General features: G+C 41.3%; 1 protein-coding gene across 2 annotated transcripts; it reads left to right on the top strand.

Annotated features, from left to right (window-relative positions):
- Window positions 1-30736: 30736 nt before the first annotated feature.
- On the top strand, window positions 30737-60994 carry LAMP3 (lysosomal associated membrane protein 3). Of its 2 annotated transcripts, none has more exons than XM_075202196.1 (6): window positions 30737-30892; window positions 44464-44987; window positions 47752-47868; window positions 51974-52031; window positions 52400-52567; window positions 55253-58260. In XM_075202196.1, the coding sequence occupies exons 1-6, from the start codon at window positions 30850-30852 to the stop codon at window positions 55390-55392; spliced, it is 1050 nt and encodes a 349-aa protein (XP_075058297.1). In that variant the 5' UTR covers window positions 30737-30849; the 3' UTR covers window positions 55393-58260. The 2 variants fall into 2 exon arrangements, with proteins under 2 accessions (XP_075058297.1, XP_075058298.1); XM_075202197.1 differs by lacking the exon at window positions 55253-58260 and adding an exon at window positions 59857-60994 and having other exon boundaries at window positions 30741-30892.
- Window positions 60995-72089: the final 11095 nt, after the last annotated feature.

The following is a 72089-nucleotide window of genomic DNA, read 5'->3' as shown; positions in this document are numbered from 1 at the left end:
CTGCAGAGGAGCCAACACTCAGAGAAGGGTCCAAGGGCACTCATGAATCTGTTCTGGAAGGCCTCGAATGCAGTTAGTAGCACCTGAGCCAAAGGCTAAGACAGTTGTCCAGCATGAAGTTGTAGTTTTTGCTGTTTTGTGTTTCTCTCATTTTATTCTCTTCTCGGGACGGTCAATTCTTTTAATTATTGGCAGGTGACAGAGGCCGGTTCAGGTAATGATATTGAGGTATTGGGGATGAGGGAGAAGTTAGTAGCATAATCGGTCCAGCCAATTACTCTATTCAATTCAGGGGTAAAGGAAAATTTGGAAACCTTGGAGCTTGGAGAAAGTGCCCGGGGCTGTTGTCTGAGTAGCTTTACGTCCGTAAGTACGGTGACCCCATAGTTAAAAAGAGGGACACTCACCGATGCCAGTCCAGTACTATTCGGACTTGAGCAGGCATCCTTGAGAATGATTATCATTCTTGGGTGGGTAAGGTTTTAGACCAAACATAGTGCTGGGCGTGCCCTCACGTGCCTCAGTGATTATATCAAGTAGGACTAGTTCTCTTTCCACTAAATATTCTTGAGGTACCCGAATTATGAGTGAGAGGTCACTAGGGGAAAAGTACAACTCCTAGGTCCCTTAGTCTGGAGTCTCCCAATAGTTTACAAGCTGATCACTGTTAAAATCTGAGTATTGGGAGACTGGGAAGGACGAACAGAAAATAAACCGCCCACAAGTGTTGATGAAAAGAACTGATGACATTATTAGAAGTGTGTATATTAACGCAAGCTAAAGGAGGATGTATATGACATTATTGATAGACATAGGATGATGCTATTGATGAACATGAAGTGTTTAAATGTATTCTGAGCTTAAAGACATGCGTTGGACAGATGAACCTGTTAAACTTGAAGAACTGTAGTAGAGTATTCTGTATAGCTGATACATGTTCTATTGTACTTTGTACCTTTCCAAATAATGTATTACGTGTTTTATTGCACCCTTGAAGGGCAAGCTCCAGAAGTGTACGGTCTATAGTAAAAGAAAAAATTGTTTTGAGGATTAAGATTCTCTCTTAATGATAACTTGTTTAGAGCTACAAACAGCGTGGTCATACACCAAGGAGGACTTGCATTACATAGCAATGAAACGTGGTACTGAGATCCTGCATATAACATCTTTAAGGTGATAGTTTATTATACTATCAAAGGGTGGAACTGTCGAAGTCGTATAATTGGATGAACGAAAGTATATTGGTTGATATTGTTTTATTGGTCGATTGCACTCAGTATGCCACGCTACACGTGGCATATTGCGATCGCACGGTAAAATACGCACGTACACACTCGCATTACAACATTTAGTTATTTATGTAATTCATATTCATATTGGTTCCGTTACACAGTCATTTATGAGCAGATAGTATTTAGTTTATTATCAGTTTATATAATATGATTATATGTACACTTCAGTGTTATTTAACGTTCAGGTTATAAGAAAGGTGTCATGTCTAGTATCATATTAAACCCCTTTTCACCAGCTGCTGTCCGGTGCATTCGGCGAAGAGATCACACATTTCATACTCTAGTTATTGATGTTAGGGAATAAACCTTTAATATGATACTGACCATAAAATGCTAATAGACTAATTGTAACTGGAGAGTCAGGCGGGAAGAACAGAGCTCATCCCCTGGAGAGATGACCCCCACCTTTGGATTCCTTAGATTGAAGCAGCCTATGACCGGTTTACCCTGGACCCATCTGATGTCTGGACCTATAGAAGCAAGCCACGTCATCTCTATTGTTCACTCTGTAACACTGACTGTATATATAATCATAGCTGCATCCTCACTAGCCTCAGTCTACTCTGATCACAGTATTCAAGGGTGAACTACTGTGCACTGGTGCCCGTGGTTAGCGCAGCGGTATGTATATATCTTTTGGTATTGGCTGTACTGTACTGTATCTTAATATAATAATGTATTGAATTGTTAACTATTTACATCTGCTAAAATAAATCACTTTGTGCGTTGGAAACACAATACAATCGCCTATGCAATGCTTATTTGAAAACGATAAAATTACTTTAATAATTCGTCTGCATCTGTGTTGGCACGCCATTACTATACATGGCACAGATGAGCTCTATTTTATCTTTATATTGTACGCAGCTTTTTTTAGACTTACACACAATCCATATGGTGTTGAATAATTACTGCACTATGAGTGCTCTCTGGCTTTATTTTTATTTTCATTTTTAGATTTTGCTCCATTTGCTGGCTGAGGGGTTTGGGAGCTGGAATAACTGCTATCAACTGTTTAAAAGAGAATTCATCTGTTTTATATGTAGAGCTCCTGGTCTATGCTCCATGGTGAAGTGGAATGGCTGCAATGCCAAGAATCACCGAGTCACTCTGGCATTGATCTCTTTGTTCACTTGCACCATTTTAATGGTGCATGGTCCATTACCATGGTAAACTCCTTCCCTAAGAGGTAATAACGGAGGGCTTCCACAGCCCATTTAATGGCGAGGCATTCTTGTTCTACAGTCTTATTCTGCTCTTTATTCAGGGATGTCAGGATGGAACAGTCAGCAAGAAGTGTAGGTCCAGCAATCAAACAAACAAAAGTATTTAATGTTTTTATGACCCTACTTCTGGCTGAACACACAAAACCAGTTATTTATGCTTCCTCCCCAGCACTAGGTAACTAAACCAGAAATTAGTCACACCCAAGTGCTTCACCTGTGAACCTGTGTTCTGTGTAGTATTAACCCTGTCTGCAGCCTGAGCCTGCAGACTCCCAGAAAAACTATCAGTTTCTCTTTTAACAGTGTGTGACAAACTGCCCTTTTTGCCATCATATACAGTATATATATATATATATATATATATATATATAAATATATAAATAGAGAGAGAGAGAGAGAGAGAAAGAGATAGAGAGAGAGTGAATTTCTGGGAGTCCTCCTGGACTCCCGAGAGAGCAGACAATTCTCCCGGATCCTGGCCAGCTCTGTGAAGTGAAACAGAGGGGGCGGGGCTTAATGACGTTGTGCATGTGCCATCGTGGCCCCATCCCCTGTTTTTCTTGTCTGAAAATGCTGATGGCAGTTTGGGGCCGCGGCTAATGATGTGCTTCTTCTAGCCCCGCCCCCACATGCACACCTGCCCCCCGGACCTCCGGAGAAACAACTTGCCAATGTTGGCAAGTATGGCCTAGGCCCAGAGAAGCTCTATGGATTTTGGCAGTATGAAATCAATAATCAATATTAGGTGCTTATTTTTTTTTGGGGGGGGGGTTTATAAGCCTTTTTTATTATTTATGGAACAATGCTAATCATAAAATACAGAAATAAAAGACACAAGAACATAAGTAATTGGATCGCTTAAGAACATTACCCAATCGTCTATGAGTGCAAATGCAATAAAATGTGCACAGTCTTGGCAATAATTTGCCTTAGAAATTACTAAAAACAATATAATCCGTGAAAAAGAAGACAATAACTCAGCAGTGACTTCAAGCTGCGAACTTGAAATGTTCTGTTCATAATAATCATACCATACCAAATTTAACCTCAACATTTTTTAATGAGTTTTAAAAGTTTCATGTGGGGGGGTTACAGAAATAAGAAAAGGGAAGGAAGGGGGGCACAGGATGGGGAGTAGACACAGCATCTTATATCTAACCAATAAACCTTCAAAACAATACACACTCTTCAGAACTAATTAGACAAGGGATTAGGAGTTATTGCAGAGGGGGGGTCCTGGTTAAGGGCCAATGATGGGTTCAATGATGATGCTGGGTCCATGGGCCTAGATAGATCAGTAGGGTGGATAAGTTTAGAGCCCTCGCCATCTGTTGTAAATATATGGAGGACGATGACATAGAATACAGGGCATCAAGTGTCTCCATGCGAAAGCTAAAGTGGATTTTTGCAATCACCTTGTGAAGTGTAGGGGGGGTGGCTGCTTCCAAAGCTGCGATATTGCTGCCCTTGTAGCTATCAAAATGTACCCCCAAACATATCTATAATGTGTCGAAGTCAGCAAATTGGATAAAGTCATTTCAATTAAAGTCTAGCAAACTTGGTTGTCTTTGTCTGAAAAGATACGCATCGACGTACAAGGGCACGCTACGGCGTGAAAGGGCGTACGCATCCACTACACGTGGCAACAACAGTAATTGGTCTTTTACCATACATTCGCACAAACACGCATACTTATAAAATAGTACACATTAATGATAGTTGCAACACATAGTCAGTTATGTCGAAACATAGTAGTATTTATATGTTATATCAGAGTTACATGCATATAAGTGAAATACATGGAATGGGTTAAAGGAATAACATCATGAGTGGTATCATAATGAACCTTATTACATATCCTACTGTTTGGTTCACTCTGCGAGGGAATCGCAGAGTGCATACGCAAGTTATGAATGATAGGGAATTATGAACTACTTTAGACTAAGGAATCCTGGCGGGAAGAGCAGAGCATACCCCCTGCAGAGATGACCCCCTCCTTTGGATTCCTTAGGATGAACCAGCCAATGATTGACGACCCCTTGGACATTCCTGAGACCCGGACCAATAGATGCAAGCTATATCATCTTCATTGTATTACTGTATTTGATTGTGTATATATGCAGCAGCTTGTGATCCAGAGTGCAGACATCTTGTCCCCAGACTTCAGGATTGAATGACTGCACTGGATCCAGAGCGCCTGCGATAAGTAACGGCTGTATTTACTATTACTTCGCTTGAGCATATTATTCCACTTATTGCGAATAAATCTTTGTGCTTTGGAAACACAAATCGAGGTTCGACAATCGTTATTGGTTAGCGACAATACGCACATAACAATTTGGGGGCTCGTGAGCTTTGGAGGTTTTGTTGCCGATGATACGCAAGACCAACGGATTTCGGTTCCTCAACAAAGGGTGGAGACGCGTCATAAACGGGTAAGAACGCATTGTGTTCAAAACCTGAATTTTACTCTGTGTTGTGAAACCGAATGTCCGTTTTGCATTATCTAGGGCACGCTAACTAGAACCTAGGGACAAAAGAGAAAACTGTTTATTTTTTCTGTCATTGTGCGTTTTAACTGTATTGCATTGCTTAGCGTATGTGTATTTCCTGCTGTGCGTACGCGAACTTCCGGTAGACATGCCACGTGGTCAAACAATCGTTTTGATAGTTATTGTACATGTATAGTATAATTACTTGTGAAAGCCTCTGAGATATTATTACTATTGTTGGGAACTTTTGATTTTCTGCGCAGAAAAGGTGTATAGTGTGTGATGTTGTAACGTAGATACACTGTTCATTATTCATTGTGCTCAGTTGCTGTCTGACGAGGCGGATTGCCCAACTGAAGGACGGTATACAGGGCAGGTATACCGAATGCGAAAACCGGGTTTTCGCAAAGCGCTACCAATAGATCGCAAGGTTTGCTAATAATTAGTATTGGTAGGCAGTGCGATCCGATCGCACCGTTAGTGCGAATTGGTGAAGCAGCTAGGAGGAATTATACTGGAAAGGCAGGTTGATTGTATTAACTTGCGCTCCCAGCGATAATAAACTCAGCAGATTTTTGTGGTTGAGCCAGGGTATCGAGGAGCTGATAGCCCGTGGGGCCCACAGTGATATTTCTGTATTAGGGATCCTCGCCAGGGGCGAGAAAAGCGAGTGAACGCGGCTAAAGGAAATACGTTAACCGAGCATTAGAGATTTCTAGGTGTGATTGTAGCAACAGAGTTGAAATTATCAGGTGGAAAGAACAGAGCATTGCGGTGTGTCTGTATTTCACATTTGGCCGGAAGGAACAGAGCATTGCGGTGTATCTGTGTTCCGGGTAGAAGGTATATTGTTCAACATGGGTGCTAAGCATACGCTAGAGATGGTCAGTGTACTGCCTAAGGAAGGCCCTATTGGTTCAGCGAGGTTTCTCATGTGTAAGAAATATGGTGCATACGCAACTGTGTATTGTGACACGTGGGTCAAGATGACTAAAACTTGTGATAGGCCTTTCCCAACAATAGGAAGTTTTAATGCAGAGGTACTAAATGCCGTAAAAGATAACGTATGGTTGATTACCTCAACAAAAGTGAGGAATAAACATAATGATTGTTTAAAATTGTGGCAAATGGAAAGTAACACGTGGCAGAGCAGCGAATGCAAACCGGAAGTAGGCGTGACGAAAAGCGCGCGCAAGGCGGATGTAACCGTTGCGAAGCGTGGCGAACTCAGCGCAAGCGCGCCCCCGCCACCTTATGTGGCGGGAGGGGTAAGTACAGCCGTTGTTAAAACTGAAAATAGAAAAATTGCTAAATTGTATCCTGTTTTAAACCAGTTTAAATCAAGTGTATCTGAAAGTGAAGATGATCCCACTGTGATTTCGGCCATTGCCCATGCCGTTAGTGTACTAGAGGCTCAGCGCAAGTATGAGAAAATGGCTGAGATAGGTGAGAGTAGCGTGATCACTAGGAGTGAAAGCGTTCTAAATCTAGGACCAGTAAATCCTGTAGTGTCTCCTGAAGTCAGTGTACCAGAGGGTGCATTCCCGGTCCGCACAATATCAGTTCCCAATGGGAAACCGGATAAGGATGGTGTAGTTCCTTTAAGAAATGTTACAATGCATTGTCCCTGGACTAGATCAGAATTACGTTCCATTATGACTGAATTCCCAGATCCTAGAAAAGAGTTAGCTAAATGTCAGAAATTTGTTAAAGACTTAGGAAATGCTCACGAACCAACCAGTAAGGATTGGCGGGTAGTGTTGAGGGCGTGTCTTCCTCCCAATACTAACATACAAAAATTTATTGAAGATTGTTTGTTGGAGGAAGATGACACCTTGACTGATGAGATTAACCAACGGAATATAGAACAAATTGTCAAACACTTAGCCATCTGTTTTCCAGTAGTAGTAAATTGGAGTAAGATTTTCACCATTAAACAAAAGGATAGTGAAACTGCCTCAGATTACTTTGCTAGAGCTATAACAGCGATCGCACGATTTACTGGGATATCCAACATAAGTGAGGACCCACATCACAGAGAGGTAGCAGTAGGGGTACTGATGGATGGCCTTAGAGAAAATTTAAAGACGAGAGTACAAACCACATTACCTAATTGGAGAGGCGTCACGGTAGACTCTCTTAGGGAGTCTGCTGTGGAGCATGACAAAAACCTTTTTTGGAAAAGGGAGGAGAAAAGTGATAGGTTAATGATGGTAAGTATACAGGCTCTAGAAAGGGTGCATACACGACCACCAGCATACAACCCATATAACAGGAAACCTAAAGTGATCAGGTGTTTTAACTGTAACGAGGAAGGACATTACGCTAGAGAGTGTAAAAAGGAAAGACTCAATACACAGAAAGGTGGGTCACATAGATATCCTCCAAGGAGGGATTCACATAGACTAGAAGACTCACATCTACCCGCGCATATTACGGCAGCAAATGCTGCGCGGGAAATCAATAGTCAGCGGTAGGGGTCAGGTCATACCTGTAGTCTACAGCCAGTGAGGTTAACTGAGAGTCAAAGTGAAGAACCAACAATGATAGTTGACATAGCTGGTAGGAAACAAACTTTTCTTCTAGATACAGGGGCGGCCCGATCCTTGATAACCTCTCCTTTCAACCTACAGGTGACCAGTAAAACTATTCCAGCTATGGGGGTAACGGGAAAAGTGTTACATTATCCTCTAACTAAACCCGTAAAAGTTACTATCGGGCCTCTGCATACTAAGCATTCGTTTCTCTTGGCTGCAGCGGCTCCTACTAACTTGCTAGGGAGAGACTTGTTATGTAAAATGGGATGTGTCATATACTGTACTTCTGATGGTGTGTTCTTAGATATGCCGGAGAAGGTCGCACATGAGGTACAGGATATATTGGACACCCCTCAAAGGTTAATGTTACACTCTCTTGTTATAGAACAAAGTCCATCTCAAGTAAAGGGGATGTTGCTGGGAATACCAGGTTCCCTATGGAGCAGAGATGGACAGGACACTGGACTGATGGCAAACGTAGCCCCTGTCATGGTCAATCTAAAAAGTGGTAGGATAGCTCCAAAAATCCCACAGTATCCATTAAAACCGGAGGTGGAACTAGGGGTATATCCTGTTATTGAGAGGCTGTTACAACAAGGGATTTTAATTCGTACAGCCAGTACAGCAAATAGTCCCATTTTCCCTGTGAAGAAGAGTGAGGGGAGGGGCTATAGATTAGTCCAGGACTTAAGGGGAATTAACAAAGTTGTTGAGAGCCAATTCCCCGTAGTGCCGAATCCAGCTGTCATCCTCATGCAGATTCCACCGTCTGCCAGTCATTTTACTGTCATTGATCTATGTTCTGCTTTCTTCTCAGTCCCTCTTCACCCTGACTGCCAATACCTTTTTGCATTCTTCTACAGGGGAGTGCAATACACATGGACCAGACTACCCCAGGGGTTCATTGACAGCCCCAGTATTTTCTCCCAAGCTTTACATGACTGTTTGCAATCCTTTCAACCCCACAATGGGTCTGTTCTAATTCAATATGTGGACGATTTGTTGTTGTGCTCTGATTCTTTTATATCATGTTTGCATGATACTAAATTGTTGTTGCTTCATCTTTTACAAACAGGGCACAAGGTGGCAAAGGATAAATTACAGCCATGTCAGACTAAGGTCAAATACTTAGGACACTGCCTCACTAAGGGGCTAAGACACCTGACAACCGACAGAATTGAGGCCATACAACACATGACCCTGCCGCAGAGCCAGAAGCAGATTCGTACTTTCTTGGGGATGTGTGGATACTGTAGGTCCTGCATCCCTGGTTTTTCTATTCTGGCATTACCACTGCAGGAGCTAGTCTCTTCCTCAAAACCAGAGTGTGTTGTACACACAGAAGAGTCAGAGCAAGCGTTCTTTAACCTTAAAGATAGTCTGACAAGAGCACCTGCATTGGGAATACCTGATTATGAAAAGCCTTTTGAGCTATTTTGTACAGAAGCTGATGGCTGTGCAGCAGGTGTCCTCGCACAGAAACATGGTGACGCCAGCAGACCGGTAGCATACTACAGTGCCCAATTAGACAATGTGGCAAGGTCACTCCCAACATGTCTCAGAAGTGTAGCAGCAACGGCCCTTTTAGTAAGTAAGAGCGAAGATGTAGTATTAGGTCATAATTCAACCATCTATACACCCCATGCTGTATCAGCTCTGTTAAATTCAGCCCAAACCAGACATGTTTCTTCAGCTAGATTCACAAAATGGGAACTAGCCCTGATGGCACCCTCAAACATCACCATCAAACGATGTAACACCTTAAATCCAGCTACATACCTTCCGTATGTGTCTCAAGAGACACAAAGGGTGGGAGGTGAGGAGACCCTGGTTGATGATGAGTTAGGCAAGAATACTGACACGCATGACTGTATGGAACACCTGAATCAGACCTTTACTGCAAGGCCCGACATACGTGACACTCCCTTAGAAAAAGTAGATTTTACGTTTTATACAGACGGAAGTTGCCATAGACAGACAGAGACAGGAGAGCTATGTACTGGTTACGCTGTTGTAGACGATCAGGATGTGGTAGAAGCTGAACCCCTTGGTCCAACTCACTCAGCCCAGGTGGCGGAACTAGTAGCACTAAGGAGAGCGTGTGAATTGGCAGAGGGTAAATCAGCCAATATATATACTGACTCTAGGTACGCCTTCGGGGTAGTGCACGATTTTGGGGCCCTTTGGCGTCTTAGAAACTTTACGACAGCAGCAGGTACACCAGTGGCACACTCACAACACATAAAAGGACTTCTGACAGCGATACAGTTACCCAGAACAGTAGCCGTCATAAAGTGCCAAGCCCATACCTTTGAAGAAGACCCAGTGTCATTGGGCAACAACAGGGCAGACAAAGCGGCTAAATGGGCAGCAGGGCAACCTATGACTGTATCGACCGAGACTATGATGGTTTTTCAGAAATTAGACACGCAGAAATTAATTGAAATGCAAGATTTGTGTTCCCTGCAGGAGAAGGCGGTCTGGAAGGCGAAGGGATGTGGTCAAGAGTCCTCAGGACTCTGGAGGGATGGACAAGGTAAGCCTGTAGCTCCCCGAACATACTATCCAAGCCTGGCTGAAGCAGCACACGGCCTGACTCACCTGGGTAAAGAAGGTATGTGCAAACTGGTGAGAGCATACTGGTGTGCTCCCGGATTTTCCTCTCAAGCTGGTAAGAAAGCAATGTCATGTCTTACTTGTTTGAGGAAAAATGTTGGGAAAACTATTCTAACTGAGCCATCCCACATCCCTCCTACAGACGGACCTTTTCAGGTAATACAAATTGACTATATCCAATTACCACCGTGCAGGAATCTAAAGTATGTGTTAGTGTGTATTGATGTGTTTTCCGGTTGGGTAGAAGCATATCCGGCAGCCACTAATACTGCTGTGTTCACTGCAAAGAAAATTGTACAAGACTTTGTGTGTAGGTTCGGTATCCCTAGAATCATTGAAAGTGATAGGGGTACCCATTTTACTGGTGATATCTTCCAAAATATGTGTAAACTCATGGGAATCAGTAGCAGACTTCACACCCCTTACCGACCACAAGCCAGTGGTAAGGTGGAGAGAGTAAACGGTACTATCAAGAACAAACTAGGTAAGATAATGGCTGAAACTGGGTTGGCATGGCCTGAGGCTTTGCCGTTGGTCCTCCACAGCATTCGAACCACTCCTAGACCTCCTCTAAATCTGTCCCCCTTTGAGATACTGTTCGGACGACAACCTCATTTGATCGTGAGTCCACAAGACGACTTAAAGTGTAATAATGAAGTGACTGTACAATATCTTATAAGAATGAGTAGACAGCTGAAACAACAACAACAAAAACTAAAAATGCTGTCACCTGGTATGCCAGAACCGAACTGTCATGATGTTGAACCTGGAGACTATGTTATGATCCGCAATTTCTTATGTTCAGGTTGTTTAACAGACCGTTGGGAAGGCCCGTACCAAGTGCTGCTGACCAGTACTACATCACTGAAGGTTGCAGAGAGAGACACTTGGGTCAATTCCACCCACTGCAGGAGAGTCCATAATCCGGAGAAAGTGCAAGAAAAGACTCAGACCGACGACATAGAGCTGTCACTTGTGAGCCTGTTCCGGGAGACCTAAAGCCTGCAGTTGAGACACCTGAACCAGAGACGTTGCCTCAGAACTATCTTTCCAGCGATGGAGTGGCGGTTTTTGTTTTTCTTTTGTTCCAGGATTTTCCTTGTTTTTACTTTTTCTAGGACATTCTATTTTTGTGAAGGAGGATGGAGGACGGAGGAGAGTTCTGGTAGTGATACGGATGAAATGGAGGCCGAAGAAAAGTTAATAGGATACTCTGAGCAGCCCATTATCAAACTTGGTCCAGGGGTTATGAAAAGGTCTGCTAGCTCAGGAACTCGGAGGCAGTGTGAGGGGCTATTGTCTGATGAGTATTGTATCTGCAAGTTCTGCGACTCCCTAGTTGAAGAGAGATGCATCCAAAGATGCCAGTCCCCCAGTACTCTGAATATAGGCGGGCATCCTTTGGAGGATTATCACTCCCTGGTGGGTAAGGTGCTAAACCAAACCGAGTGTTGGGTGTGCTCTCACGTGCCTCAAGGGCAGCATAACATAGGACTAGTGCCATTCCCTCTAAACATATCCGAAGTACTCAAATTAAGGGGTGGGAGGCCCATAGAAGGAAGGTACAATAACACTAGGTCCCCTAGTCTGACGCTTCGACAATACTCCATAGGCAGATCTTTGCTGTGCCTAAACATATCTCATGCAAAGCGCCTGGAGAATTGGGAGGCTGACCTATCAGATCAGACAATGGCTCGCCACACTCATTTTAGAGAGAGACTCACAAGGTCACTACTAGGCAGGAATGTTGATGGAAGTCACAAGTTAGGGCGTATAACCAAACATAAGAAGGTATCCATTGGAAAAGTCTCTACAGATAAATGTGAAAATGTCATTAATGCCAAAACATGTCTAGAACAGATGGAGACACTAGGCATGGGTAGTTTTATCAAAACTCTGTGTGACATAATTCATGGGCATACCGTCCCTTATGTTCTCCCTGAGGATGTGTATTTTGTTTGTGGAAGAAAAGCTTATTCCTGGGTGACTCCGAGTTCCAAAGGCTTGTGTTTCTTAGCTAAACTGGTTCCTGAAATCATGACTATTACTCATGAAGAAATGGTTGATATTCACAAGACTACATCACCACCATACATACACACACAGTATGAACACCGTGGCAAGAGAAATATGATTCCTGGTGAGGAACCCATAGCTACAAAATTGATTAGTGAAACTGCTGGTTTCCAAGTTATGGTTGCTCTAGATCTCACCAGGACCGCTCGGGGAACATTAAACTTTAAATATATCCAAGACCTAGCCAAATTAATAGATAATATCACCGAGATGTATGATGACACTTTCAGGTATACTGGAAGGGAGCTACAAGCGTACAAGAAGGAGTTGGTGCAACATAGACTGGTACTAAATTATCTCACCTCTATTACTGGTGGGTACTGTGTGACACTGGCCACCCAGTTCGGTGTCAAATGTTGCACGTACATTACTAATAATACTGATGACCCTAAAGAGGTTATAGACCGGAAGATGGATGAAATTTTGCAGCTGAAATGGGAATTTCGAAAGAGCCATAATTCTTCGTTATATGAGGTCGGGGAAAAGGTGGCGGGTTGGTTATCATGGTTGAACCCAGCAAAATGGTTCTCCGGTCTGGGGGAGTGGGTACAGGAAATGGTTGCTAGTGTAGGTAAGCTCCTTCTCCTTATACTGGGTGTCATCTTAGCAATTGGTTTAGTTGTCAAATGTGTTCCTACTGTGTTGAAGTGTGGAAAACGGTCTCATGGGAGTAACACTGAGAAAGAGACTGAAAGGGTGGTACCAGATACTGAGATCATGGTCTGTGAAGAAGTATTGTATAATCCTGAACTTGAAACGGTGATTGGGTGATAGTTTATTACACTATCAAAGGGTGGAGCTGTCGAAGTCAGCAAATTGGATAAAGTCATTTCAATTAAAGTCTAGCAAACTTGGTTGTCTTTGTCTGAAAAGATGCGTACGGTACGCATCGACGTACAAGGGCACGCTACGGCGTGAAAGGGCGAACGCATCCACTACACGTGGCAACAACAGTAATCGCAGAGTGCATACGCAAGTTATGAATGATAGGGAATTATGAACTACTTAAGACTAAGGAATCCTGGCGGGAAGAGCAGAGCATACCCCCTGCAGAGATGACCCCCTCCTTTGGATTCCTTAGGATGAACCAGCCAATGATTGACGACCCCTTGGACATTCCTGAGACCCGGACCAATAGATGCAAGCTATACCATCTTCATTGTATTACTGTATTTGATTGTGTATATAAGCAGCAGCTTGTGATCCAGAGTGCAGACATCTTGTCCCCAGACTTCAGGATTGAATGACTGCACTGGATCCAGAGCGCCTGCGATAAGTAACGGCTGTATTTACTATTACTTCGCTTGAGCATATTATTCCACTTATTGCGAATAAATCTTTGTGCTTTGGAAACACAAATCGAGGTTCAACAATCGTTATTGGTTAGTGACAATACACACATAACAAATGTTTAGGTAATTGTTCAGGGTAAAAATGTAGGAGGGCCATAGCGATATGGAGGTCACCTTTCAAGCTAAATATCTCTTGCCAGAGTGGTTGAATACCAGTGCATGACCAGAACACATGAAATAAATCGCCTACAACTCCGCACCCAGAATGGCTAAGCCAGTGGATCACAAACTTTCTCAGTTCAAGGCACCCTTAGGGTTCCCATAATTTTTTCAAGGCACCCTTAAGCCAAAATAAGTAGTGCCCAGTCTTGCTTACCACCAATCCTGGCTGCGGCACCCCTGTGAAATTGCCGCGGCACCCTAGGGAGCCACGGCGCACAGTTTGGGAACCAGTGGGCTAAGCCAATTCTTCTAAAGACGAGCTGGGGTGAGGTAGGTGCGATATAGCAGTTTTAACAGCATTTCTATGTGATTAGTGCACTTTGATACCACAGATAAGTTGGAGTAAATGATTCCCACTGAGACGAGGAGAGGGAAATGTTAAGATCATGTCCCCAAGCATGTCTCCCAAACCTGGTTTGGGAGACATGCTTGGGGACATCCATCAGCCCAAGGAGATTTTGGTACCAAAAGGTGATACCACCTTTATTGTCCCCTTTAGTTAGTTTGGTGTAGAAGAGAGGCAGGGGAGGAGTTATCAAGTAGTTTGGAGACGTAGGTCACCAATCCTGTGCCGTAGTCGCAGATATTTATAGAAATCTTTATGCGAATTATCGTAAGTGTCCTGCAGCTACTCAAAGGAGTGGAGACCCCCGGGGCCAAACAAAAGTGCAAGTGAGAAGGGTCCGGACTGGACCCAACTGGAGATGTCAAAGTCTGGGAGTAGGGACGACACAGTGAGGAGGGAAACATTGTTGGTCGGAGAGACAAAGTCTGGTGATGTGCCTATGGTTCTATCCCAAACCCTAAGTGCATCAGTAATAGAGGTCATTGGGTTGACCACTTGTCACCTAAGTGGCTTGGGGAGCCAAATTAAATCAGGTAGAGAAGAGCCAGAGCACAGAGCTCTCTCCATATCAACCCAGGGCTTTGTGAGGGTGAGAGGAACCAGTCTCTAATCTGTGAGAGAATGCAAGCTTCCTGATACTTGGAAAGGTCTAGTAACGCTAGACCTCCCAACTTTTTGGGGAGGGTCATGCGGGCATATGAGAGTCTAGAGGGTTGGCCTCTCCAAACATAGCTAATCATCAGTGAGTGCAGAGCAGACATATACTTCTTTGGGATTATATAGGGGATGGTCCGAAACAAGTACATTAGTTTGGGAAGAAGCATCATCTTAAAGGCTGCAACCCGGCCTAACCATGAAATTTCATATGTCATCCAAAACTTAGATAATGTGTACAGGCTTCTAATTAACCTAATTAACGGGGGATAGTTAACCTCAATATCTCTGAAATATTTGCCGGGACCTGAATCCCAAAGTAGGAAAGTGACTTCTCCTTCCAAGCATATTAGAACCTGGATTTTAAATGGATCAGGGGTTCAAGAGAGATATTAAGTGGAATCACTTCAGTTTTGGTGGTGTTCAGCCTGTAATATGTATTCCTTTACAATATGGTGCAGCAGCTCTAATGATGTTTTGGGGTCTGATATAAATAAAAGAACGTCATCCATAAAGAGACACCCCGCCCCCCCCCCCCCTCCCCGAGGATGCCCCCCTTCCTGAGGATACAGCCCTTACATGCCACAGACTGTCACAGATACTCTGCCAGAGGTTCTTTTGCTAAAACATAGATGAGGGGTGAAAGAGGACATCCCTGGCATGTTCCATTTGAGATAGGAAATGTGTCACGAACGCCCAGCCTGTCCTAGATACGGCAATCTGAACAGCTGGCCGTGACTGCCGTCACCTTAGCTAATTAACAATGAATACACCTTTTCTGCCACCACGAAGGATTTATTATGGTGTCCTTACGTTCACCAGAACCACTTATTAATGTTTTACACTTAAATCACATACACATGTAGCATGAGCCCTCCTGGGCTTCGTAAGTTCACAAAGAATCACAGAGAAATACGCTAGATTAAATACTTTTAATCTGAAAAATATTTCCAAAGCTTAAATACAAAAATGAATAACAAGACATACAGAATGTTGCACAAATGAGTTTCAGAAAATAAAACAGGAAATAAAATCAGAGTTACTACTTACTAGTTAAGACCTGGGGGTAAATGTATCGGGCTGAGAGTTTTTCGGCGGGTTTGAAAAACCAATCAGATTCTAGCTATCATTTATTTAGTACATTCTACAAAATAATAACTAGAATCTGATTGGTTGCTATAGGTAACACCTCCACTTTTCAAACCCGCCGGAAAACTATCAGCTTGATACATTTTCCCCCTGCTGTGTGAGGGAACACAGTTGAGAAGCATGGGACATTTCAGTCTTAATAGACTCCCTCAAAGAAATGAACACTGTACTACTGATACAAGGGATTTTTAAAACATTTCTTGTTGGCTCTTCACCCCCCCACCTTAGGAATTTTATTTTCACCTAAGTTCGATGGAAGCCCAAAATGACACAAGGCTTTCAAAGTAAAATATGGATGTCCTGAGATCTGGCATTTCACAAGACCTAAGTTAACACCTCTGCTCGTTCGGCCTGGCTAAGTCTAACTCCTCTGCATACACAAACTACTCAGATATCTTATCTGTCTCTGGGACTGACTACTTTCAAAAGACCATTAACACTTGCCTAAGTCAGTCTCAGGTCAGTTAACAAAATACACTTTGAAAGGTTCCATAAAATATTTGCAGTATTATACATAAATTCAACAGAAAATAACAATCAGTCATTAGATAAACTACATTTCATCACAAAATGCTGTAGATAAGAAACCCACTGCTAAAAACTTTAGCAGAGGGCCCCTGGTATAGTGTCATGATTGACCACAGGATGGTTCCCCAAAACCCAAACTTAATTAATATTTGCCTCATAAAGTCCCAGTGCAGTGTCAAACACCTTCTCCACGTCCAGAGGAAGCATCAACAACTCAGCACCATGTCTTGAGGCGAGATCAACTATGTTTAGGACTCTCCTCGTGTTATCTGACGCCTGGTGTCCCAGGACAAAACCCACCTGATCAGGGTGGATGAGAGAGGGGAGGAGTGGGCTGAACCTGCGGGCAATCATTTTAGCATAAATTTTTAAACCCGTATTAAGAGTAATTGGCCTATAGTTTCGGCAGTCCTTCACGTCTTTACTGGTTTCGGGCAGTTACAATCCTGGCCTCTGGGGGGAACCCACCACACTCCATGCCTTTATTAAATAGATCAACTAGAAGAGGGACGAGTTCCTTCTGGAATACCGCATAAAAATAATTTATATAACTGTCTGGACCTGGAGCTTTGCCTCTCGGGAGAGTTTTGATAGCACCAATGACTTAATCTGGGGTCCATGGACTATTTAGGGCCTGGAGGTCACTTGAGTTTTTTGAGGGAAGATGTAGGTGTTAGAGGAAATTCTGTATGTCCATAGAGGAGGGTTGTGGGGTATTCTGATCGTCCTTCGTATTGTAAAAGCCTGCATAGTAATGTGCGAATATATTTACGATATGTCTAGGTTTTTGAGACTTTAACACCATCAGGCCCAGAGAGGAGGCGAATGCGATTTCTAGCTTGTTCACCCCGAAGCATTCTCGCTAGCATTGGATCTGCCTTGTTCCCTGTTGTGTAGAATTTGTGGTAAAGGCTGGACAGGGCTGCCTGGGTACGAGTAAAAGAAACTGTTGAAGTTGGTGTCTAAGCTGAATCAGTTCATATTTATTTGTATATGAAGGGTTCGTTCTATTGCTAGCTTCCAGGGCCGCAATTTTGGATTCTAAATTTTGTTGCATGGCTATGCTAGCTCTTCTAAGTCTGGCGCCTTTTTCTATTGCTGTTTCTCTCAACACTGCCTTAAGGGTATACCAGTGTGTAGAATGGAGGTGTCAGCTGTCGCATTGGTGGCCAGGTAATTATCTAGAGATTCCTGTAGAGCTAATTTATCCTTGAGAGAATGCAATAGAGGGTCGGACAGTCTCCACGGTCTAGGTGGACACATAAGAGCAGAGGGGCATCATGACCACAGGAGATGAGCATGGGAGTATAGACACTGATTTAGAGTGCTGGAGGGACCATTTGTCGGTAAGTATCAAATCTATTCTGGTGTAAGTGTTGTGTACATGTGAGTGATATGTATAATCTCTTTCACGTGACTCGAACGCTCGCCAGTTATCATATAGGTCATAATCAGCAATTATTCCCCGTAATGCAAAAGAAGGGCCACTGATGTCAGGAGGTACCGCAGTGTTAAGGGGATAGGTCTTATTCATTCGGGGATCTAAAACTAAGTTAAAATCGCCCATCAGAATCAAACTGCTCATATGGATTTTTTGGATCTCCTTTAGTACTGTTTTCAAAAAAGGTATTTGCCTGGAGTTGGGGGCATATAAGGAAACTAAGGTGACTACTTTATTTTCTAATAAACCTGTTAAAAATAAAATAAACGAAATAAACTCTAACAAAACTAAATTTCAGCCTTGTTTGTCTTCCAGTTTTTGGTGTAGTGTCAAAGAAACATTTGATCCAAATAGGATGGCTACACCATTAAGCTTGAAGGGGTTGTTGGCTGAGTAGAATATGGGGTAGTGTTGATCCCTAAGTAAAGGGGGTGCTCTAGAGAAGAAGTGAGTCTCTTGAAGGGCCACTACATCAGCCCTGCTTTTAAAAAATGTTGTGAGAGCCAAGCATGACTTATTTGGAGAGTTGAGGCCTTGTAAATTTAGAGAAAATAACTTAACCATAGGAGTCTGGATATATAGGTGTGGGAGTCCCCTCTGGGGGGCATTGAAGGCTTCTGGTGAGGTTTGATCCAATTAGGGAAGGAGTGTCTGCTCTTGGGGTATGGAAGGAGGTGAGGTGATGACGTGGTGGAAACAAAAAGGAAAGAAAAACCCAACTTAACCCAATACTTGGGCTAATGTATTTGACACATTGGGAGGGAAGCTGCAAAATGAGTAACAAGTGGGGCGTGGAGGCTATTTTGGAGGCAACCCCCACCCATGTCAAGGAATAGAAAAAATAGATCCAAAAAGGCACTCTGGACAGAACCGGAGAGGGAAACTATGGGTTAAGAGGTTCCATCGCAAATGTAAGCTAACTACTAAACAGCAGCCAAATAGACCCTAAAAGTGGTTGAAATATATCGGCACCTGAGATATTGCAAAAAACTAGCTAACATGACAGAGAACTTCATGTGAGTATTAATCTAACCTCTAAGCATATAAAGTAAATTACAACAACAAATGAGTAGTAACAACCAGGCAAGGAGCCTGGTACAGCACCCAGATCAGCCCACACAGAGGGGGAAAGGAGGGATGGCAATACTGAATATCCGTATATGGTCGGCTCAAATCTCAACCCCATCCGTCTGGTCCGCATTCCCGAGGCTACGAACATCGCGCGCTGAGAGACACAGGATTATAAACCGCAAAAACTTGACATCTACTGAAAAATATAATATATGAAACATAACATGCAAAGTATATAGTATATAGTACAGTATATAAGATCCGTATCTCAGGGACAAACTGGTTTAACATTATTAACAGCAGTGCAACATCGTAAACAATAAACAATCACCATTGTTGTAAGGGGTACTTATTCCAACGCCAATGAGACCTTCTGATGGGTCCAACCAGGAATGTGACGTAGTAGGAAGGGCCTGGGACCCGATCTCGAGAGAAAACCTAAAAACCTTGCTAACGTAAAGTGGAAATCACAAGAAAAGTTTTCCCGGCAAAGTATAATCCGGACTGTTCCTAATGATAGCTAAATAACATCGAGCAAAATCAATTCCAGACCAACTATAAGTCAAGTGGGGCCCACGGTCGACCATTCGGACGGGATCCCGGCTTGAGATTGATTGGAGTCAGGAGCGCAGATAATATCCCATCCCTTCAATAGTTGTACACCGTCTTCAGGGATAGAGATAACATGCGTGGAATTATTTCGCTGAACAATGAGTTTTGCAGGGAACCCCCATCTGTATTGGATATCGTTATCTCAAAGTGCTGCTGTTACTGTATGAAAAGAACGTCTCTTGAGGATGGTTGCTGCAGAGAAGTCTGGGAACAGTTGAATATCTGATGTATTTTCTGCAGCTCGGGCAGCTCTGATGAGCTGTTCCTTAACGTGGAAGAAATGCATCCGGAGTTATGTGTCTCTTGGTGATGTACCTGTGAATTCTCTCGGCTTAGGAAGTCTATGGACTCTGTCAATGAGAAGGTCTTTATCCCTGGCTGAAGGTAGTAGCTTGCGGAACAGAGAGAGGACATAAGATTGTGGTTCTGCGTTGACCAAGGATTCTGGCAGTGACTTCAGGGGAGGCTGCATTATGGCTGCACCCGGGAACTCCGTTTTCCGGGCAATTTAAGGACACTCTTCCACTGGTCCCCTCAGGTAAGAGGCATCCACTAGCGAGCAGCAAGCATCAGCCAGCATCAGCCAAGAGCTTGAGTCAGTGAACACGGGACCCGACACTCTCACCCGACAGCCGCCTGCAGTTCATGGAAGTGCTCAGAGTCTGCAGGGGAATCAGAGAGGTGTAGATAGGCTCAACGGTGGTGTGGTGGGATGGAGTGCGCAGTGAGACTCAGGTCCGCGCGATGGGAAAATGGCAGGGCCCGAGATCAGCAGTAGGGGAGACCTGTGCGGCGCGGCTCTAAAAGTGCTCATAGGGTTCCACAAGGCGCAGGTGCCGACTCTCACTAAGATTACAGACAGTGGATGCCTGATTCAGGGTTCTAGGTAGTCGGCAGCCAGGCAAACAGACAGATGTGCCAGGAGCCGCTCTGAAGCATGTCCGCTCAGTATGGCTGTTAGGTCACGCCCAGGGCCGTAACTAGGGCTGTGCGACAGGGGCGACCGCCCAGGGCGCAACGCTGAAGGGGGGCGCAATTTAGGAATATTTTAGGTTAATTTGGTTAAAATTGAGGGCTAGGGGGGCGGCATTTGTCTTTCTCGCCCAGGGCACTAGAATTCTAAGTTACGGCTCTGGTCACGCCCCTCCTACCATAACAAATTTATCATAAAATAAACTATAAATGAGTTTCAAAACTATGACGGAAACTTAAACTCAAGGTGCTTCTCGCCATAATGTAAAGCCTAAATCCTGAATGTTAAAAAATACATAAAAAAACCTGAAAATTTCAGAAAGCTAAGTCCTGGGGGTAAATGTATCAAAGTCCGATTTTGACAGCGTGTTAAAATCGCGGCAAGTTGCGGGTGATAACCCGCGATTTTAGGCAAAAAAACTGAAATGTATCAAGCTGCGATTTTGACCCTGATCTTCAAAATCGCTGGTCATCTCTGGCGATTTGCTGCGATCTAAACACTCCCGTGTTTAGCTAACTCTCCTGTGTTGTAGCAGCGAGTTGTAAACACATCACTGTTACACTGCCTGTCATACAGCTGCCGGATCTCCAGCAGCTGTAAAAACTGTAAAGAATAGATGAAAGTTTAAAAAAAAAAAAAAAGCATGGGGTCCCCCCTCTATTCCTGCTTAACCCTAGTGCTGCCTGACTACTGCTGGTTCCGTGAAAATCCGGGAAAAAATTTGCGTGGGGTCCCCCCGATTTTCACTTAACCAGCACTAGGCAAACCAGCCGCCGTTGGCGGCACTATAGCAGTGGGACACGCAGCAGGGGTCCCCCTGCCATAATGACTAACCAACCCTAGCTTGTAGTTATACAAGCTGGTGCTTGTATAACTACAAGCACCAGCATACCCACGGCAGCCAGGGCATGTTGGCACTTTGAGAATCACAAGTGTCAACATGCCCTGACATCCATGGCTGGCTGGGACCTCTAGTTCCACAAAAGAAAATGTTTAAAAAACCACAACACCCTCGTAAACACCACTAACATTTAATAAAAGTAAAAAACCCACAATAAGCACAGTAAGCACCCTCATTTTTTCGGCGGACCCCACTCCCTAGGGAATCCAGCCCAGGGCTGAACAGTCTAGGGTTGGTTAGTCATTATGGCAGGGGGACCCCTGCTGCGTGAAATTTTTCCCTGATTTTCACGGAACCAGCAGTATTCAGACAGCACTAGGGTTAAGCAGGAATAGAGGGGGGACCCCACGCTTTTTTTTTTTTTAACTTTCATCTATTCTTTACAGTTTTTACACTGACAGGCAGAGTAACAGTGATGTGTTTATACAACACGCTGCTAGCAAGCAGCGTGTTGTATCTAGCGTGTTTGAAAGCAAATTCTCCTGAGTTTGCTTACTCGCAGCTTCATACATTTGAGACTTGTATAGCTGCAGTGGCAAACAGTCGGGAGTTTGATCTCTGGCGTTTTTGCAAATAGCGCTTTTGACAGAAGCACAACTTTTGCATGAAATCTCAGCTTCATACATCTGAGAGTTTCAACTCTCACGATAAAATCGCTGGATTTGCAAAATCGGACCTTGATACATTTACCTCCTGGTGTCATCTTTGTCCCCCTCATTCCAGTAGTATTCCCCACAATAACCTACCTCACAAGAAACCCTCCAGTATAGAGGGGTACAAATGTCACCAAAATAACAATAAGTCAATACAGTTCTACTTCCCTTCTTATGGATCCTCAAGCTGTCTGTATAAATACTGTGGACTCAAAGAGTTTGAGTATATGCGTTTGGGTTACAGTATCCAATTGTTCAATATATATACTCCATTTGTTGTAAAATTTCAGAACACCCATTTCAATGCTAAGAATGGTCGCACGTCTGTCGAAATACATGGGGATGTTTACATATATGGCAACTGCCCGATTCCTCAAACATCATGTGTAGCCTTTGGCTTTGAGAGATGTACGCCCAATTTAAGAATTTGAAGTGAACTTCCTGAAGTACAGCAGACTTTAGTTGCTTTCATGAAACCTTTAAAGTATTTGAGTAAAGCATCTGAAGACTCAATTTCTAATCCATCTCTCTGCCCACTTTGTAAACATCTACCCCAAACTTTATTTGAATCAGACAGTAACAAATTTGTATAAATAAATTTGGTTCTACATTTATTTACTCTTTTGGGAATGTAAGAGATTAGACAATGAGTCTTGTTCAGATTCCACATACACAGCATTGGGAATTTAATGTAATGTCTGATCTGTAAATAGATATAGAAATATGTATTGGGGAGACCATAATTAGAGTTTAGGTCTTGGAATGTAAAAATGGTGCCCACTGGATCAAAGACATTCTTGATGGCATTTATTCCTTTTTCTTTCCAATTTATATACATTGAATTTTCCAGACTGGGACTAAAACTCGATTACCCCAAAATGTTATATATTTAGAGCAATGGAAATTATGTGAGTATTTGGAATTTATGGTTAACCACAACAAGTAGTTGTCTTTAAAGAATATGTGCAGTGATATGTTTTCTGTGAAGATGTAGTAAGGCTGCTGGGGAATAAGAAGAAAAGATTGCCTTCGCTAGGTGTTTATTGGTGGAAATTTCTCAATCCCAAAAATATATGCCAAAAAAATCTGGCAGGTCAGGAGGCCAAGACGTCCGGAACACCCAAACCTCCCTGTCATCTATTGAAATGCAACTCAGCCTATGTGTATTCCCCGAAAATTAACATATTGTAGTAATGTGACTGGTAAGAGTTCCAAACAATTGCAGATAGCAAAGGAGAGAGAGGGCAATCCCGTGGAGTCCCTTTTTGTATCAAGAAGGGCGCAGATAATCATTCCCGGCTACTTGTGTCTTAGGAACAGAATATATAGTTTGCATTACTTGAATGAAACCGTCTGGAAACCCGAATCTCTTAAGAGATTCAAAAAGATGATCCAATATAACTAGGTCAAAGGTCTTTTTTGGCATCTAGGGAAAATATGACATTGAGGTTCAGGTTTTCAGAGGTAGTCAATTTCTGAATTACCACAATCACCTTTACAATATATTGCCCACCAAGGGGTAAATGTATCAAGCTGCGAGTTTGCCAGCGTGTTGAAATCGCGGCAAATCGCGGGTAAACGATTTTTTTTAAAAAAACTGGAAATGTAACAAGCTGCGATTTTGACACTCATGTTCAAAATCGCTGGCCATCTCTGGCGATTTTGAGCGATGTAAACACTCCCGAGTTTAGCTAACTCTCCTGTGTTTGGCAAACTCTCCTGTGTTGTAACAGTGAGTTGTAAACACATCACTGTTACACTGACCTGTCATACAGCTGCCAGAGCTCCGGCAGCTGTTAAAATGTAACAATGTAACAGTGTAACAATGATGTGTTGATACAACATGCTGCTATCAAGCAGCATGTTGTATCTGGCGTGTTTAGAAGCAAACTCTCCTGAGTTTGCTAACTCGCAGCTTCATACATTGTAGACTTGTATAGCTGCAGTGGCAAACAGTGGTGAGATTGATCTCTGGCGATTTTGCAAGTAGCGATTTTGACAGAAGCAGAACTCTGGCGATTTTGTATGAAAACTCAGCTTCATATATCGGCTAGTTTCAACTCTCCTGAGAAAATCGCTGGAGCTGCAAACTCGCAGCTTGATACATTTACCCCCAAGTGTCTACCCCAAATAAAGTCCGTCTTTATTGATTACTATCAATAAAGACGACTTTATTTTTATCCTTTCAGCTAGTATTTTAGTCAATAATTTATAATCTATATTAAGATAGGAAATAGGTCAATAAGAACCAGCCTACTCATGGGCAGGCAGAAGCCCCTTGTCTATAACAGTGTTAAAGTGCAAGGTTTCAACTCTTCTATGACTGTTAAGAAATAGGAGCTCCGCTGTTTATTTGCCTGATTTATCTTCTGTACAATTACTGCTACTTGTCACGGGAATCAAGGATGCTAGGACCCTGATCTGCCAAATTAGTAGTACTCTTACCAGAGGCGTAGAGTCTAATGCAGCGACTGGTCTTCTCCAGGAACACTCGCAAGAAGGTATGGATTTTAGCGGCTCCCGCTACGCAGGTCACGGCCCTTAGGAGAGTATGGCGAGATCAGTGGAGTTTAGCGTTGACTGTAGACTGGGTCACAGGAATGGTGGGCAGAGACCAGCAGGTATGATGATCTGCGGATAGCAGGTACAGCCACTGGGACAGCGGGTATGATGATCTGCGGATAGCAGGTATAGCCACTGGAACAGCGGGAAATGATGATCTGCGGATAGCAGGTATAGCCATTGGAACAGCAGTGAGAAGATCTGCGGATAGCAGGTATTGCCACTGGAACAAGAGTGAGAAGATCTGCGGATAGCAGGTATTGCCACTGGAACAGCGGAAATGATGATCTGCAGACTGCAGGAACAGTGGAGATAAGCAATCTAGAGCTTTTTCTCAGCAGAAGTGATGACCAAGAACAGGCTCAGATGGAGAGGGGAGGCTGCTTTAAATAGTGGAGAAGCGCCCAGGAGCCAATGAGAGAGCAGGAGAGTTTTTAAAGAGAAATTGGGTCTGCACATGCACACGTACCTAAGATGCAATGTGGCCGCGGAGACGGGAGGACGCCGGTTTTGAGCGTATTATATTAATAATCACTCTGCACATGCTCAGAACGGGCATCAAAATATCCCTTTTTCGTGCTCTAACGCACAGAAAGGGGACTTACTACACCCTACAATAAATGGGGAAGGAGCATGTGGCTGTAGGCAGTGTACAATTGGGCATGCCAAACTCGAGCGTACGCAGCCACAGCTGTGGATGTAACCTTCCAATTCTGACATATCTCTTGCTCTGGAGCTATTCTGAGTTAGCCGGCCGACCCATCAGCTCTCTAAAGTGTTAAAAAATAGAATTTAAATAAATCCCCACCCCCCCATACCTAATGCTATTAATCCTAGTGTTGCCAAACAAGTTTTGGTTGGAAATCGGGGGGGGAAAGGCTTGGGGTGCCCACGATTTTACCACAACCAACACTAAGACGACCAGCCGGGGTGGGTGGCACTATAACAGGAGGACATGTGGCAGGGGTCTTCCTGCCATGACGACAAACCAACCCCAGGCTGTTCAGCTAAATTCCCTAGGTAGTGGGATCCGCAAAAAAATTGTGCAGAACCCCCCTTCCAGGAAGAACCAGCCCATGCTGAAATCACTAGGACTCTTCCTACAACCTTGGTCCGGTGGGTGTAGGGTTATAAAGTGAGTGTAATTTAGATATAAGTCAAAACACTATTTTAGTTTGTGGAACTACAGGTTCCAGCCAGCCCAGGCTGCTATTAACAGTCTGTGGATGCTGGTGCTTGTAGAACTACAAGCACCAGCATACCCATGGCAGCCAGGGTATGCTGGCATTTGGAGAACCACAAGTTCCACCATGCCCTGACACCAAGGGCCTGCTGAATCATGTAGTTCCACAAACTAAAATGTTAAATAAAACACAACACCCTCTTTCACACCACATTAGTTTAATTAAAAAAAACCTCTTAAATAAAACACAACTCCCTCTTTATAACCACATCTCTTTATTAAAAATAATAAAACCCCAAATACTTACCATCAGATGTCTTCATCTCTATATGACCCAATCTTGTAAGCTTGCAATCCAATAAGGCTTAAAACCATACCCAAACAAAACTAAAATATTCTAGTTCTACAAGCACCAGGATGCCCAGATTATAAATGGCAGACGGGGCTGGCTGGAACTTGTAGTTCCACAAACTAAAATAGTGTTTTTGACATACATACATTACACTCATTTTATTACCCTACACACACCGCCCCAGGGGTGTAGGAAGAGTCCTAGTGCTTTATGCACTAGGGAATCCAGCCCCATGCTGAACAACCTGGGGTTGGTTTGTCATTATGGAGGGGGGACCCCTGCCGCATGTCCCACTGCTATAGTGCCACCCACCCCGGCTGGTTGGCGTAATGCAGGTTGCGGTAAAATCAGGGGAAACCCACACTTTTGTCCCCCGATTTCGATGCAGCCAGTACTATCGTTAATAGCGTTAAAAGGGGGGAACTCACACATTTTTAAAACTTTATATTTTAACACTTTAGGAAAACAGTGGGTCAGCCGGCTGTAAAGCTGGCAAATCCGCTGGCTCAGCAGGCGCTGACAGATACTTACATATCAGGAACATCCATTTTTTTATGAAAATGTGTCCACTTTATATTTTTCAGTACAAATCCATGGATCAGTCTGTATAAATTTCTCATTCTCTGCAAATACATTTTTGTGACCTCACAACTGTACAATTAGAAGTTGTGCTGCACATTAGGATCATAAAAAAACAAACAAACAAAATCTTCAGGAGGAAGCAAAACAATTCAGGTTTTACATAATGTGGGGCATTATCAGGTTATGGGTATACATGTAACGCCCCCTGCGGGGAAAGACAGGGGCAGACGCAACACAAAAGAACTTACCTTGAAAACGATGGTCAACTCCAGTCCGCTTCCGATATCCCAGCTGCGATCCAATCCCAGCAGATCCGCAGCCGCAACCCCTGTCACCTCCAATCACGTCCCTCTAAGATAGAGACAGAGATTACGGCCGTGCCTACCAGGTAAGGGCTGTCCGAGAATACGGCAACGGACAAGGACACTCTCAGTCCAAGCCCACTTGCCGCCTCCTCGCTTTTGCTCTTGCCAAGACGCGGGGGACTACAGGCACTTAAGACCAAGACTAGTCCGAGGACTAATCCCGCCTCAAGTACCTCACACACCTGCCGGTGAGGGCCTAACCGAAAGGGGGAATCGAGCGTGATACTCACCAGGACACTCCCACTTCCGATCCGGTTCCTCTGCACCTTCCCGACTCCTGCGGATGACAAGAACACACAGCCTCCCTCTATGCTCTCAGTGAGACTAAGATGGCACCCACAAAAATGGACTGACTACAACAGCGACCCGACCCTAACAACGTTCTAATGGTCGGCAACGCAACTAAGTCAAACCACTATGACTAACTAGGTGTGGTGCACTAACGGAACTGCTCACTTACACACTACGGGGAACACCAGCCGGTGTTCACGGACTAAACCGGAGGGCGGTTCCTAACCCCCTCACCCAGGTCGTACCAAGAAGCTGCCTTCTTGCTATGGGGTCACCCACAGACCCTAAGGACCGGTTCTTTAAGCCTGGCTGAGGTTCAGTGGAACAGCACACTAACCCGCGGGCCGACTGCCGCACGGAACAGCCGATTGAACTGAACCGCCCGACTGCCTGTACTCGGGTATCTCACACGTGTCCCTACGTCCGGAACCACAGGTCCACCTGCACGGAACCGGCCTTGAGGACCCTCAATCAGAACCACGGCCGCCCCTGGAACTGCCTCAAGGTGCGCTGCACTGCCACCAACTCACTCAGCCACCCCGTCTGGGTACCAGTGTGACCCCGGGGACCTAAGGGACAGGAAAACTACGTGTGTTCTCCCCTGACTATGTGTATGCTGGTAACTACACTTGTCCCCACAGCACGGGTTAGCACAGGAAACCTCAGGAACAAGAGCCTACCTTTAATGGGGGCCTGATGTCTTGCCCCTGGACACAATTACGTAGCACACCCAAAATACTGTAATTCAACAATACCCGCCTCACAGACAGAATACAATATACAGTACTTTGTAAGCTACTTACCAGAGCACACCGCTGTTAGCCAACCAGCAGGTTGCTACAGCACCACAGGAGCCTCCGCTCTACTGTACCTCCTAACTACGTGTGCTCACCTCACACAGGACCGCGCCTACACTCACGAGGCTCCCACGCCTCTACCTCATCACCACCAGGGCCTTCTGCCCTTCACACCATGGGCCTCTTGCCCAATTGCACACAGAGCCTTATGCTCTGATTAATGGGCCTCAGCCCCCTCTCTATCTCAGGGCTCTGAGCCCACTAACTAGGGCCTTGTGCCCTGCTACCTAGGGGTCCTAGCCCCTGCCTGAGGCCTGTGGCCTCCCTGACTGACTGAGGGCCTTGTGCCCTTTATAGCCTACGGGCTACCAGCCCCTAACCAGGCCCTCTGGCCTTCCTATGGCCTCTAGGCCACTAACTACCTAAGGGCCTTGTGCCCTTTTACACCTGGGGCTCTCACGCCCCCTGTCTAACTAACAGGGGCTTGTCCCCTTTATCAACAGTAATATGGCCTACTGGCCCACTAATTAGTAGGGGCCTAGTGCCCAGGTCCCTGGGCCTTGTGCCCCTAATTTACTGTGCCAACGGGCCTTGTGCCCGACCGTGGCCCCGGGCCTAGTGCCCGAATTTAACGTTGAGTATACTTACCTGCTCTGCGCAGGAATCTCAACTTGCCACGCCGTCTTCTTCCTTCTCCGGGTCTTCCAGACCCTCCAGCTGGCGGCGCCTCTTCTCCGGTTCGGCGCTGTTGAGGGCTGCTTGGCGGGGGCACTCTCAGCCCTTACAAGGGCTCCCCGCCGGCGATCACTGCTCCGGCGGCTTGATTGTAGTCTTCGGGCGGCAGGGTAGCTCACGGCCCTCACAAGGGCCCCCTGCCGCTGCTGCCGATGATCCTGTTGCTGGACGTCTTTAAGAGACGTCCTCCCTCTTCTCCGCCGACGGACTTCTGTCAAAATGGCGCCACCTGGCGACTTATATAGTCGCCGGCGTGACGCCATCAGCCGGCGCGAGCACTGATTGGCTTGCGTCGGCGCCAATCTTTTAAATGGCCGGGCGCGAGCCGCGATTGGCTTGCGCATCCGGCCGCTGATTGGCCAGCGGGGAAAGATGAGCCCTGATTGGCTCATCCTTCCCCCGCGCACAAAACCTGCAGGAAAGAAGCCACGATACTCACCGCTGGATCGCGGGACGGGTGAGTACTTCTCCTCTTCTTTCTTCCTGCTGGGCACCATCGGGGACCTCTTCAGCCCCTCCAGGAGCACAGCGCTGGCGGACATCTTCGCCCTCTTCACGGGCACCGGCTCCAGCATCTTCTGTCCCTCCAGGGACACAGCGCTGGCGGGGGTCTTCACCGGAGACACCTCCACATACATACAGAGAGACACACCTTTAAACAAATATAGACAGCAGTATTAGTTTGTTAGTAGGTAATCACCTAATAATTAATATTTAAACAGATCTAAGGTGAACCAATTGTTAATGCGTTATATGCACATGAGAATGAAACCTCTACAGCAGGGGTCAAGGAACTTTTTTACCTTTTACCCATACTTGCCAACTCTCCCGGCATTTCGCGATAGTCTCCCGGGAGAGTATGGCAATCTCCCTGATCTGCCCACTTCCTAGTGAAGTGGGCAGAATTCGGTTCAAACGCCGCGATTCACCGGGAATCGCGGTGTTTGGCCCCGCCCCCGCTGTAAAATGACGCAATTTGCGTCATCACGTCACGGGGGCGGGGCTAAAATGACGCGAATTTCGAAGTCCAGCCCTCTACACGCCCACCTCCCCCTTGCATCTCCCGGACGTAAATTATAAAATGTTGGCAAGTATGCTTTTACCCCAAAATATATTTAGATACGCCGATGTTAACCCCTTTATTTCAAAGGAAGGAAATCATATATTATTAATTATTGGAATTCAACATTTTATTGAATCTATTCAAAGTTTCTTTGAAAGCTTCAACTTCAAAACTTCAGGTTTTGGAGAAATGATGTTGCTTCATTTATGATACGAGAGCATCAATATTGGGGCATTTTGATGTCAGAGCAATTTGGATACAGTCTTCAGCGTCCAATCGATTTCTCTGCTTTGTTTTTATGTTCGCTAGAGTGGAAAATCCTTGTTGCAAAAGGCAGCAACTTTTTGACTGCCTCCTCATGTGCAATTTTGAATGCCTTTGCAGCTGTTGACAACCAAATATATGACAGATCTGCTTTGTTTTCAAATGCAATACGTGCTTCATTATTGCATCGAAGCTCAAGAAGTGCCTCTGCCAACTCTTGAGGCTCTTCTGGTACACCTGCAATATCACATTTAAAAGGGTCTACAATCCAACTACCAGCATGTGAATCGGCAGCATTACCCCCAGGAATTAAATTTTTATCCCATTTGGGGTAATTTACCCCTGTTCCCTGACCACTGCTCTACTGCCAACCCCCTGATGAGGTTTGTTTGCGAAATACAACATTCTATCCTGTAAAGTAGTTTCTCTTATTTCTGTTTGCTGTACATGAAACTTTATTTCCTTGAAATCACGTGACAGCAGCAGAGCAGAGTTTCCAAATTCCTATACTTCAAGAGAACAGCACAGAGCTGCACCTCTCTACCCTCAGTCCAGGAGCTGCTTACTCTGAACCATGTCTCATCTGACATCGATATGCAGTGTTCTACTTATATCAAGTGAGTGTATCTTTCATGCCCTGTACTGATTTTTATATAGTTGCAGTTAAATCCTCTATTCCTCCCTCAGTTCTGTTAGACGTCCTACGCAAAGTTGTATGTCATGCACTTTATCTCAAGCTCTTCCTGTACATAAAGGTGAATAGTTAAAGTGTTATTTCAAGAAATATATATATATATATATATATATATATATATATATATATATATATATATATATATATAAATAATTTGTATATATTAAATTGCATAGAAAAAAGTCAGAATCTTTGTAAACCAAACAGTAAAAGAGTATCGATTTAGAATTATACTATTATTTTTTATACTTTTCCACTTAGACAATAATGTTGGTGTATCAAAACGCAAAAACGCAGTCAAATGCTATTTTGTGATGTCATGCATTTTACACAAATGCGTATTTTTACATGTAAGTGTATGGCTTTGCAGCACTAGATGGCCATATTCGTAGGGTTGCAACAGTGGAAGGAGTTGGGTGTCTGCATTTCTGGCTAAGTGCAGATCTCATTTCGTAGGACAGAATTATTTAAATGAGCTTACTGACTGTTTTATGCTTTTTCCTCCCTCTAAAATGATGAATTGTCAGGCTGATCAGAAGTGCTGTAAACCCAACCTCATCCATCTGCTTTTATTGAGACACATTTCGCATCTTCCACTTGTACTTTTGTGGGAAAGTGCGTTATAGGAAAGCTTCAACCAATACAATAAGAATATTGAAACACACAAATGTGACATTCCTGATGTCCTCCTACTCTCATTACTTATGTAAGACACATACAGCAGTATTTTAGGAAACAAATTGATTATTTTAAATGAATGAAGGGGCTGGTCCTAGAAATAGGTTGGATTTTGAAGTTAAATTTGTACTTTTTCCACAGTATTCAAACTCTGAAATATCCACAAACCTTACACCCCAGTTTTATGGGTCTTAAGACCAAGGAGAAGCTAATTACCTTGAAATGTGCATCATAAATGTCTCTTAACGTGTGCACGCATTGTCTTATTTATGTTTGTATACATTTCTCTGACACATTAAGGGATTAAAAACAAGCCAATCCTTTTACATAAACTCTGCCAAACAAAATTATTATTATGAAAAACTTTTGTATTGACATTTAGCAATGTTTTTTGTAATATTTTTAAATTAAGGTAAGGAGTATAAAGGATTGAAGGACTTTGCTTAATAGCTTCTATAAACTATTCATAGTACTCTACAATTATTCTTAGATTTGCAGGTGTCCAAACTTTAATCTTAAAACACATAATACTAAAGAGAAATGGGTAAAATATTGTAAAAGTGTGTATAATTTATCCTGTATCCTAAAGTATTTTTAGTAGATTATTGTTACTGATGATGGTAATGTTTTCCTTATGCATATAATTACAGAGGATTACTACATCACATGTCTGTGAAAGTCACGTTCTACATAAAATGGATTGCCCTGATCATTGTGATTAGTGTAGCCTTTGTACATTATATGACATATACAAACACTGTAATAAGTATCCTTAGCGATTACAGAAATGGAGAACTTACTGCACTATTTCCTCATTCGTGAACTTCCTTTATTTTTTCATTCTTAACTGTTTGTGAATGTAAAATTCAAGACACTGACTTGTTCTTGTCTAGTTTTTTAGTTTGATGAAATCTGTGTAGCAATGCTTTACAGTAAAAAAGCACACAAAAAAAACAAACCGGTTCTTCATTGTTCAAATTCCTGCAGGTGACTCATAAAAGCTTCTAGAAAGTAAAATAATATATTAGGGCTGAGAACTGATATGGATTACTACTTCTGATAGAATTTCATCTTTTGAAACACAAGGCTACATCGTTCTCTCCTCTCCTCCTACACCTTCATTGGTGTGTACGGTACCCATTTACAGCTGCTCTGTGTGGTGCCAAACGACTGTTAGGTCCGATATCATATTAGTGTGTGCGCTCCCACAATCATGTTTTATCTTTCCAAAGCACATCATATTGTTTGATTTGATTTTATAAACGGACTAAAAAGCTCTATAAACGATGGAACGATGTCGGACAAATTCTGAAGTGTGTAAGCACTCACAACCAGCAGTGTAGGCAGATCTCCATAGAGTTTACAGAGTCATGATCATTTCAGCCGATGGTTACGACAGATGAAGAGCACAGATCTGAAAGTAAATCTTGTAAAACATATATTACGTACACATGAATTGGCATACTGATCAGGAAATTTTCTGTAGCGTGTACTCAGCCTTATATGGCCTTTACCAAAATCAAGGCTTGCAAATAACTAAACATTTAGGGCCTGAGTCATTAAGGAGAGCAAAACATAGAAAAGGAGTAACTTTGCACCTGGGAAACCCCATGTTGCATTGGAGGGAGAAGTAATTTAAAATGTGGGGACAGACTTCAAGTTGGAGTAGGTCATATCCTAGATCAACATTAAATTTCAGTGAAAAAATAAAGCTATCAAGTATTTGTGTGCTATATGAAAAAACAGCCAGTATTTAGCTTATGTGCAAAATAATAAACTAATTTGCACCCCTTGCATTGTAACATGGTTTGTCCCGGAGAACATTTACTCCTTTATTTTTGCCTTACTTTCCTTAATTACTCAGGCCCTTAGTGGCTGAAATCTGCCACTTTGTCAAAGGTACATACTGTATGCTTTACAATATTAATGTGTGATGAGTCATCTGCAACCAAAATATTTGCTGTTACATTACCCAGCCTTTCTTTTATCTTTTGTGAATCGAACAAGAGTATCATCATCATTTATATAGCACCAATTCCGCAGCGCTTTTACAGAGATTGTTTGTCATTCGGGGAGTCCTCCTGGACTCCTGGAAGAGTAGACAAACCTCCTGGATTTGCTGAAATTCACGGCATCGAATGGTGGGAGCGGGGTTTAATCATGTCGTTAAGCCTCGCCCTCGCTATTCAATGCCGTGAATTTTCCTACCCCCTGTCACATGGCTTCTCCCCCGGGATATCCCGGGTGAGAAGTTTTAAAAGTTGGCATCATCATCATCAACATTTATTTATATAGCGCCAGCAAATTCCATAGCACTTTACAAATGGGAACAAACATTAATAAAACAATACTAGGTAAGACATATAGACAGAGAGGTAGGAGGGTCCTGCTCGCAAGCTTACAATATATGGGACAATGGGAGTTTGAAACACAAGGGTATGTGCTACATCATATTGCACACTGGACCAGCTAGAATGCAAAGGTAAAAGTATTGAGTGGGCTGTGTGATCAGTCACACAGCAATGTTGGTCAGAGGGTTGTTGTCTTGTGTTAGCTGTGTAGAGGGTGGTAATAGGGTAACCTAGGGAGATTAAGATGGTGATTGAGGAATATCATAAGCTTGTCTGAAGAGGTGGGTTTTCAGTGAACACTTGAAGGTTTGAAGATTAGAGGAAAGTCTTACTGTGCGAGGGAGGGAATTCCACAAAGTGGGTGCAGCCCGAAAAAAGTCCTGTAATCTGGAATGGGAGGATGTGATGAGAGTGGAAGATAGACGCAGATCTTGTGCAGAACGGAGGTGTCGAGTTGGGAGATATTTTGAGATAAGTGAGGAGATGTATGTCAGTGCAATTTTGTTGACGGCCTTGTATGCTAGTAGAAGAATTTTATATTGGATTTGTTGAAATACAGGCAACCAATGTAGAGACTGACAGAGTGGCTCAGCAGAGGAATAACGGTTAGTAAGGAAAATCAATCTAGCCGCTGCGTGAAAAATAGATTGTAGGGGTTCAAGTCTGACTTTGGGAAGACCAATAAGGAGGGAATTGCAATAGTCGATGCGGGAGATGATGAGTGCATGAATTAAGGTTTTTGCAGTGTCTTGTGTCAGATATGTGCGTATTCTGGAAATGTTCTTTAGGTGTATGTAACATGATTTAGATAAAGAGTTGATGTGGGGAATAAACGATAGTTGTGAGTAAAGGATTACACCTAGGCAATGAGCTTGCGGGGTGGGATTTATGGTCATGTTATCAACAGAAATAGAAATACCAGGCAGGAAGCTTCTGTTTTTAGGTGGGGATATTATTAATTCAGTGTTTGAAAGATTGAGTTTGAGTTGGCGAGAAAACATCCAAGAGGAAATGGCAGAAAAACAGTCAGTAACGTGAGACAACACAGATGGTGAAAGATCAGGAGAGGATAGATAAATTTGTGTATCATTCGCATAGAGATGATCCTAAAATCCAAAGGAGCTTTATTAGTTTTCCAAGAGAAGTGGTGTAGATAGAGAATAGCAGAGGACCTAAGACTGAGCCTTGTGGTACTCCAACTGATAAAGGAAGCGAAGCAGAGGTGGATCCAGAGAAATTAACACTGAAAGAGCAATTAGATAGGTAGGATGAGAACCAGGGGTCTGATTCATTAGGGATCTTAACTTGAGAAACTTCTTATTTCAGTCTCCTGGACAAAACCATGTTACAATGCAAGGGGTGCAAATTAGTATTCTGTTTTGCACATAAGTTAAATACTGTCAGTTTTTTCATTTAGCACACAAATACTTGATAGCTTATTTGTACACTGAAATTTAAAGTTGATATTTGTGTGTTACATGAAAAAACAGGCAGTATTTAACTTATGTGCAAAACAGAATACTAATTTGCACCCCTTGCATTGTAACATGGTTTTGTCCAGGAGACTGAAATAAGAAGTTTCTCAAGTTAAAATCCCCAGGATAAGACAGTGCCTTCAAGACCTAGGGATTGTAGCGTTTGTATGAGGAGTGGTCAACAGTGTGAAATGCAGCAGAGAGATCCAGGAGAATTAGAAGAGAGTAATGGCGTTTACTTTTTGCTGTGATCAAATCATTGACAACATTGGTCAGCGCAGTCTCTGTAGAGTGTTGAAAGCGAAAGCCTGACTGAAGAGAATCCAGTAGGTTGTTTGCTGTAAGAAAGTGTGTGAGGCGAGTGTAGGCAATTCTCTCGAGAAGCTTGGAGGGGCATGGGAGGTGAGAGATGGGGCGGTAGTTTGAGAGAGAGCTTGCATGTATGCTAGTATGTTTTTGATTTGTGGTAGGAGTACAGAGCACCCATGGGGAGAACATACCAACTCCACATAGATAAAGCCCTGGGGGTAAATGTATTAATGGACCCCCTGGTCGAGAATAAAACTCCTGAACCCAGCAGTGTAAGGCAGAAATACTAACGACTATGCTGCTGACACTGTTTGAAATTGTCATTTTCTGGACTCACAGCCCAAGATAGAAGACCTGTTGTGGTATCTGGGGCAGGGCAGAGACATATTCTATGATGTTATTTTTGTTTCTTAAATCTAATAAATGTAGTCTAAAAGTAATACAGTAAGAAAATGGTATATTTGTAAATGAATTGTCATAAATACATGTAAAAAAATTATACTGAACGCTAGAGTTTACTTGACAGCTTGTAATACTAAATATATGTAAGTACGTAAGAATTTAATCCTCGTGACTGTGCAAAAGTCCTGTATTCGTTCCTCATATATAGTGGCATCTTGCAGCTGGAGTCAAATGTATGGATATTGTGTAGAACAAGGAAGTATAACAATTAACTATAGTTCCTCATAAATAATTTGTAGTTAGTTTACAGTGACAAAAAAGCAGTAGAAAGATCACATTCCATTTCACAATAGTTTCAAAAGACAGAGAAGGGTAAATTCACTGACACTAACGTCCACTTGTTAAAAAATAAAACTAGTTTATTCCTTTTTATGGAAATATACAATGGTAATCTACTAAAGGTTGAGTTCTACACTTTTTTTAATTTGATCAGAATAAGCAAAAAAAGGGAATTCATTGTCCAAAATTAATGCGATTTTGATAGATTTTAGAAAAGCAGGATGTTATAAGAATATTAGCCCATTCATTCCAATGCAGTTTTGAGAATGTGGGGACCAGCCCCAACAGCAGACAGCCAGGGCTGCTTTACCCTAAACAAGCAGACCTATAAACACAGGGTCCCCCTGCTATAGCACAGCAGCACAGTGGCCTAGTGGTTAGCACTTCTGCCTCACAGCACTGGGATCATGAGTTTGATTCCCGACAATGGCCTTATCTGTGTGGAGTTTGTATGTTCTCCCTGTGTTTGCGTGGATTTCCTCCAGGTGCTCCAGTTTCCTCCCACACTCCAAAAAACATACTTGTAGGTTAATTGGCTACTATCAAAATTGACCCCAGTCTGTGTGTGCGTGTGTGTCTATGTTAGAGAATGTAGACTGTAAGCTCCAATGGGGCAGGGACTGATGTGAGTGAGTTCTCTGTACAGCGCTGCGGAATTAGTGGCGCTATTTAAATAACTGACGATGATGATTGTGGAAACTAACCCCTGGAACCTACAATCAAAATCCATAATGGAAGCACAAACATACACACACTAGGACTAATTAATCTAGTACTACATTTTTTTTCTTTCTTTCTTTTTACTGTGTGAGGAAAGAAAAACCACCGGGGGTAATCTAAACAAACACAGAGGGAACATACAAACTCAACACAGAAAGCACTCCAGTCACAATTGAACCCAAGGAGCAACAGAGCCACAGTGACACCATTTATTTTCAGGATATACATGTTTATCTGAAAGCATGATTACATTTTTTTCTAATTTTCAACATAAGCAGAAAATTATACAAGGATTGAATAAGTCCCAAAATAACAAGAGTGCCAGGGGGCTGAAACTTCTTTTGGGAGTTGTGGCAGGGTGAAAGTCTTCCACAGGTGAGGAAGGGGTTAACTTCCCAAAGGACGATGCCATCACTTTCCTGCTTCCTCACACTGGCAGGATTTACAGTAACTGCTTCATTGGTGGGTTACTGCAGAGAGGAAGGAGTATTGCGTGTAATCTCTATATTACCAGGTTAAGGTCTGCTAACTTAGTCTGACCATCTCGAATGCTGTTTTGCTGTTTCCTATGACCTGTTGTTGCTGTGATGCTGTCTGCCATGTTTCTGCACTTGATTTAATAAAGACACGTTGGAACACATCTGTTTACAAAATTCTGACTTGATCCTCATCCTTGACATGTATACATAGCTCACCTCACTGAAACTCTCCTATTAAATAAGCCTGAGCATCTATTACTGGATCATGGGGTGTGTCAGATCAACCTAATATTCAACTCAATCATGATCAGTTTATGCTTAGCACTCACTTTATAGTCATCACATCTAGTCTAAACCATGTCAACTGTATTAAAGGGACCCCTTATGAAGTGCAAGAGCTCTTTAGCTTCCATTAAATAATTTACATTTTTGAACCAGCCTTTACCGGAAGGTGGGTCTTTGCAGTTTTCAAAGTTTCTATAATACAGACATGCCTAGCAATTATACAGATTAACGCCAGAAAACCACACTCAAATGTTTATTTTTATGGTGTTACTAGCATTACCGATTGTATTATTATAAAGTTAAGATCTGCATGATTCCAGCAATAAGACCATTAAGGTGGTTACCTCCTAGTATGGTTACCTCCTGTTGACTACCAGAAACTAGTCTGTTTTTTGTATATTGGGCTTGTTAAGGCATTTATTCAAGAGGAGACAAAGAAATGATATGTATTTGCCATTATAACATGCGCAATAAATCAAAGGGTTCAGGCTACCAAAGTAATAACCTGTCAGGTTGATTGACATAAAACATATTTTGGAATGTGATTTATCAGGAAAAGCTTCTCTACTGAACCTTGTTGATACTCTTACTGTAAATGAAAGTTTCAATCATGTTCCCTCTTTACAATCTTTCCTTTAAGGCAGGGATTGTTCAACTTTGCACAAAATGGGACCCCATAACCACTATGGCAAGCTGTCATGACACTTGTCTTTAATACTTTCCATTACTATAAAAAAATAATACAAATGTTAATAATAACATAAAACATTCAATTACAATTATCTAAATTACAGTTATATTTTAACACAAATAGTATATTTAACTTTTAAGCAACAAAATAGTAATTAGAAATAAATAAAAATTTTATTTTAAAACAGCCATGAGACCTGAAGCTGAAAACCAAACTTAACCCTTGTGTCTTTCATGGTAAGCTTTGTGCTTAAGCTTCGGAACCTTCTTTGTAGTCCATTTTTGTCCTTCTCTATTTTAACAATAATTGTCAAAATAGATCTCCAAAACTAAAACAACACTCTAAACTGTGTCTGTCACAACCAAAAACTTTCTCCTTGTACTGCTAATTTCGCTACCTGTGCAGCCAAGTATTCTGCTTGGCTTACAACCTATCCTCTGCAGTTTTATTGATCCCTGTACACCAACTGCAATACAATTCTCACGGACTTTCTCCAAGTACAGTATTTTACACTACCCTCAGTAAACCCTCCTGTATTTGGTATTACAAGTCGTTTGCTTTTAAATGAGCAAAGTTTTCCCAATCAGGGAGTTAGGATGCACTACCAAGTTAGAAACAAAGTTTAAAACAAAGGAGAGATGAAAAACATATGGAGTTTGTATAGAAATCTTCAAGGATAATGTCCACCAGTACACTAGTGTAGTCAGAATTGGGAGTTGAATGATATAAAGAGCACTGAGAAAAGGAGAAGCCTCAAATACAAGCAAGTACAGAATAAAAATAAATGAATAAAAGTATAAACTGCATTTACAATCTTGAAGTGGTGTAGGGCATAGTGTAATCACTGCTATAGGAGAGAATGATGACTGTGCTTGGTATTAGAGAGTTGGTGAAATAAGGGGGAAAACTCCAATAAATTAAATGCAAAATTGGAATTTAATAGTGCCCTGCATACAGACCATACAAATAAGTAAGCAATAGTCATGTTCACACTGCATATACTGTAAATCCAATACACGGTCACATACACATATCTCCCAACATTTATAAAGAAAGATCTGTATAAAATTAGCCCCACTCACAAGGTATCCAAAAGAGCACCATGGGATATTAACTAAACTGCAATTTTGAAAAAGTGGAGATGTTGCCTATAGCAACCAGATTCCAGTTATCATTTATTTAGTACATTCTACAAAAGGACAGCTAGAATCAGATTTTTTGCTATAGGCAACATCTCCACTTTTTCAAACCTGCAGTTTAGTGAATATACCCTTATGATTCACCCAAATTCTGCATGAACACACCCATATTTCAATTAAGCACTGCCTACTTCCTAATGTTGGTTATACCTTTTGATGTTAATAAAGGTGTTCAGCAGTGCTAATGTTGATGTTAAACCACAACGCTTTTGTTTCCTAAACAGGCTGCTGTTTATTAAAGAAGATAACAATAGTAGAATATGCAGGTTCTCACAGTTGCTTGTATATAGCAGTATTCAACAGTAGCAACTAGAGATGCTGAGGCTCGGTTCCCAGAGAACCGAACACACCCGAACTTAGCATATCAGAGTAACGAGTTGAGTCGGCTCGGTACTTTTGTGCTTTTTCGGAATCGTAAGCGAGGCAGAATAGAAAGAGGAGGGGGTAGCATTGTTCAACAAAATCTATAGTGACATTTTTGAGAGCTCCATTGCTAAATATCATTGATGAAATACAAATACTTGGGCTGGCAGGCTTGGTGTAAAACTGTAAATCTGCAGTCACATTCTACTGTGTTATATAGGTAACACACAAAGAGATGAGCTCCATTGCTAATTATCATTGCTGAAATATAAATACTCGGCCTGGCAGGTTTTTCTTCTGAATTTGCAGTCAAATTGTACAGTGTTATCAAAATGGATTCACAGCAGTACACAGAAGAGCAGGAGCACCAAGCAGCTGCTGGCACCAGTCATGATGATAGTAACCCCTCTACGACATCTGGTAAAGCCTATGTAAAAGTGCATAGTGTTTTTAAGTCCGGGAAACAGAAATGTAAATAAACACCTTTTACCTTGGTCAAGAAAAAAAGACCTGTTATCCAGGCAATGTTATCTGCAGAAAAAAATAAAATTGCCAACATGCCATTCTACACACGCAGTGGCAAAGAAAGAATGAGGCTTTCGCCTTTCTCTATGAGTGCGAGTTAGGCAACTGTCACTGAGGCATCTTCTTGTAAGGTCAGTCGTGACCAAGCAAAACCTTGTCATTCGGACTCCAAAAGTGGTGTCCAAATACTTTTACGTGTAAAAGCCGAGCTGGAAGAAAACAGTAAGGCATTAGAGGAAAATGTATGTCCAGATTCAGAAATGACACAAATCCCTGAAGATAGTCTATCCACGAGTGCTATGTGTAATCGTGACCATTCTGATAGGTTACCCATAAAGAAGGCTCCTTTCAGCACTTCTGCAGATGTGTGCCTGAACAGCCCAAGTATAGCAGGTGCTACACCAATTGAGGATGCCACTTTGGAATTGCAACAGGATGAGGGGGATATTTGTGTTTATATTTGTGACGACGAGGGAGCTAATGAGGATGTTGATGAGGATGATGTTGTTTGTGTAAGTCCTGCACCGGTGGAAGCAGTTCTGGCACGTGAGAAGAAGAAGGCCATTGTTATCTTGTTTTGTGGGGGCCCAACCAAACCAAGCACTTCAGCTACAAGAAGTGGCACTTTTGTAGCTGAAGTGCTTGGTTTGTTAGTGTGCATGTCCTTTTTAAGATCCAACATACAGGTTGGTGGGAGGGCCCAAGGACAATTCCATCTTGCACCACTTTTCTTTTCTGCCACTGCTGTGTACTAATGTTGTGTCCTAGATGTGCTAGGAACTGCCGTGTGTTTGAGTCATTGCTCTGTTGCTTAGCATCCAGCCAGGTCGCTGCAGTATTTGTCCGAAAGTGTATGAAAATAATATTCTGACCTGTGAGGTGGTCAAAATTGACTGCAAATGATTTGAAATTGGTGTTATTGAGGTTAATAATAATGTAGGATCAAAAAAAGAGCAAAATTATGTGATTTTAGCATATTTTAGCAATTTTTCTAAAAAATACAGATCCAAAACCAAAACCAAAACACATGAGGGCGGTTTTGCCAAAACCAAAAGCCAAAGCTAATCCAGATCCAAAACCAGTTCACAGGGGTCAGTGAGCATCTCTAGTAGTAACAGGCAATACAGGTTTATGCAGGCAGAATGGTAAAATGCACTCTATACATCCGTGTATATGCTGGTCTACACTGTTATGCAGATGCAGTTGCAGGTTCTCTAATATATGCTGTACGTTCTGTGCAGTTTATTTGTGGGCAGACAGACTCCTCTTCTATATTGCTATGGGAGCCTCTAGTCACCTACTCAATATATTTAGGGACATAATAATATATATATATATATATATATATATATATATATATATATATATACATATACATACAGAGCGCAGCTAACAGTACTGCATCCGTTTTGTTTTTTTACTGGTTTGACAGGAAGTGCCTTCCACTTCCTGTTTCCTCACTACACCACTGGGGATCCATAACAACACAGCAGGGGAGGCAGAGAGAAAGCGCTCCTATATACTAACACCTAATTCACCACATCCCTTTGGAGTTCAGAGAATGTGTACTATCATGAAGCATGCATGCACAAAAACATAGAAATTACACATTAAAAAAATTACAAACTATTTAGCATTCCCGTCCTGCATTTCCTCTGTGGCTGGCATCTCAGCAAGACCTGATGACAGCAAGAGGGACTTTCCCTAGTGTGTCGCAGCACTACAAGGTAACAACAGCTTGGACGCTTCATGTCCTGGTTCTTGGTTAGCAGCCTAGATTTCAAAAGGACCTGGTCCATATGGAGGCAAGATTACTTATGCCACTAATGCAACCTCTAAAGGTTTTATAGGGCTCTATAGAATTATCCTTTCTTGTGCGACGCCCTTTACTGATATGAGTCACTCCAAACTAGAGATGGGCGGGCTCGGTTCCCCGAGAACCGAACCCACCCGAATTTTGGGTATCAGTAGGCTCGGTACTCTCCCGCCCGCTCGGAATCCAAATCCAGGCCGAACGTCATTGTGACGTCGTCGAATCCCGGGGCTCGGTTCTCGCGATACTTGAAGATTATAAATACCCGCCTCCACAGCAATCCATCGCCATTTGACAGAGGGAGAGAGCAGGGTGTAGTCACAGGCTGATTAGAGCAGGGACAGAGAATACAATATTCTGATTCCAATTGTGCTAACAAAAATCACTATAGAAGAGAGGAGGATAGAGGGGTTGTTTTTTTTTTTCTTCAATATTTGGCACTCAAAGTGCTTTTTGGGTGGCCCCCATTATTTTGCCTAAATATTTCTGGCTCTCAAAATTACTATCTGTCAGCAGTATCTACCAAATAATTTTTAGCACTCCCCAGTGCTTTTGGGGTGTCCCCCATAATTGTGCATAAATATTTCTGGCTGGCAAAATTACTATCTGTCAGCAGTATCTACCAAATTATTTTTAGCACTACAAGTGCTTTGGGCTCAGAAAGGATTCAAAGCAGTCCACATATGAGCAAAATGAGCAACCAGGTTCTGCCCCCAGTCCTGATGGTAGTGTTCCCAGTACGTCATCTGGGCAAGGCGGTGTGAAAACTACTGTTTTGAAATCAGTCAAAAAAACACCCCCCAAAAATTTTTTTACGGTGTTGAAGCGAAAAACTAGTGTAACTGAGGAAAAGTTAAGTGCTGACAAAAAAAAATTGCCAACATGCCATTCTACACACGCAGTGGCAAAGAGAGAATAAGGCCTTTGCCTTTCTCTATTAGTGGCAGATCAAAAAATGTTACCGAGCCTACAAGTGGTGCACAACTACTGTTACGCGTCAAAGCCGAGCTGCAAGATAACAGTAAGGCATTGGAGGATAATGTTTGCTCTGAATCAGAAATGACACCAATCCCTGTGGAGAGTCCATTCAACAGTGGTATGTCTAATCGTGAGCATTCTGTTAGTGTACCCATAAAGAAGGGCCCTTTCAGTGGTCAGACACCACTCACTTCAAAATCATACCCTAGTAAATGCAAACAACATTTGTATGCTACTTGCTAGCACAGACTTTCACTAGGCACAGGCCTGTCAAATCCTGTTTAAACATAGGTTTAACCCAGAAAAAAATGCCCAGGTCCATGTATTGTGCAGTCAAGCATGAAGACCAGGAGATAAAAACCAGGCAGTGGTCAGTGACAGCTTGCCTTGGGTGCCGAAACAGGTTATTTGCTCCAGCATCCCCCCCCCCCCCCTTTATTAATATCTCCTATAAATATTTTTTTCAAGATTGTTTCAAGTTGGCAAGTGCAATACACCTATACAGGCACTAGGGCAGCATTGTCTAATAAAAATTTAGCAAGGCATAACATATGATTGGTGTAGAGTAGTTGTTGTCAAACTGTGAAGCTGGCTTAAATGTTAAAGCTTGTCTTCATTTTCATTGAGCCCATTACCTAATTGGATAAAAAATTGATTAGAGATCCTAAGATCATTTTAATATTTACACAGTGTTATTTTAGCTGTATTAAGAACCCCAACATTTGAAATAGGTGAAACTTCGTTCTTAGTGGTAAAGTGTGTGTGAAGCTCAGTGAACAGAGTTTGAGAACTACTTAAAGTTTTTTTTCACTGGGAACAAGTCAAACTGCATTTTTGGAGAGCTATGTGTTTGCCTCAAATATTAATGATACAGTTTTTATTTCTAGGTATTTTCCTGGTGGATATGTATGCAGAAACATCACCTACATCTGAACCAATCGGGTTATCCAACTTCATGCAAGCCATCACAACACATGCACCGACCAACACCACAACACATGCGACGTCCAACACAACACATGCAACGTCCAACACAACACATGCAACGTCCAACACAACACATTTGACTTCCAACACAACACATGCGACTTCCAACACAACACATGCGACTTCCAACACCACAACCCATGCGTCGTCCAACACCACAACACATGCCCCGTCCAACACCACAACACATGCGCCATCCAACACCACAACACATGCCCCGTCCAACACCACAACACATGCGCCATCCAACACCACAACACATGCGCCATCCAACACCACAACGCATACAACAGCTAAGCCTACACCAACCCTGCCACCAGTTCCCTCAACACCAGAACGTGGAAACTACACAGTTAAAGATGACAAAAGCACCTGTGTTATCGCAAACATGGGTCTGGAACTTGTATTGGAAAATTCAACAAAGGTAAGAGGAAGTTAAAGAGCAAACAAGGCATTCCAGCAATGCAGAAAACAGTCACAATCATCTTTGACCTAAGGGGAATGTATTACAGAAGCGTTATAAAGGCATTGTGAGGAGTGGTTAAGAAGTGTATGAGTTGTTAAAGAAACACTAACCTAAAAAAACTGATGGCCTTAATTGTGCTTAGCACATTGGTATGTATATGCTAGACATAGTTTTATTTTATCCTTCTGGACAGTTAAGTAGCTATGCCTGCCACCTGCTGGTCATATTTTTAGACCTTTGCAGGCCTAGCCGTGCTCTAATGATGTTATATGTCGTCACTTAGGCCATGTCTGATGGAAATATTTAGTGAATAAAAGCTTATCAATATTCGTATTACTGTACTTTCTGTATTTTCTATGAAACCGTTACAAAGTTTGTTGACAGAGCTCATCTTTTACAAGTCTGCCATTCTTTATCTCTTGGTTTTGCAATTTCCTTATTTCCCCCAGAGCGCTCTCATTAAATTGGCCGCATGTTACAATCCAATCTTCTTTTTAATAAACAGATAAAGAAAATAGATGTGATACATTTAAATATATTTGGCAAAATTATAATCAAACTGGGTTAGGTGGAACATTTCCATCCAAAAGGATTGGATTGAAGCTGATTGAAGTGTGTGTACTGTAATTGTGCAATTAAAGTCTAACGATTACATGTGCTGCAATAAGTTTATATGAATGCTGCATTGTTATACAGTAAAAACTGGAGGAATGCAACATGAATATGTACCTGTACAGCATATGTAGATCATATGTCATGGTTAAAATGGTTAGCCTGACAATCCCAATAGTAACATAATCTGCAACTCCCATTTATGAAATAAAACAAATAAAACTAGGAGTATAAAATGGAGTTATAGGATAATTATATCATTGTAATGATGCAAATCTCAAATATTAACTGAACTCCTGTTGTTCTTTACTGCATTTTCATGTATTCTTCCATACATATTCTTCATACAGGAAACAGACAATATAGCAGGGAGTTGTGAAAGTACTGATGTAACTTTTTAAAGGCTGGATGGTTAAGCGTTAACCCCTTGATAAAAAGCAAAACACTTCTTAAATAGGCCCCGATATCTCTATCTTCAAGAAATAACTTTGCAGCAGCATTTGCTGCCTCCTCTGTGGAGTCAGAACATCTCAACATAAGGATCTTCTACTTCACAAGGAAGATTGACTGTATCCCCATATGTATGATGTATGTTCTCTTTTTTAATTCCTACAGAGATGAGAACCTCTCACTGATCTCAATTCAGGCTCAGCCATTTGGCTTACCCTTGCTTACAATACTGCAATTTCCTGCTTATATAACAACAATTATATATTCAGTAGATTTCCCTTTTTATGGGTATTTTTTAAGAAAATGACTACATACCTGATTCACTAACACTCTGCCCCATTGTGTTGATGTCTGCTAGATTTGTGGTAAAATGTCCTGAAGCATTACAATATTACATTTCTTTGGTGATTTATTCTTAACATAGGGCCTATTTATTATTAGCAGCCCCTTTATGGTGCTCATTTATTGCTGTGATAAAGAAACCCATATCACTGCAATTTATCAAAACAATATTACACAGGAAGCTAAGTGGATACTAACTTAGCAGCTCAAATATAACAATGATCAGCTTACAATTTTGACCAAATATATCAGGCTTATGCCCTTATACAATATGTACCAGATGTGTCTAAATGCACAAACTGTATACCAGCCATGTGTCCACACACACATACAGAACACCAGACAAAGCCCATGCACATAGTATTCCAGGCATGAGACAACATACTATGTACTAGTCATGTGCTCAGACACAATAAAGTATCTAGGTGCCAGCACATACTATGTACCAAACCAAGTGTCCACACAAACTATGAACCAGTACTAGCCCCATTCCTCCACAAACCTACCAACAGGTGCCATCATAAATTGTACCAGCCATGTATACAATATATACCAGTTTGCGCCTAACAGATCATACACCAGCCAGTGTCACCTAATATTATACCAGCCATGTGTGTAATACAAAATATACCAGGCTGTGCTCCACACATAATATAGCAGCTATGCCACCATACTTTGTACCATCCATCTGTCCATATGCATTATAAACCAGTCTGTGACCCCACACAAATATACTGGCCCGTACCACCACAGTTTGTATGCGCTAAACAATTTTCCTCCATAACGACTGCAGCGCATGGGAGTCATTTAGAACTGATTCCCAACATTTACACCTTTAATAGTTAGATCTTTAATGCTCTGGTACTACACCAATTGGATCCGTCCTTCTACAAAGATACCCTTGCTTTACAGGCATAATATTAGTACTCTAATTTGTAAGTTATCAATAATTGTAACATGGGGCCGATGCCAGTTGTCTGCAGAGCCGTAACTTAGAATTCTAGCGCCTGGGGTAAGAAAGACAAATGTCGCCCCCCCTAGCCCTCAATTTTAACAAAATGAACCTAAAATATTCCTAAATTGCACCCCCCTTTAGCGTTCCGTCGCCCCTGTCGCACTGCCCTTGTTACAGGTTGTCTGTGCTGTCACATGAGTGATAAAATTGGCTTTTACTGCCATGGACATTGTGTGAAAACGGCTCAACTGCATATTTACGACTCTATTCACATTTACTGTCTGATAGCCTAAGTAACAGTGAAGTGTCATCTTCTTTTGTCAACTCAGAAAACCTCCTGTGTTTTTTGTTTTTTTTTCACAGAAAAGTTATTTTAACGTTGCACCAAAACAGACAAATTCAAGTGGCGCATGTGGAGATTCCAAAGCAAATCTTCTTCTGACATTTACAGAGGGTTCTATTAATTTTGCTTTTGTAAAGGTAAGTTTAGCTTCTTTGTCATATGACAATACCTTTATGAACTTGCAGCATGCGTTAGGGCTTGTACACTCAGACAGTTAAACCCTCACCTGAGATGTGTTCTATTTACCGTCTGGTGAACATAGTATAAACTGACACTAAAGCAACAAGCTAAATCCATGGACTGGCCACCATTTATTAAAACTTTTTGCAAATAGAAATAGCATTTGTTATCTATGGATCACTATGTTGACAGCGTAGGGTAGAGCATCATGGCCGGATATTAAGCAGTCTAAAAAAAAATGCTTAAGTGGACATGAAATAAATATTTTATTACTTCCCAAGCAGAAATGTGACAGGGTTCCGAAACCACCCAGGGCATGGGTCCAACTATATTGTAGTTACCCCTACTATGCACACAGTATAAATGTAGAAGTGACACTAATAATAATGTCACTGTATATTGAAATCATACAGTAGCATAAGTATATCTAATAAGCTGCTTATAAAATCAATAAAATAAAATTAGTTGGGTCTGTTCTTGAGACTGGGCCCTTAATCGCAACATGAGTTATTTTTCCTGGTGCAAAACTCCTTGCTTACGATTTCCCACATATTTTCCTAATTGTATTAACATTTATTTGTATAGCGCTAGCATATTCTGTAGCACTTTATAATTGGGAATAAACACACTAATAAAACAAGATTGTAAATTGCAGAAAGGTAAGAAGACCCTTCTTGCAAGCTTACTATGTGTAGGAAAATGGGAGTTTAATATGAGGTTAAGTACTATATATTGCATATAGGTCCGGCCAGATTGCAAAGATAAAAAGTGCTTAGTGGGATATATGATCCAATCAAACAGCAATGTTGGTCAGGGGGTCAGAGGGTTATTGTCTTGTGTTAGTTGTGTGGTAATAGGGTACCCTATGGAGGTTAAGAGGGTGGTTGAGGAATTTTATAAGCCTGTCTGAAGAGGTGGGTTTTCAGAGAAGGCTTGAAGACCAGAAGTCTTATTGTGCGAGGGAGGGAATTCCAGAAAGTGGGTGCAGCCCAAAAAAAGTCTTGTAACCGGTAATGGGAGCAGGTAATCAGTGTGGAAGAGAGACACAGATCTTGTGCAGAATGAAGGTGTCAAGTTGGGAGATATTTCAAGACAAGTGAGGGAATGTAAATTGTTGCAGTTTTGTTGATGGCCTTGGAAATAGGGAAAACTTCATGAGGTTAATTAGAGGGCCGTGGAGTAGTGAGGGGGCACTGTGGACAAATGAGTGTGTTAAAGGAAGGGTAGCAAATGATAACGTTCTAAAGATAATGCCATGAAAGTTTAGTAATGCAGAAACCTATGCTGGATTTCTAATTTGACACAAGTACTACAACCTGTAACTGTAATAAAAAAAGTGAGTAATAATAGAGCGTATAATTGTACCATGGGTGGGAGGTATGTTTTATATTTTTATTGTGCAAAACACAAATCTTCAGAGTAAAAGACAACAGAGGTCAGATTTGGTAAAAGTCCTATGATTTAGAGTGGTGAATGAGTCATTTGTAACACTGGGAGTGTGGTGTACTCAGCATTAAGATCACTTGACAACTTTTTATGTTTCTCAACTGATGGCAGAAATTGGGCAATAAGCTGAAATTCTTAGCAGAGCATTTCTCAAGATTCTCATTTTGAAACTGTTCCAGCTATATCATTGTAACCATTATTGTAATACCAAGAGCTCTCATTTCCTGTAGTAGGTTACCACATTTTATAGTGTCACAGGTTTCCAGTGTATGGTGCTTTGTCAGTCATACACACCACAGGCAGTGTAATAAATAGTACCCACTGAGCACAGGTCACTTATGCAAGGTAAGTTGTAAGACAACGTACGGGAGCAAAACTAGACAATATTTCCTGTTATATTTCATAACAAACATATATATTTTACCCAGTCTGCCATTTATAAACATACATGATAAAGTATGAAACCCCAACATCTTGTATTTATTTGGGAAAATAAAAAATCTCATTTGGCTACTTTATATATCTCACCCACGTTTCATATTGTGACCAAGAAAGGTGAAATATACAGTATACAAGGTAGCATTTAATCCTTCAAAGATTTGATCACATTCATAAAAAACAAACAAACCTGAAACTCAGTCCAATCTCCAAACAAAAATATACATTTCTAGTGTGGGTAACTGAACTGGAGAAATCATGGATTTTATGATGAAAGGATAGTGCAAACATCCTTGAAATTAGAGAAAATGCACAGTATGTATCCACTAATTTATCTGCCATCTCCATACAGACATCTTCTCAGCATAGAGACAAGCAATCTCAATTCCTAAATCTGTTTGTACCATGGAGTGCATACCTGCCAACATGATCACAGTCACTGTATTAATTTGTACCAAATTGAAAAATGAATGTTAAATGGTTTTTTTTCATGAATAATTAATTCAGCCCAGGTTAATTCAATTGGGAACATGAGGGTGTACTCAAACCTGTTTAATAGATTATGTTGGGTATAAGAGCACAAGTACAAAGGATCTGTTTTTGGAAGATTACAGACCCAGATTTAATGTCCACATTTTAGGGGCGGTGTCCCTTACCACAAACATGGATTGAATGTAACTTTGTGTACAAACCCTGAAGCTTTATTCCCATTTCTTTTAAATCAGGCATGTCAAACGTAAAACCCCAATTGGGCCAAATAATCAAAGTCTAAGATTGTGTGGGCAGCATGAAAAAGTCTCATATGCAATTTTGTAAGGTTTATTAAAAAACAAACAGAAATAAAGTTTAATGTTTTCTTCCCAATGCTTGACACTGCATCCTTCATGCTGCTTTTGCTCCCCTTTACCTGTCTCCCGTTTCACACTATGCCCTCCATGTTGCTTTTGCTCTCCTGCACCTGTCTCCCGTTTTACACTGCGTCCTTCATGCTGCTTTTGCTTTCCTTCACCTGTCTCCGATTTCACACTGTGCCCTCCATGCTGCTTCTGTTCCCCTTCATCCGTCTCCCGTTTCACACTGTGCCCTCCATGCTTCGTTTGCTCCCCTTCACCTGTCTCCCTTTTCACTCTGTGCCCTCCATGCTGATTTTATTCCTCTTCTTCTCTCCTGTTTTACACTGTGCCCTTCATAGTTTTTACTCCCCTTCATCTGTCTCCCGTTTCACAATGTGCCCTCCATGCTGATTTTGCTTCCCCACTGTGCCATCCATCCTGCTGATTTTGCTTCCCTTCACCTGTCTCCCAATTCACACTGTGCCCTCCTTGCTGCTTTTGCTCCCCTTCATCTGTCTCCCATTTCACACACTGTGCCCTCCATGCTGCTTCTGTTCCCCTTCACCAGTCTCCCGTTTGACACTGTGCCCTCCATGCTGCTTTTACTCCCCTTCACTTACCTTTCTATTGCCTTCTTTCTTCTCGTTTTCCTCTCTTCTTCTTGTGACTCCTCTCTGTGCGCTCCACACTGCAAATGTCGGGCGTAATGTCATCACGTCACATTCAGTGTGAAGGGAGGAGGGCGCCGGGCACCGCCATGTTAGATAAGTATTTTTATTTATGTATTTATTTTCTGGACAAAAAAATGTGTTTGGGCCGCATGTTTCACACATCTGCGTTACATTATGCATATGGCAAATCCTGCTTATATCAAGCAGGCTTTGTATTGAACTCAGCATGTCTGCAAAAGCTAGATAGGCCATTCATAACATATAAAAGAACACAACTTGTATTATTTTTTTCCATTCATCTTTTTTATTTTCGTGTGTGTGTGTGTGTTTGCACCCCTCCAGCTAATCATCTTTATGCCAGTTGAGTACTTATGTTCCTGCTGGAACAGGTCAGGGGTATCCCTATACTTATGAGGGTGGTAGCTCTATGCTAGAGCTCTTGTAGGATCTCTTGTATATTATCTTTAACTTATCTATTGGGACAAGTCACCATGCTAGTTCATCGGGCCACACCTTAGCTTCTTATTGTCTTCACAGCAATATTCACATTTATCAATATTCTTGCACGAAAAGGACTACTATAACAAAGTAATGCAGAAGGCTGTTACATTTGTGAGAGGCCTATGTCTTTCTTCCTTTTAATATACTGTATTCCCTTCTATATCTAATTGCAGGAAAGCAAAGTTTATTACATCGATGAGGTATCCGTGAGTTTTTATTTGGCATCTGCAGGTAGGACTTTATACACTGATAATTATATTAAATCATTTTATACTTGATAGCTATCAAATAAACATATGTGCCCATATCAGGTAGACTGGATACAGGTCCCCCACTATTTTCTTTTCACCTGTCTGGAGAGTCAATATGGCATTATTATTACTTGTCATGATTGAAGGAATGATTTGTCCCTTAAGCAACACCTCCTTTGTGCTATATTCTATACTGGTGAATCACTGGTCCTTACATTTTAAATTTTTCAACCTACCACAACTTTTTCTACAATGCTATCAAACGTATAGCCCTACACCTTTTATAAATCTACATTTCATCAAACTGGTACAATGGATTAACTGTATTCATTTTCTCTTTGCTTTCAGGAAATTGGAATGGTACTGCTAGTAAACTGAAGCTGTTAAGTACAGACATTGGGTACTCTGTGAAGTGTAAGGACACTCCAGCAGTAAAGCTGGGCAACAACTTACAGCTTGTTCTGTCTGATGTGAAACTCCAGGCTTTTGACATTACCAATGGGATATTTGGCAAAGGTAAGTGGACAACTTGCACAATATAAATATGGTGTAAATGTTAGCATGCATACCATCTTCCAAAGAAGGATTATTCATTTATAGTATCAACAATTGCTCCTGACTTAGCAAACTTTCTATTATCATTCTAATATAAAACATACAAATAAAAAGCAGAGTCGTCATTTGAAGGAACGTATTGACTTAAGGTAGTCATAGAAGTCTATGTCATAATGTTTAAAATTTCTAAGAATGTATAGACAGTCATGTCCAGCACTTGTTGATTCACCAAGTTATAATATTACATCTATTTATAAACTTACCAAATATAATTAGCATTCCATGCTCATGTCAGTTCATCTGCAGGCTTCTCTAATTAAGTTTGCTTTATCACTTAAAGCTTCCAGGGCTTGTGATGAAAAAACACCAGCAACTACAAGTGCAGCCATATACATTATTAACCCTTTTAGGCTTATTTATTAATATTTAGGTGCAAAGTTTGCATTAAGCCTCAGCAACCAATCAGCAATTAGCTTTTGCTTGTCTAAGGCAAAGTGTCTGGTTGGTTGCAATGGTTTAGCGCAAATTTTGAGCTTAAAATTAGCACATTTTTTTTCCCCATAATCTCGATTAAGGATGCCTAAGAGTGGGGTGAATCAATCTGTAGTTTATTATGCAATTTTAATCCAATTGGATGCATTTTTTAAACACAAACCACATTATCTATCATTCTGTGGTTTGCATGAATCACATTCAATGTCTGACAGTTTTAAAAGAGGCAAACCACGTGTGGATTACCGCATACCGCATGCAGTTTATATCAAATCGCTGGTTTGTAATCTGAACATTGTACAAAAAAACGTTCACTCTGATTTAACTCTTTGCGAAGCATACAATTTTGACTAACATCTTTAAGATACCTGTTTAGGGGGCATATCTTTGTTTTCCACATATGCTTGGTGCAAGTTTTACATGATGATGATGAGTGTGGGGATACTTTGTTAATATTTTACTCTTTTACCAGACCAGCTGGTTGCTTTATCGATAGACAGCCTTATGCACCAGCATAAGCATATCCCATAGTGGATACGAAATCACTTAGAAAAAGCAAAACAGTGTTTTATTGTACAAAATACACACCACAGTTCACAGCCTTTTCATATAAAAAATACCAGGGGGTTCACCGCACTCAGAGCCTACAAAACAATCCTATCACAAAGGAACATATAGTCATCGCTCTCCCAGAAACAAGATCCAGAAACAGAGGCACACAATTCACTTTTCTGCCAGCAAGGTAAGGAATAAAGCCCAGTGTCTTCCTACTTTTGTAAAAAGTTACCTGGGCAAGCTGGCTTTTATCTTTTGTCTGGTTCCGACGGCTTCCTGCAAGGAGGGGTACAAAGTCTCTCTGGATTGGGACCTGCTCAGTAGAGGGGCTTTAACAAGCTCTCCTCATCCGATATGTAGCCAGCAGACCACCTGCAGTTCTGGGCAATGGAAGCCTGCTTGGTTTAGATCCTGAACAATGGGATCTCACTTGTCCACACAATGAAGTATGATTACTCCTGTATCTAGGCATTTGCTGATTTAACCCTATCCTGTCTTTTGGAGTGAAATCATGTTTCCAACTAACTGGCACTCCCTGCGCAATATGCTAAGTCTCTGTTGTGCTAGTAGCCTGGAAACCCAAATGAACTCAAGTGACAATAGCTCTTTTAGTTGGCATGGTATAAATTAAAGTGGGGTTTAGTAAAACCAACCTGGTGATATTTAACAACAGTTGCAATTGATTAACAAATGAGAACCACATCTAAATAATGTTTGGTATCCTTTTCCTCTTGTTTTCTGTGCAGTTTTGAACCCACTGCTTGTTGCATAGTACCGTTTTAATGGATTCCAGGTCATAAAATGTGCACTGCAGTTTGTGAAAAAATTAATTGAATTGATGTGCGGGTTTTTACTTAATTAAATTGCATGATTTCAAAACCATACATTAAGATGCATTTCAGTTTGTAAAACTCACATTGGTCTACCCCCAAGTTTAATGCTTTTAGAAGCAAGAAAATATTTCATATAACTTGACAGTGTCAACCTTGCTTGCAGTGTTTTTTATACAAGTGGATACACTTAATAGCAGCTATTTTTTTAAACAGAACTATACAGTAAACAAGTCAGTTTGTCACTTCATAATCTTATGATTTTCCATTTTAAATAGTACTGTGCTCAAATTCTCCTCCCTACCTATTAGGCAGGGACCCAAGCAAAGACCTAACTTAGGGACTGAGGATAATTAAGCACAAAAGTGCTAAAAGTGGAAACCCCATTTAAATATCACTAAAATAGAACAATCCGTGTTTTAAAAATGTTCGCTATAAAATATTAATGGGCTCATGTTGATTTTAACACAAATTGCATTTTCAGTGCATAATATGCTTTTTTTTTTTTTTTTACTTCTGAGCAAGTGCACAAAGTGGTTTGGACACAGGCTCAGATGTCAAAATGCTTATTAGATGCCAAAAATGTAAATTGTGTTCAACTCAAAATAATCCACAAGTGTATTTTGTTTTTATAGGTATGTATACGTTGCTTTTGTAGACATGTATTAGTCTTACACAATGTGTCAGGCACAGCAATGCAACTGTTCAACTAGACCGTCTCAGGGTATTACATTTCATGTGCAAATCTCTGCTGTGACTTTAATTGCAGAAACAGTCTGTTACCCAGACAGAAACAAAATATTACTTCCAGTGGGTGTGTCCTTGGCAATTGTGGGGCTGCTACTAATTATCCTTCTCGTGGTTCTGCTTACAAGAAGAAGGCGGATGTCAGGATATGAACAAATATGAGACTTTCCCATTCCCCATTCAAAGCTGATTACATCTATCTCACATACATTTTTGTTGCGAGCCCTCATTCCTGCAAGTGAAGGGTGTTAATCATTTTGCTTGAGCTCAATATTTTGCTTTGCAATATTATTTAATATCCTCATTGTAATCAAAAGACTGATTGGTCAAATGGACATTATGAGAAACTAACACTTATTATAATTACTAGAAGATCCTCTATTAAAAAAGGAAAATATTAAGTCAATCACAGAAAACAAACATTCATGCTAAAATGCCTCTCTGCAATGTGATGTTTCCAAATTCTGAGGGGTACAATAGGCTTCTATATTCAACCTTCCCACTCCCTCTAGCGGATTGTTCATATATAGGATTATTTCATGATTATATATGTAGCTGTAGCCCAATGTCAATACTTATTTCCTGTTCTCAGATCCTTCCTTACAAATCAAACTGAAACATACTTGATCAGCATTTGGTCTGAATACACTAATTTAATCTTCCCATGCACTCCTTCAAAATTTCAATTTCCCTATGCTGTGCACCATCTTTGGCTTTCAGGGCTGAATTTGAAACTAACCACACTAGTCATGTGCCTATGGCTGACCAAGGTTAAGACTGCCTCTCCCTTCTTGCTTCCAGTAGGCTACCCTTTCTCACTCACTATCAACAGTGACCTGGTTGTTACACAGTTAAATGTTTAATCTAAAGACTAAAGGATATGTGGAATGGATACTTGTAAAACATATTTAAGATATTGAGAAGTAATTGGATAGATGTTTAAATGTCATTATTATTTTAGTTGATGGAGGCAAAAGTATTATTTATTTATCCGTTGCTCTACTAGATTTTTTTTTTGTAAAATAAAAAACATTTAGTGATCACAGAAATACAAAAGTATGTTTTCCTTAAAGGAGCCTGCAGGTGAAATCCTGAGCGTTTTAGGGTGTACATGTGTGCAAGAGGTGTTGAATGGGATAGGGACACTTGTGCATGTATATAGTCTGTCAGAAATATAGAGCGCAATTACTCTGCAGCATATATAACTAAAAGGGCATACCTTGATGTTTCAGCATGAATATTTTTTCCCCTTGTCAGTTTACGTGCCACAAAGTGTACAAAGCCATGATGTAGTCCACATTAAGCCCCACCCACCCCGGTACACACCTTGTGGCAGGGGAATGATGATGTGATTTTATAATTACACCCCTGGGACTGTGTATATTTAGGTGGACAAGATAACTATTGTCACACGCTCTGTTCACTGCACATAGTGACATTAACTACTGACCACATTGCCTTTTTCTACCTTGCCCCCAAATCTCGCAGAAGCAAGGTAGGAAAACTAGGCATGTATTATTTATAAACATGGAATTGTATATATTTTTTTCTGATCCCAATATTGCATTATTGTGTAGTTAGTTTCACACCCTTGAAGACCGAAAATAGGTTGCACCTGAACAGCCAGACACATTTTCATATTTTACCAGGATTAATGTTTCATCAGGGGACACCTTGATATAGACATCACTAAGGCTTCACTTATTTCCAGTACTAATAGATGCATACTGAATTCAATCTTATTAAGTAATATAACAAGTACTATTAGGTTTTGTTCAGCATGGATTATTGGCAACGCCATGAATGTGAGATCAAATTGAAGTCTTCCATGCACTTACCTTGGCTTGAATTCCAGTAGGTAATGGTGAGCACAGGACCACCCTTTAAAATGTATACATTCAGCTTTAAACATTGTAACAATTGGAGGTCCAGGAATCAAAGTACATGACTGTTAACAACTGGAGATTGAAGTGTAAATGGGAGTAGACTTTAGCTCTTTTAACCCCTTTACCGCTGAGGATTTTCTCAACACAGTACTGAGCACTTTTGGGCTCATCACCTATTTAATGCCTGTTCATCAAAAACGATCAGCAGGCAGTAAACAAATAGGGATACCATTATTGAAAAGAGAGGATATCCCTCTTTCAAACAAGGGTACCCCATGCTTTCTGAATGCCAGGGATACAGACTTTGATGGACTGTGCGAGTGTATGCGGAAATGGTGATGCCGGCGTGCACACACGTTTCTAACGGAGGAAAGATTCCTCTAGCAGCATCACAATAAACACAGATCATGGTTTATCTGATGCTAAGTGGGACCTGTCCTTAGCACTGTACGGTCTCGTCTAGAGGACGAATCCCACTCGCCCTTAGTGCTCAAAAGGGTTAGGCATGACACTTGTAAATGTGATGATGCATGGCATCACAAATCATACGGAAAAAGATGGATTTAGGGTTTCCCTCTATTTATTAAAGCCCCTTGCCGGGGGCCATGGGGAAGGCTGTTTATCATGTACAGCAGCAGATCAAGTGCCGCTGCTGCACTCCTGTCGCTATCTCAGGAAAGCAATTAGAAAATGCTGGAGAAAAAGGTTTCATTATTATTAAAAAAATGCTTTATTTTTTTTAAAATTAAGTTTAATTGTCCCCTCTATTTTTTTATAAACAACCTTAATATCTTTTTTATAATTGAATCTGAAACCAAGTCCGGGCTTTCAGTTACAGTGCTCATGTGCGAACCGACATTGCTCACTGACTGGCCTGGAGAGTGGGAAGAGTACTCTTATTGATAAATCGTGAGGCCGAAGACTTTCTGACGCAGCAATAGGCAGTGATAGGGAACCTTCCTGACCCCAGGGTCTTGATAAATAGACCCCATAATGTTTATTAATGTCATCAACTGTATCTTGTGAAGAAGAGTTTATAGGCACCTTTTATTATGGAAGCACATTAAATATGTGCACCTAAATCAATGTAAATAAAGCATCAAATTGTAAACTTGTGACACTTGAAATAAAGGTATTGCCAATGTCCTGTATGGTGAGTAATTATTTACAATATAAGAGAGGCTTTCAATGAGCAATATTTTAGGTACAGAGAAGGGTACTTAAGGGATGGTACTTTTGCCATCATAAGCAATTCTGCTACAAACACCTGGGTGAAAAATGTTGCTCTGTTGTATGTACCTAGTAGGCACATTCACATTTGTGCATCAAGATGGCACTACATACACCTCTCTATGGTTTGTAAATTACCCCCACTGTGTGTAGTTTGTGTAAATGAAGTCTATGTAGGGAGCGCATGTGTTCTTCTCCCTGCCTGCTGTGTGTTCCTATCCGTGTCTGCTGAGTTTGTGAAAACAATGATTTGCTTTAGCACTTCAATCCAGGGATGTAAACATTTGCCTTACATTGATTTATATGGTAATTTCCAACACAACATACTTATTGCTGCAGACATAATACATACCCTTTATCTACCAAAAAGCTGCACAACAAGGCATGCTTGTGCGACACAGATAAGAGCAATAAATACTTTCTCTTTACTTTCCACAACCAGAAACAGAATCATAGGCCTTCCCTAAATTCTTTTGTTATGCACTCAAAGGGCAGTAGCTGACCTGTATACCAAGCAGTAGATTGCTATATTGGCCTGATTCAGAGGTCCAGAACCTGACCCAGGACGCATCAACATCTGCTTCTAGATATACGGAATCAGACAAATAGACAAGCTTAAATTAAAGCCATTTATTGTAGGAACACAGAATATGAATAGTGTGCTGAGTACACTTGGATTTTATTTTTCCTAATCGATATAATACAAGTGCCATAAGCTCAAAAAACACCTGGGGGTATATTTACTAAACTGAGGGCTTGAAAATTGGAGATGTTGCCTATAGCAACCAATCAGATCCTAGCTGTCATTTTGTAGAATGTACTAAATAAATGATAACTAGAATCTGATTGTTTGCTATAGGCAACATCTCTACTTTTCAAACCCGCATTTTAGTAAATATACCTCCTAGAGTCACCAAATCACTGGCTCAATCGTTTTGTTTTCAGATGTCATGTTCAATATTTTATTGTCCTTCTGATGGACGAAAAGTTCATTAAAATTGCATACCATTGGTAACACATAAAGTGATACAAGCTGAAACATCTGAATATGGTTTTAGTACATTCTAGCTTTTATTTCCCATTTTCTAAATGGAACTTCATCCATATACCTGAGGGTGGTAGGATGGTAACAGCCCAGTTTTTTTTGGGTTAAAAACTAGGTCCAGCACCTAGATGGATATGGCTTCCTTCAGTACTGCACACTGCAGTTCACAGCCTCTGTAAATAAACCACTGTGATGGTTGCCAGCTTGTCACAGGTTTACACAGTTAGTTCTTCTGTGTGTATGAAAAGCCAATATGACTGATACACTACTGGTGCCTTTCCAAAATGTACACAAGATTAAATTATCGAATGATAATCGATTGCATCAGATGGTTGATAACGGTTATTCAGATGTTCTTCTAAATAAATATCTTTATGGACAGTACAGCTAATGTTTCCTCCTTAAAGTGAAATATTGTGTTTTTTTGTAACAAGTAACTTACCGTGATTTGTTTTCTCTTTACAGAGGAGATGTGTTCGCATGATCGCAATATAATTGCTGTGGCAATTTCTGTAACTGTAATCATTGTTCTTATAATAGCTGTAGTTATCTACTTCATCTGGCACAAGAGGAGATCATCAGGATATCAGCAAATCTAAAATCAATGCAAGAATCAAATGCGAGTTGGAGCATAACAATGAAGAAAACAACTTGAACGCATAGTGGTACCCCAATGCATACACAAAAGGACCAAATGGCCTAATAAGGCAACTTTCTTGTTGAGATTGATTAGCAAACTGAGCACCACAATTTGATTTGTTGGTTTACAATTGACAGAAACAAAATTTTGGGGGTCATCTACATAAAATGTTTTCACATGAATCTTAGCCCATGTAATATTTCTGTGAAACTTAAGAACCAGTACTCTGTTGTCTGAAAATGTGGGCATATATTAACCTCCGCACTTGCCAACCATTTCCTGGGAGTCAATATATTACATTACTGTTTTCCACAAGTAGATCATTTGTATTACAGTATCAAAACGTTAAAACGTGTGGTATTAGTACAAAATATTAATTGATAGTTCATCATATTTGGTCATACAAAAAAAGGTTTGTCAAAAAAAAGGATAATGGGGATCAACCTGCAGTGGGAAGGGAACCCATTTTTGGGTTGTGACCCAGTTTAAGAACACCTAATTTAGATTGCTGACACAACGGCATGAAATAACCAATAGGACGCCTATGTTGACACAACTCATATTTAAAAATAAATGTATTAAAAAAACAAAAACAAAACAAAACAAAAAATCCATTACAGGCATTTTAAAATAAGTGCCATCAGCACAAGGTACTATAGAGGGTACTGGACAGGATCACTCTACCAACTCTCACTTTTCGCCCACTATATGTTTTATTTATGTGCTAGATGAACTGAAGTTACATTTCTGTATGAGCAGTTAAAATATATGAAGAACAATCAGAGCCCAGACAGGAGGGGTTATGGGGATTCAACCCCCTGGAAAATGGGCCTGGCTCACTGCACAGATATTTATATATATTCATACTTGGAAAATACAACAATTAGGGAAATAATTATTCCTTACTTTGTACATGATTTTTAACTTTCAGATGGAAAATAAAATCAGTAAATTAAAACTTGAGGAAGTTTAATGTTCACTAAATGTAAATCAGCCACTAACAGCTAACTCATGTAGGGCATTTTTACCGACAGTGACAAATACGAAATAAAAATAGTGGAAAAAAATTGTGCGATCGGCTGGAAACAAACTGCAGTATAATATGCAGATTCTATAATATTCAGAGATGGTACAGCACAAATATAACTGGAGTTAGAATTTAATGGATAACTCCACCCAAAAATGAAAATGTAGTTTTGGTTGGAGTTCAATGAGTTAATATAACTACCGTATTTCCACATGTATAGGACGCTCCATTGTATAAGACGCACCTTCATTTTTTCTCCGAAATTTTAAAAAAATATATATTTGCTGTTAAAAAGTTTTGTTCCGTTCAACTGAAGTGTGCTGAGATTGTGCAGCAGCCTGCCAGCACACTCTCCCTGCAGGTCCATTCGGCAGAGAGACAGGGAGAGTGTGCTGGCCAGCTGCTCTGACTGCAATCAGTTGGCACAAGTCGCCGGAGGGAAGGGACAGAGGTTGTGTTGCTTGCTCTGTGCTATGGATCAGAGCAGCCGGCCAGTACACTCTCCCTGCCTATGTCTGCTGCAAGCCCCTCAGCACACTTTAGCGGAATAGACCTGCCAATCGCACCCCCCCTCTGGATCCCCCGCTTCCCCTGTATAATACGCACTCCGTTTTTAGACCCTAAATTTTTTGAAAAAAGGTGCGTCTTATACATGGGGAAATACGGTACTTATTAACAAAATTGTACATAACGTGGATGCATATTTTGCCAGATCTGTCAGGGTTCCGATAGCTGTAATGCTACGTCGCGCTATTTTCTCCGGTTGTTTGAAACAGTTGAAAGTTAAGAAGAGAGCAGTGTGGGACTGTTACAGCGGATCCATCAACTACAATTTCTATTTTTTTTTTATATTAATATATATAACTCCATCTAAAACTTCAGTTTTACCTTTGGGTGTTATTCAATGGTGTCAAAATGAGAGCAAACAGCCAAGTCAAGTATATATATTAAATGAGGAAAACAACTGTTGCAAGATAGAAAATGCTCATTATGGATACTTGCATGTTATGCTACAAAAACAACAGTCTACATTTTTGCATTTTTATATTATTTTTATGTATGTCCCCTTATTGCTGAATTGTTGTTGTTGAATTGCAGTAGTTTCAGGTGGAATTATAGTCTTAAATAGTATATTTAGGGGATTACGCTAGATTGTTCAACTGTCACTTTAATCTTTGGGGGTTTTATTGTTTCTTTAGGATGGCTTTTGCAATGTTTGTATTTGTATAATGCATGTATTCTAGCAGACAAATGTGATTGTTAAAGGTCCACTTTTTCTTTATATTTAAAAATCTTACTGAAATTTAAAAATAATCTAAAAGGCATTAAGTTTAAATTTAAAAAAAAATTCTGGAAAAGGATAATTACCCAATTTTGTAAATCTGATAAAGAATTATTTACAAATGTGTTAATAAACACTAGACAAAAGTGTCTGCAAAAACAAAATGTTATTACATAAAATTATTTCATTATAAGGAAATGTTCACAATTACACAATTACACTCTGTAATGGAAGGTATTATAAAACACAGCATTAAGACCAAATATACAAATGTAATGCTATGAGACATTTATTTCCACATAAAAACTGGAATTGAAGTCTCATTTATGTCTTATAAATCATGAGAGTACAGGAACATCGGCATTATCTTAATTTCACTTGTCACACTTGTACATTTTAATTACATTGTTTCATGTGCTTACCTTTTAAAATACGCTTCGATGGAGGAAAAGAGGGGCCGATTGAAAATAATGTCCAGCGTCCAAAAACCACCACCAATTTGAGTGTGTCATATATTTCAGCTATCTCCTGTTCAGTAGATGGGTGTGGTTAATCCCACACCTGAAAAGAGGAGCCAGACCCGGTGAGAGACAGCCAGGGAGAACTGGACTTGACTTGACTAGTATTATCATATTATTAGCATGATAAAATAAGAAATAATCAAATGTATTTGTGTACAACTGGCACACCTGGGCTTGACTAGATTTTAGATAGAAAAAGGTTGCTAACCCCTGCCCTAGGGTAATTGAGTCCCCAAATACAGTACATCTCACCTCACCAAAGGGCAAACTTCAGTACTGTGATTCATCCCGACAACTCTTGGGTGGTGGGTGCCAGGGTAATGGTTTGAAGCATTAAAATCATTCAGCATGTTAGTGGAACTAGAAGTCCCAGCAAGCCCTGGCAGCCATTGATTATTTAGGCATGCTGGCATTTGCAGACATACAATTGCCAGAACGGCTGGATAGTCAGGACCAGGTGAAATACGTAGCTCCATAAACGTACGTAATCGGAAAAAAACAAAAACAACAATAAAAACCCAACATTTTACAAACATTTTATTAAAATAAATACACCCCCAAAAACTATGCTTGCCACTTTCCTAAAAGGAATCTTCTTCCTGAAGTAGTCCTAAGGTTATCTTAAACCAAAAAGTAAGCCAGAGATAAATTTAACTGAAAAGAAAAAAAAAAAACATGTAAGAGACAAACGGAACTGCTCTTTATGGAGCTTGGCCAATAAATTACATTGAACTGAATGGTTCTACAGAACCTAAGTGTAGTGTTACGCTTATAACACATATTTGCTCCTGCAGCATCCACACAAAAGTATCTACAATACCATGTAGTTCAATATTGAGCATATTATCTGCTAGTGTATAAAGTTATGTCATGTGTATGATGCATTTTTCATGCGGATCTATCAGATAACCAACTTTGAACTGAATGGAGATACTTTATGAATCTAAACAAATGTAGTGTTATGTGTATCACATACCTTTGCTCTGGAATTGGACTCCAGCGGATACACTGTAGTTCAATATCACAGCATGTTCTCTACCAGAGTGTAGTGCTTTGTTATGTGTATGATGCATTTTCCATACTTACTGTTAGTGAACAATGTTATCTTCAAATAAAACATAACTATATAAAATGAAATTTTTACTGTCAAATAAGTACTTAGTAATTAGCAGGACGAGATTGAGGTTCTCGAGATGAAAGAGGAATCCTACCAATATAAATATTCTATCTTCTATAATACATTACATAAATCTCACATGTCAGACACTGTATGCATTTCATTACATAATGCTGCACAATCTTTGAGTCTATATTTGTAACTTCAGATATCAGGCATTTTACATTTACTCCACCAGAAATCCAGAATTATTTTTCCATGGAGAAATTTTTAAACTAGATGACAAATTTATTTCCAACTCAAAATCGCCCATGACTCTATGATGCTTTGTGGTTTATGCCTTAAAAGTGTTACAGAAAGTTTTATAAATCCATGCTCTCCCAGAAACACAAGTCAGCCTCTCTCCCTACATTAATATTACTACCTTTATTTAGAGAGCGGGAGGAAGAATGTATGGAGATGAGGTTGGAGATGTAAAGAGAACTGGAGTTGGAGAGGGCCTTTTTCCTGAGGTGGAGGAGTTCGAAGAGGATTCTGTAAGAGAAGCGGACCCAGTGTAAGGTTTGGCAGAGAGGGGAGGCAGATGTGGAGCAGCAAGAGAGGAAGATAAGTCTAGCTGCAGAATTAAGTGTAGATCGAAGTGGAGCGAGAGGGAAGCAGGGGAGGCAAGTAAAAAGAAGGTTGCAGTAGTTGAGACGAGAAATGATCAGTGGATAAGAGTGTATAAGAGTTTTGATGGCATCCTGAGAGAGGAAGAGTCTTACACGGGAAATGTTGCGAAGCAGGAAGCTACAGGATTGGGCAAGAGATTGTATGTGAGGGGCGAAGTAGGAGGAGTCAAGAATGACACCCAGGCAGCAGCCCAGAGTTGGGAAACAGAGTTGGGAAACAGATAGTGGTGTTGTCAACAGTGATAGGGTGGGGAAGGAGACTCCTGATGGGAGTTCAGTTTTGGCCATGTTAAGTTTGAGGACGTCCAGGAGTGTGTTGAAAGTGGCAAAAACGGTGGCGGGCATTGGAGGACTAAAGAGATGAGAGACTTGAAGAATGATTGTTTAGCGTGGGAGAGGGCAGAACTGTAGGATGAGAGGATGAACTTGAAATGAAAGAAGTCTGCCAACTACCAGTGGCGTTGGGCAGTACGTGTGCATTTTTTAGGGAACCGGGTAAATTTGTAGGTAGGGGGTTTACAATATCGACGAAGGTGGACAGAAGAGGCGGGGCAGCAGAGTCAAGAGCGGTGGCGAGGGTGTAGTTGTAGAGGGAGGCTGCTTGGTTGGGGCAGGCCAGGGTCAATAGAGGGGAGAGGAGAGTATCAAGCAAAAAGATGAAAATAGCAGGATCAGGAGCATCAAGATTGCATCTAGAAAGGATAGATTTGGGCGTGGGGAAGGGTGCAAGAGATGAGGAAAGAGAGAAGGAGAGGAGATGGTCAGAGAGAGGGAGCAGGGGGTTGGAGAAGTCAGAAAGAGCACATTGATGGGAGAAGACAAGGTCAATAGGTTGACCGAAATAGTGGGTGAGGGAAGAGGTCCATTGAGAAACCAAATCAGGAAGAAAGGGCGAGAAGTTTGATGGACGCTGGATCTGTGGGGTTGTCGATGGGGATGTTACAGTCACCTAGGGTGATGGAGGGAAGGTCTGAGGTGAGGTAGTGGGGAAACCAGCAAAATTGTCAAGAAATTGGGAAGTGGGGTCAGAGGGTTGGTAGATGACTGAGACACGGAGATGGGATAGAGTGGACTTCAAAAGGAGGAGAATGAAAGGAAGGGCTCAAGGGAGATGACAAGAAAGTTACAATTGGGGGGATAGATAGATGCCCACTCCACCGCCTGGGTGGTCATCAGGACTAACGGAGTGGGTGAAAGAGCTCTCCACACATCATATTAAAAAGGAGGAATATGACCTTACCATTAAGAACTAAACAAACGCTTTGTCACAATGAAGCATTTGACAACAGAGAAGATGGCGTCTACCCTGTTATATCTAAACAGAGTTAAAGTTCACATGCTTTGAAAAAGCAGCATCTTCAGCTTGTCTTAACTGAATTTACTTGTACAAGGAGTGTCTGACATAAAAATCAAGTATCAAACACTCAAAATGTCAGTGTGAACAAGAACTTACCTAACTTTCTGACAGGAAAGTACCTTTCCTTCAGGAATAGGAAAGGCAGCAGCAATTTTTCACTGTCAGAAAGTTAGGTAAGTTCTTGTTCACACTGACATTTGGTTAGCGGTTCTGGCAAAGTGAAAACCACCACTGCCCATCTATGAGGTGCATCTGACCGAGTTTCCTTCCTGTATGAAGAACCAAATGTATCGCCCACTGTATCAGAGAATGAACTTTAGTAAACAGATATAGGAACTTTAACACTACTGACATTAATGTGCCCCTCAGTGTGATCAACGGCTCCATTGCTACCCTCATAGAGCAGAGTCTTATTATCTTGGTGTACATGTAATATACCGTCAAGTTCATAAATATTGGAACATCAACACAATTCTCATATTTTGGGCTCTATACACCACCACAATGGATTTGAAATGAAACTAACAAGATGTGCTTTAACTGCAGACTTTCAGCTGTAATTTCAGGGAATTTACATCCAAATCAGGTGAACGGTGTAGGAATTACAACGGTTTCTATATGTGCCTCCCTACTTTTTAAGGGAGCAAAAGTAATGGGACAAACTAAACAATCCTACATCAAACTTTCACTTTTTAATACTTTGTTGCAAATCCTTTACAGTCAATTACAGCCTGAAGTCTGGAACGCATAGACATCACCAGACGCTGGGTTTCATCCCTGGTGATGCTCTGCCAGGCCTCTACTGTAAATGTCTTCAGTTCCTGCTTGTTCTTGGGGCATTTTCCCTTCAGTTTTGTCTTCATCAAGTGAAATGCATTCTCAATCGGATTCAGGTCAGGTGATTGACTTGGCCATTGCATAACATTCCACTTAACATTTAACACCTCAAGACTCTGTTACACAAACGTACACATAGGCACACCCTAGGCTTGTTTGTCAAATGCACTAACACTTCACACGCCAGCATTCAAAGAGTTACTATAGTCAAGCAATATTCTTCATAACAGGCTAATGGATTCATTAGAGTATCAAGAACAAGACTTATTACATTTTAGACTTAATATACAAAGGTACAGGCAGGGGTATATAAAACAAGCATAACAATTGACATACAAATAATAAATAAGTCATAAAAACAAACGGGATGAATTTACAAAGTATAAACTTACATATGATAATCTTTATGCCTGGGGCAGGCAGAAGAGATGGACAATCCTTCAATTAGATTGAGCCCCAAGAGCTGACAATTTGTCCCTTTACATACAGGCTTTTTAAGTCAACTGAAATGGGACGGCATTCAAAAATGTCTCCAGATATCAATTATGGTTTGCTTAAAAATATTCCAAAAGTTTCATCTCTCTGCGCAACTTGCTCAATGCGTTCTCTGGTGTAGTTCAGCACCCTCTAGGGTCGAGAATGAGGCCAAAAGTCTGGGCATGCTATCTTTATTCACACTCCTATGGCTCCCACGGGCCCGTCGCCCAAAACGTGCCTTACTTTACCCGGTCATTTCACACTCCCTGGCGATTTGGGACTCATCCTCTCAGAAGTTTGGCCTTTCCCCCCACCCCTCTCCACTAATACCATTATTTAACTCCTATGATTTTGCCCCAGGCCTTTCCCCCAAAGTGTTTTCCGCTTGGACTTCACAAGGGGTCCGTTTTATGAACGATCTCACCTTCACGGCAGTGTTCCCTTCATTTGCTGATATTCAATCTCGAATGAACATTCCCTCTAAATTATTCTACCGATTCCTCCAGCTCCGTCACTACCACCAGTTAGCTAAAACTCGCCTCTGCTCTCGTCCCCTTACCACGTTTGAAAATCTCTGTTTCCGCCAGTCTTTTACACATGGCCTTATCTCAACACTGTACCATGAACTCGCCCCGCCTACTTCCGACCTTAGAGATTCACACAAACTGGCCTGGGAACGTGATTTTGGTGAAACTCTCCTGAGCGAAGAATGGTCAGAAATATATGAGAAAGCTGCCTCCAGTTCAATCTGTGGTAAAATAAAAGAGAATGTCTACAAGGTGCTGTACCGATGGTACTATGTTCCCTCCCGGATTCATAAAATTCTCCCAGACTCTTCTGATCGCTGTTGGCGAGGGTGCTCCCATGAAGGTAACTTTATCCATATATGGTGGTCCTGTCCCAAACTGACAAATTTTTGGGCAGAGATTAAACAACTGATCCAATCAGTACTCCAGGTAACTATACCGCTGGAACCTAAATTCTTTCTCCTACCTCTGGGGGCGCCCAAGTTCCTGCTTGTTCTTGGGGCATTTTCCCTTCAGTTTTGTCTTCATCAAGTGAAATGCATTCTCAATCGGATTCAGGTCAGGTGATTGACTTGGCCATTGCATAACATTCCACTTAACATTTAACACCTCAAGACTCTGTTACACAAACGTACACATAGGCACACCCTAGGCTTGTTTGTCAAATGCACTAACACTTCACACGCCAGCATTCAAAGAGTTACTATAGTCAAGCAATATTCTTCATAACAGGCTAATGGATTCATTAGAGTATCAAGAACAAGACTTATTACATTTTAGACTTAATATACAAAGGTACAGGCAGGGGTATATAAAACAAGCATAACAATTGACATACAAATAATAAATAAGTCATAAAAACAAACGGGATGAATTTACAAAGTATAAACTTACATATGATAATCTTTATGCCTGGGGCAGGCAGAAGAGATGGACAATCCTTCAATTAGATTGAGCCCCAAGAGCTGACAATTTGTCCCTTTACATACAGGCTTTTTAAGTCAACTGAAATGGGACGGCATTCAAAAATGTCTCCAGATATCAATTATGGTTTGCTTAAAAATATTCCAAAAGTTTCATCTCTCTGCGCAACTTGCTCAATGCGTTCTCTGGTGTAGTTCAGCACCCTCTAGGGTCGAGAATGAGGCCAAAAGTCTGGGCATGCTATCTTTATTCACACTCCTATGGCTCCCACGGGCCCGTCGCCCAAAACGTGCCTTACTTTACCCGGTCATTTCACACTCCCTGGCGATTTGGGACTCATCCTCTCAGAAGTTTGGCCTTTCCCCCCACCCCTCTCCACTAATACCATTATTTAACTCCTATGATTTTGCCCCAGGCCTTTCCCCCAAAGTGTTTTCCGCTTGGACTTCACAAGGGGTCCGTTTTATGAACGATCTCACCTTCACGGCAGTGTTCCCTTCATTTGCTGATATTCAATCTCGAATGAACATTCCCTCTAAATTATTCTACCGATTCCTCCAGCTCCGTCACTACCACCAGTTAGCTAAAACTCGCCTCTGCTCTCGTCCCCTTACCACGTTTGAAAATCTCTGTTTCCGCCAGTCTTTTACACATGGCCTTATCTCAACACTGTACCATGAACTCGCCCCGCCTACTTCCGACCTTAGAGATTCACACAAACTGGCCTGGGAACGTGATTTTGGTGAAACTCTCCTGAGCGAAGAATGGTCAGAAATATATGAGAAAGCTGCCTCCAGTTCAATCTGTGGTAAAATAAAAGAGAATGTCTACAAGGTGCTGTACCGATGGTACTATGTTCCCTCCCGGATTCATAAAATTCTCCCAGACTCTTCTGATCGCTGTTGGCGAGGGTGCTCCCATGAAGGTAACTTTATCCATATATGGTGGTCCTGTCCCAAACTGACAAATTTTTGGGCAGAGATTAAACAACTGATCCAATCAGTACTCCAGGCAACTATACCGCTGGAACCTAAATTCTTTCTCCTACCTCTGGGGGCGCCCAAGGCGACTCGACACGAGAATAAGCTGGTTAGACATATCCTCTCGGCGGCAACCTGCCAAATTGCAGCAGATTGGCGGCAGCATCGCTCCAGGCTGTTATTAACAGAGTTTGGCAAGTCCAACAGTTAGAATATATGACTAGCATCGTTAACAGATCCTCTAGATCGTTCACTAAGGTGCGGGACCTATGGCTCTCGTTCTTTCAGGCATACTCCCCTTTCACTTGACGTTATACCTCCTTTAGTCCGTCCTCCTCCCATTAATCTTCTCTTCTCCCTTTCTCCTTACTTCTCCACTCTACTATGTGCTAACTTCTCTTCCTTACTCCCTGCTTCATTTTCCTCTTTTCCAACATTCTTCTTCTTCTTTCTCTGTCATTTCTTTTAAAAATAAAAAAATCTTTCTGGTCATTCTCAAATATATAAAATTTGTTACCATTGCACTGTTTTTCTATGATGCTACGCTGGACGTGCCTCATGTTCTCTAGTGCTGTATATGCTCATTTTTTTCATGTGTTGGTTATACTACTGTTTGACCTTTGCAAAAATAAAAATTTAAAAAAAAAAAAATATTTCAAAAGTTTCGACCTTTCTTAACTTTTCTCAGATATATCCTAGAGACATATCTCTCCCTTAAATAAACCAGTTATAACCTCCTGCACATTTATATACCAAATATGATGGAATTACAACAATATCAGATCTCATTCTGAAAGACATGTGACTACTGCTGTTTCCTGTACAGTTGGTATTTATACTTCACATTCCATGTGCGGTTTTTGCCCATGCGTGGCACACTGACCCCAAAACACGAAATTTGAAGTCATTTTCTTTGAAGGCTAATATTCCTATATACCTGCATATATGTTCCGGTTTTGCATTTGCCTACAGGGTTCTCCTAGCATATAGCTTTCCCTAATTTACACTTTACCTAGGGGTTACTTTGGTTTTACAATATCTATTGAAAGGAAGTCTACTCTAATTAGGAAGTGGAATACATAATCAAACAGTGTATGGTTATGATATGCATATCTTAAGTTAGTTTCCTGACAGAATGTCTGCTGAACCTAATTACCTCCCACTGGGCTAATTGACAAAATGTTTTAAAGAAAAAACAACTTTTATCTGAGGGGAAATCATGTTCATTTCTATTTATCAATTTAATATTTTAATTGAGGCCCATGCATTTAATATTCTATTTAGGCCCTCATCCTGACAGTTACAACTGATTTAAATACAATATATTGTACAGCCATGCCGTCGTATGGAAAGCGCTATCTGACTGGTATTGAATAAGCTACAGTCATTTTCATATGTTAAGCTGGGTAAACACTACAGGTTTTTCAACCAACTATTGTGCCAATCACACGATAAACGACTGTTAGGTCTGATATCGCATTAGTGTGTACACTCCCATGATCATGTCTTGTCGTACTAAAGCACATCGCATAGTTTGATTTGATTTTATAAACTGACTAAAAATCACTATCAACGGTGGAACGATGTCAGGCAAATATGAAAAATTGTGAATGCATTCACGACCAGCAGTGTAGGCAGATCTCCATAGAGTGCGCAGAGTCCCAATCTTTTCAGCAGATTGTTATGAGATGAAGAGCACAGATCTGAAGGTAAATGTTGTAGGTGTGTACACATGAATCTGCATGATCATCGGGACTTTCAGTAGTTGGTAAAATTGTTACAGAACTCGCATCTGCAGTAATTTTCTGTAGTGTGTACCCAGCTCAAATGCTTTGTACAGTGTTAGCATATTATACCATCTTTATGACTCAGGAGTTACTTCAGGCAATGGCAGGGCAACCCATTTTGGCAAACAAGTAGAAGATGGCAAAATACAAACCACCATTTAATCTTGTAATCACATATGTTACCTATCCATGCACGCACACAATAAGCTAAGCACAGCAACCTGTCCACATTTTATAACAGCATTAGCAGAACACATGTTTTTTGTTGTTATTTCTTTTATTGAAAGCACAGAAACTGTGCTTCCGTGCCCCAAGTGCCGAAAAAAGGAACTGGTCCTCCTCTAAAGAGAAAAGGCCTTAATCCCCGACACCCAAGACCAATAGCTCCCTTGGGGGTGCAAGGTTCTTCAGACCCCCTTCGCCGCAAGGCTAGTGGTTCCCCTTTTGCCCCTGGTATCTGCTGGAGCTTCTCCCAGGGTACGACAAATTTGCCCGTGTTCCAGAAGGGAGGGCATGGTTGGTTTCTTGGGGGCTGGAACCTAAGGGCCACA

Source organism: Mixophyes fleayi, chromosome 3 (genome assembly GCF_038048845.1).
Source record: "Mixophyes fleayi isolate aMixFle1 chromosome 3, aMixFle1.hap1, whole genome shotgun sequence".
NCBI classification, from domain to species: domain Eukaryota; kingdom Metazoa; phylum Chordata; class Amphibia; order Anura; family Limnodynastidae; genus Mixophyes; species Mixophyes fleayi.
This window is presented reverse-complemented; position numbering and strand designations above follow the sequence as displayed.

Bases quoted from the DNA above. Each gene is read 5' to 3' on its own strand.
- LAMP3 (XM_075202196.1), top strand. From the start codon at position 30,850: ATGTCTCATCTGACATCGATATGCAGTGTTCTACTTATATCAA. The intron at 47,869-51,973 runs GTAAGTTTAGCT...ATCTAATTGCAG, and splicing joins TTAATTTTGCTTTTGTAAAG to GAAAGCAAAGTTTATTACAT. The intron at 52,568-55,252 runs GTAAGTGGACAA...CTTTAATTGCAG, and splicing joins CAATGGGATATTTGGCAAAG to AAACAGTCTGTTACCCAGAC.